General features: G+C 50.9%; 5 protein-coding genes across 5 annotated transcripts in view; 4 read left to right on the top strand and 1 right to left on the bottom strand.

Moving 5' to 3' along the window:
* LOC119089408 (MPN domain-containing protein) overlaps nt 1-2,935 on the top strand; it is a 9,375-nt gene extending 6,440 nt beyond the window's left edge. The window contains exons 8-11 of the mRNA XM_037212074.1: nt 442-577; nt 1,253-1,416; nt 1,810-2,086; nt 2,682-2,935. Coding sequence (XP_037067969.1) covers nt 442-577; nt 1,253-1,416; nt 1,810-2,086; nt 2,682-2,935 — 831 coding nt within the window. The remainder of the gene's footprint in view (nt 1-441; nt 578-1,252; nt 1,417-1,809; nt 2,087-2,681) is intronic.
* Nucleotides 2,936-4,287: 1,352 nt separating this feature from the next.
* LOC119089680 (COX assembly mitochondrial protein homolog) lies at nt 4,288-6,248 on the top strand. Its single transcript, XM_037212476.1, has 2 exons — nt 4,288-4,468; nt 5,382-6,248. The coding sequence occupies exon 2, from the start codon at nt 5,382-5,384 to the stop codon at nt 5,766-5,768; it is 387 nt and encodes a 128-aa protein (XP_037068371.1). The 5' UTR covers nt 4,288-4,468; the 3' UTR covers nt 5,769-6,248.
* A 15,747-nt stretch (nt 6,249-21,995) lies between these two features.
* LOC119089746 (sodium/potassium-transporting ATPase subunit alpha-B) lies at nt 21,996-26,329 on the top strand. The gene is made up of 2 exons (XM_037212558.1): nt 21,996-22,017; nt 22,663-26,329. The coding sequence occupies exons 1-2, from the start codon at nt 22,015-22,017 to the stop codon at nt 25,738-25,740; spliced, it is 3,081 nt and encodes a 1,026-aa protein (XP_037068453.1). The 5' UTR covers nt 21,996-22,014; the 3' UTR covers nt 25,741-26,329.
* A 7,973-nt stretch (nt 26,330-34,302) lies between these two features.
* Nucleotides 34,303-37,676, bottom strand: LOC119089406 (N-alpha-acetyltransferase 40). The gene is made up of 2 exons (XM_037212073.1): nt 37,538-37,676; nt 34,303-35,044 (listed from the first exon to the last, which is right to left on the bottom strand). Exon 2 carries the CDS (start codon nt 35,023-35,025, stop codon nt 34,303-34,305), a length of 723 nt encoding a protein of 240 aa, XP_037067968.1. The 5' UTR covers nt 35,026-35,044; nt 37,538-37,676.
* A 33,318-nt stretch (nt 37,677-70,994) lies between these two features.
* The window catches only part of LOC119089405 (clotting factor B), a 2,272-nt gene continuing 1,561 nt past the window's right edge, over nt 70,995-71,705 (top strand). The window contains exons 1-2 of the mRNA XM_037212072.1: nt 70,995-71,279; nt 71,541-71,705. The exon at nt 71,541-71,705 is cut by the window's right edge and continues 1,561 nt beyond it. Of these exons, the coding sequence (XP_037067967.1) occupies nt 70,995-71,279; nt 71,541-71,705 (450 nt within the window). The remainder of the gene's footprint in view (nt 71,280-71,540) is intronic.

Raw genomic sequence — 71,705 nt, 5'->3', positions numbered from 1 at the left:
TTCGAATTGAATGCGAATCGTCGCTTAGCAACATATGTTGGGCATGCCGGAGAGTTAGAGCATACAAACGTGCTCACAATACCCGTCCACTTTAGGTTGGCTCCCTCAGAGGATGAACGGGGCTGAGAGTGATCGCGTATTACAGCTGCTGTGCCTCGGTGTTTTACTTAGTGTGTCATTTCTCGCTTGCTTAACTCGTTCGGTGCTTAGCTAATTTTGAACGGTCGTCGACCTCACCTGAGTATCAGAGAAGAACATGACTGATCGGTAGGGGCAGCGGTTTAGCCGGGCGCCAGGGCCTGTCCTCCCTCACGACTGTCGCTCGGCAAGTCCTGGGCCGCCGATTGCCATCGGCGCCCGGCGGCGGCGGCGGCGGCGGTATGTCTGGCGCGGCGGGGCCGCCGCGGCTGACCGGCGCCGGTCTGATTGTGTGCGCCGCAGGTGGGCTGGTACCACTCGCATCCGCACAGTCCGCCGACGCCCACCATCCGCGACTCGGACCTGCAGCTCGACTATCAGATCAAGATGAAGGGCAGCAGCGACGCCAGCTACACGCCCTGCGTCGGCATGATCTACAGTGAGCGCGGTGCCGGCCACCAGCTCCGGCGCTGCTGGGCCGTAGGACTGGCGGATGCCCGGCTGTTGTTCGCGTCGTATTCGGTTTTACACAGTGCCGTGGTGCGTCGTGCTGTTTTACTTATAAATGACAAAATTGTCAGAGTTTTCGTGCCACCTTAGGTGTGTAACAGTTAGGACACATAGGGGCCATAGTAGTCCATGGGGGCACCCTAAAATCTCATTCACCATGGAGCCGCGTTTTGGGGGATCGCATCACAACCCGACCGGTCGCCAGCACGTGAGTATTACTTTTGATAGCCAGATGCCAGCGAATGAAGTCAGAGATGCTATTTTAATAGGAATAGCTTGCGATTTATCCTTTTTCACCGCATATGACTTTCCCATCTTGTAGTTGGTGGTGAACGGCTAGACAGTGCCATACATTGGGTTAATTGGAGCAACTGGTCCTCCCTGCTCCCAATTACTTCCTCCCTCCCACAGCATTTCCAGCTTTCAAGTTGGCGGCGGCGACGTGCAGTTTCAACGTCAGGATGATTGCGAATCAAACGAGTGGCGTCTCTTTTGAATGCCCAGTGCACCTGATCACAACTGTGTGATCGAGCGCCCGTTCCCGGTGTCACGCGCTCACCGGGTCCAGAGACGACGGGCCCCTCACGCGTTACCGCTCCCGCAGCGCCGTTCCCCAAGAACAAGAAGCGACCGCTGCAGTCGAACCTGCTCTGCTACTGGGTGATGCCGCCGCACGAGATGCGCCCGGGCGACTACCCGCGTCCCATGGCCATGGAGTACACGGTGGCGCGCGACTCGTACATCCACCAGGACGCCCTGACCGAGATGGTGAGCGCGAGACTGAGGCCGCCGCCGGAGGCGTGCGGGCCGCCTGGCGGAGGGGAGCGTCCTGTTATGCGTCCTGTAATGGGAATCGCCGGCTCAAGAAAGCCTCGGTAGCGGCCTGTGTTCACTCTGTGCCAGAACGGGAAGCTGTTACGGAACGGTAAGCTGGGAATGCCATTTATTGGTGGGTCATTCAGCCGATTGCCGTCTACTTTGGAATGATGGACGGACGCGAATTTGAGGTGCTAGACGTTTACGACCAGTTAGTCGGCGCCGCGCAGCCTGCGCAGGTGTTGAGCGCAATGTTTCTCCCGCCGGCGGAATGCCCGTCAGTTGGCACGAGCCGCCCCGGCGGCCGTCCGGGCGTCGTGTAACCGGCGGGCGTGTCTGCCGCAGCGGCTGTGCGCCGAGTTCTACCGGGGCGCTCCGGACGCGGTGAACTTCACGCGCCCGCTGCCCGACGGCAGCACCAACTGGGAGCGGCTCAAGTCGGCGCTGGAGCCGTGCGTGCCGGCCAAACACGGCGCGCAGATCATCGAGTTCTTCCATGACCTGCTGTTCCCGCGGCCGGGCTCCGAGTGCCCCGAGGCCAAGGTGGTACTGTCGACGGCGGCGCTGCTGGCCGACCGCTGCTCGGACCCGTCGCTGGCCGACCTGCCGGCGCACCGGCGCCACCGCGACGCCGCGCCGCCCGCCAAGCGGCCGCGACCGGCGCCGCCCGCCGACGCGGTCCGACACCGCCGTCGACCTGTCGGCGGCGGTGGACCTGTCCGCGGCGGCGCGCCGGCCGACTGTCGCCGCCGCCGCCGCCGCCGCCGCTGGGACCGAGGATGGGCCGCAGGATCTGTCGGCGCCGCGGCCGGCCTCGGACCTGTCGGCCGCCGGCCGGCCGGAGCCGCCCGAGCTGCAGCCAGAGGACCTGACAGCGACCGCACGCCACGCTGAGCAGACCGAGGGCGAGGCGGCACCGGCCGCCGCCCAGCCGCTGGCCCAGGAGGAGGAGATGGCGGCCGCGCGGCAGCCGCAGGACCTCACGGTGCCGGCCGCTCCGCCGTCTGACGACGAGCCAGCCGCTGCCGAGACGTTTGATGCGTCCTCCCCCGCCGGCCAGCAGGTGGCCTCGCCCGGTCCTGCCTATCCGGCCGCTCACCGGCCGGTGGACTCGCCAGATCTTGCGTTCACAGCTTCTCATCAGTCGGTAGACTCCCTCGATCCTGCCTTTTCAGCCACCCGTCGGCCAGTGGATTCGCCCAGCGCTGCCTTTTCAGCTTCTCATCAGCCAGTGGACTCGCCCGATCCTACGTACCCGAACGTTGGTCTTCCAATGGGCTCGCCCGAAGTGGTCTCCCCCGCCGGCCGCTCGGTGGACTCGCCGCAGGACCTGAGCGCCGCCGGCACGGATGGATTGGCGACTGCGGGGGTGCTCAGCCCGCCACTGGCCGCTGATGTCTCCGCCGTGCCCGCGACCGAGTCGGACGACGAGGACCGCCGCATGGTGATCGACGAGGCCCCCGGCCCGTGAGCTCGCCGCGCCCGCTCCCGCCGCGCGGACAGCGGACTCCGATCTGATCTCCATTACCGGGGGAGAGACGCACGGCCACCATGACTGTACATAATGTACGTTGTCTTCGTACATCGTGCGCATTTGCAGCCCGAGACGAGTAGTGTTGGAGGACATTTTCTGCATCTTCTGACCTGGTCAATCATGTGTAGACAAACCCGATGGGTTTTAGCGTACTATTTATTTTTCTGTTTTTGTCGGATAAAGCAACCGTTTTGTTGGCATTTCTACGTACATTTGACATTACAATACCATGCAATTTTATCAGTTGTGAAACTTTACAATTGAACGTGGTTACGAAAAATGTTCGTATTTTTCATGCTGTCTGCATTACGTCCTACGATTTGCGATGATTTTATGCATTTCTTGTTCGTGGTGTGAACATTTGTAGCACGATCAGTGAATAAAGTACAACGCTGGAGGTAGCAGTCCTGCAATTCACGTTGAGAAGATATGCGTGCTTACAGGCATGGACGTAGCCACGCGGTGAATGTCCAGGGGTTCAACTCCGTGTCTCTGCTGTCTTATTTGGTCAAAACATAACATTGAGCCCTCCCGCTGTTTCGACGTTTATATAGCACTGCGTTTTTAAGGTAATGTTTTTTGCCTTGGCGCTTGATGTACTTTGCATGCCCTAAATTAGACGCTTGTTCTAAAAAATGCGCGACAGAACATCGCCTAGCAGTCTGCGGTGGAAATTTTGAAATGGCATAGCTCATTAACATGCTTGAGATTTGGGATATCATGTGGTGATGCAGAAGTGAGCATCAATCTAGCATGAGTCGTGCCTGGGATGGCACTGCGGGGTCAAGCAGCGGATCCTCACACTCGCGCGTCGATTTCCACTGCTGGTTGTCGACGAAGCTTTCTATTTCTTCCCTGGGTGCGCAGTACGCCTCATCAATTTCGCCCTTGATGACAATCTGCAATTTTGCTCTTGCTCAAGGCTCGTGCCTTGCATTCAGTCTTCAGGGCAATGACCATTTGAGTGAGTGTACTGCCGCACCAAACGTACCGAGGATGGTTCGATGTTGGTGGCTTCACTTGAAGTGAATGTCCCACGAGTGTTTGTCTGCGTGCGTGAGCTCCGAATGCATTGATTCATGGATGCTTGCACGGTGCCTATACGAGCCGTGGATTGCACAAGTTGCTTTAGCTTTTTTGGCCAAATTGGCCAAGTGGGCTTGTTTCAATGGTAGTTTATGCGCCGTCCCCGCGCTTTTTTTGTACGGCCTTAAAGTAAGAATTGGAAAGTAGCTCTACTACCAATAATTAAATACGGCGCTGTTGCGGCTTTTGTGGTGAATTTCATAAGGCAAGTTGATCGTGCCAGGCCACTGCAAGCGTTGTCATGTTTTGATTGTCGAGCGGGGTGCCGGAGTCGGCTGTTGTCCGGTTTTTGCCATCAGTGGTTCGTCTTTGGTTGAAGCGGAAAGGTGCTGTCCACTCAGAGTAGGATATTTAGCTTTAGATTTCTGCTTTCGTGTTCACAAGGTGAGTGATAAGGTGTTACATTCAGGACGAGTCTTGCTCTGTTAATTTAATGTAGACTTACAGGATACAACTAACAAGTTGAGTTTTGCATCATCTTACATCAAATTCCTGAGTTACCATACATAATTAGATATTATGGGTGATTGATATGTCAATTGGAGACCAGTCCCTTACTAGTTTATGAACTTGTTGTATATGTCACTTGAAAATATTGCAATTGCATACTTGTGACCATGTTGAATTGACCTGTTGTTTTCCTCATCTTTGAAGAACTTATGCTGAACCTGGCATCATCCAAAAATGCAGCAAGCCTGTTAACTATATTGACTAAGCTACTTGATACATGCTGAGTGAACTCCATACTGTAATGGGTCTTGCTATTGTCCATTTTCATATGTGGAGTTTTATTCATTCATGTGGAGTTTGTATTAGTTAAAATGCACACTGCTGCCTGGTAGTCATTTATTTATGATTCTCATTTACTAGCTACTAGCATAATCAATTATGTTGATTGTTCATTTGAGGCTAACGTGGCATGATCCCTGTTACACAAGTTAACCCAGGCTGTTGAAAGAAAATACCTAACAGACATTTGCAGAGATATCCCCCGAGATTATGGAGTCAGCCAGAACAGTTTTGGAGCCCAAAATAAAGTGTGTACCATAATTCCAGTGTGATTTTTCTGAAACCTTTGGAGAATTAAAAGTTCCCAGGGTCTCAACACACTACTCCAACAATGATCAGTCCTGTCATGCTCTATGCTTTACCCCAACCTGTTCCACTCCCCACTTTGCCCCAGAGCTATGTTTCATGCTGGCCTGGTGCCTTAGTGTGTGGTGGGTCAGTGCTGACGCTGTTCCTACTGTTCGTCCACTGCGCGACCATGACCTGACTGTGCCTACTGCGCCAACAGATGAGCGAAGCGGCGGCACCGGAGCCGGCCACCGTGCTGCCAGCGCGCATGGCCGGCGGACCACACGGGCTTGGCGACCCAGCCGACCGCTCGCTGCGCCGCGTCGAAGTCGAAGTGCTCATCCCGAAGATCATGCGCGAGCGAGCGCGTAGCGACAAGTGCACCGAGCTGGCTGAGCGCTTCTCGCGCTGCTGCAGCGACAACGGGCTCACCATGGTCTACAAGTGTCGCAACGAGAATGACGCGCTGCGCTCGTGCCTGACGCACTGGTACGAGAATGCCGAGTTCCGACAGGAGTGCACCGAGCGGTACCTGACCGAGCGCGCCGAGTATCGCGCCACCGGACTCAAGGCGCGCCTCCGCCGCAAGGGCTCAGACATGTTCTGATGCGGCGCCGCGCGCGGCGGCCGGGAACGTATAGAGCTGAGCCGAGCCGAGCCGGCCGTGGTGTTTGAATGGGTCGTGAGCGAGATTGAACCGTGAGCTAGCCGGTTCGATCGAGCCCGGTAGGGCGCAGTGTGAGTCTGAAGAGAGTCCGCCGCAATTGGAGAGAACCGGCGGCTTCTTGCAAGTGTCTTTCGTCTGAGACATTTTCCTGGGGTGCGACTATAGTAATAACTGTGGGACTCTCCCATATCAATGCGACAGGCAATGCAGACCTGAATAGCGTTTTCTGCTACTGCATGGCTGGGCGCATGGATAACTACCAATAAAAAGTAATTCTTCCACCTGTCGCTTCAGTACGCTGCTGCAGCACCAATCCACGTTTCATGAAGTATCACTGGTGAGACGGATTTATTTTCTACCACATGTACGTGATCATGGCGACAAATCAGATGCACGAAATAAAACCTTTTCGTGAACGAGGTTACACAGAATATCCCCTTGCTGTCGATGAGTAAAATAATCGCATGCAGCAGCGTCCACCGAAATGCGAAGCCCGTTCAGACGTGCCGAGACGTTGCCACAACTCAGCGCCTTGTTAGGGGCGATGCTTACGCTCTAAAGCGAAATGTACAGCACTTAATCTTAATGCGTTATATTGTTGGTGTGTAGCTCATCTTTAAATGCAACTTTAGATTGCAAATGACCTCGCTGCGTGTTTTGCCATAGTGCTAGTAGACCCGCTCACGCCGAAGAATCAGTGCAAACAGTTTTCGTCACCGCAAGTCATTCCGTATACGGGCGGTAGAAGTTCAAATGAGAAGCATGGCCTGTCTGCTGAGAAAGCTGCGTTTCATAGCGTGGATGCATTCAAAAACCGCTTAGACATGCACTGGACGCATTGAATGTACCGGACCAGCCCAAATAGTCACAACGCGAGTTTTGACTTGTAAGTTTTGTGGGGATCCGTAGACCCACCTGAACGACGCCTCCGCGAGCAGCGCTGACGGGGATCCTTGAAATCCCTTTGCACTTTTCTCTTCCGAACGTTCTATGTATTTTATTCTGGATTGCGCAAAACAGGAGCGGTCAATTAGGAGGGGGGGAGGGGGGGAGGACCATGGCCAAAGATGCAGCTACCCCTATACGTTCATAATAAAGTATCAACCGTATAATATTGTGTGGGAAGTTTTAACAGCTCCCGCCCACCCCGGGCATGATAGTGTGACATCCGTTGAGTGGGTAGTTGAGAGCTAATAGTGGTACTATTTTGCACACCCTTGGCATACAGCGTCTGCATAAGGGTATTAATAGTCAATGTTGCAGTCAGTTACTGTTGCAGTTTTATAGTCGTTTTTACTTTTTTGTACATCGGGTGTTGCCGTGCTTTCACGTTTGGTATTCGATAGTACCAACAGGATGCCGTAGGTATGCGCACGCGTGAGACAGGCGGTCACATCGGACCTTCAGCTACATACTTGAGACAGGCGGTCACATCGGACCTTCAGCTACATACGTGAGACAGGCGGTCACATCGGACCTTCAGCTACATATGTGAGACAGGCGGTCTCACAGGACCTTCAGCTACATACGTGAAACAGGACCTCCAGCTATATACGTGAGACAGGCGGTCACACAGGACCTTCAGCTACATACGTGAGACAAGCGGTCACACAGGACCTTCAGCTACATACGTGAGACAAGCGGTCACACAGGACCTTCAGCTATATACGTTAGACAGGCAGTCACATCAGACCTTCAGCCACATACGGAAAAAGGACCTCCAGCTATATACGTGAGACAGGCGGTCACACAGGACCTTCAGCTACATACGTGAGACAGGCGGTCACACGGGACCTTCAGCTACATACGTGAGACAAGCGGTCACACAGGACCTTCAGCCATATACGTGGGACAGGTGGTCACATCGGACCTTCAGCTACATACGTGAGACAGGTGGTCACATCAGACCTTCAGCCACATACGTGAGACAAGCGGTCACACGGGACCTTCAGCTACATACGTTAGACAGGCAGTCACATCAGACCTTCAGCCACATACGTGAAACAGGACCTCCAGCTATATGCGTGAGACAGGCGGTCACACGGGACCTTCAGCTACATACGTGAGACAGGCGGTCACACGGGACCTTCAGCTACATACGTGAGACAGGTGGTCACATCGGACCTTCAGCTACATACGTAAGACAGGCGGTCACATCAGACCTTCAGCCACATACGTGAGACAGGCGGTCACACGGGACCTTCAGCTACATACGCGAGACACGTGGTCACACAGGACCTTCAGCCATATACGTGGGACAGGTGGTCACACAGGACCTTCAGCTACAGACGTGAGACAGAACCTTCAGCTACGTACATGAGACAGGCGGTCACACAGGACTTTCAGCTACACACGCGAGACAGGCAGTCACAGGACCTTCAGCTACATACGTGAGGCAGGACCTTCAGCTACACCAGGATGATGTGATGTGAGAGGCGGCTGGCTGTAATAGACACGCAGTATTGTCGGGGTGATGCCTTACGTCAGGTTTGTGACGAGGCCAGGTGTTCAGCACCACCAAGAATGACTACGCAAGATGGTTTGACACACGTTGCCGAAAACACGTTCAGCTGCATCAGAATAACACTGTATGTTTTGCAAGAACGGACGGTAGATGTTCAGTTGTGCCGGGACGACACACCACATTAACTAGGCAGGCAGTGAGGTACACTAAGCACACAGCTGCAACAAAAAATGCCGTACAGTAGTGGTGCGCCCGTCCATATTAAGCGTCTAACTACACCAGGAAAACGCCGTAGCGGTGCAGGAGGTCTTACTGGACCTTCAGCTGCACCAGGATGACGCCGTAGGTGAGACATGCGTGGTCCCACTAAGCGTTCAGCTGCATCAGGATGACGCCGTACGTGAGGAGGGCGGCCACCAGCGACAGCAACGTGCCCTTGTTGACGCGGAAGAAGCCGGCGGCGCTGACGGCCGCGTCGGTGGCGCGCGCCTGGCAGCTGGTGACCACGGCCTCCAGTTGCACCAGCGGGTCGGCCGTCACCCGGTCGTGCAGCACGACCAGTGACTGCTGCGCGCTGGACGCCACCCGGTCCCCGGCCAGGCACAGGAAGCTGACGTTCAGAAACCCAGATACCATCTGCGACAGGATGCCGACGTGGCGCCAGAAGGAGGTGACGGCTTCGAACTCCGGCATCACTACGCCCACTGTCATGCCGAAGTAGAAGAGCGTCAGCGCCAGCAGCTGCACGCCGTACGCCCGGTTGAAGAGGTCGACGACGTGCGAGGCGCGCGCGTGGCGGCGGCGGACTGCGCGCAACCGGCTCAGCAGGTCGGGGTCGGACCGCGGCGACGCCGGGGCGCCGACCGAGCCCGCGGCCAGCCGGGCCGTCCCCTTGGCAGACAGCAACACCGTGACACCGGCCTGTGACGTCACGCCGGCGGGGGCAGAGGGGTGCGACTCCCCGCCGGCTTCTCCGGCGGGAGACTGCTCGTTTCTGGCGAGAGGCGGCGCCCACTCGGTGGGAAGGTGGTGCGCCGGGGACCAAGATATCTCTTCGTCGTCGCCCTCAACCAGCTGCTGTAGGGTCGAGGTGACGCTTTGGAATATGTCGGCAATGTCCATCATCAACGCCAGAATTTGCCAGAGCAACAGGAAACGTAGAGCGCAGTAATAGCAGCCAATGCACCCTGGCAGCCACCGCTCGGTGGGGGCGATCGTAGCAAATCGTATGACAAGCAGCAACTCGAGCAGGCCGTTGAACAGCAGCGCAGCGACCATGTGGAGCCTCCTCTTGGGCGCGCCCTCCACCAGCCGTCCGCATTCCCGCAGCAGGCCAGCGACCCGGTCTCCCCGCCACCAGTTGACCAGGAAGAGGACGTTGAGCGGCACGACGATCACGGTGTTGTAGAACACGATGCTGACGATGCCGAACACCGGTTCGCCACTGCGGGACTCTCTCGCCAGGTTGAACACCGACGCGGAGGTCATCGCCGCGTGTAGCAGCGCCGTCAGCAGCGCCAACATACTGGGACAGCTGGTGAAGCGGTGACCCGTCGGGCCGCTGCCTCTGATGACGTCGCTGACAGGCAGGGCGCCGAGCAGCACGGCCAGGCGGGCCACGGGCCGGAACAGTGGCACCGACATGCCACCGGCCCGAGCCGCCGGGGGCGACGCGCTGCCTGGAGAGGTGGCGGGCGATCCTCGCCGGCTGCGGTGTCGCCGGTGGCGGTCTCACCGAGCAGACGACGTGCGTGTCACTGGCTGGGGTCTCCCACCAAGCGCATGTTCCGAACACTGCCCTGGCCCACGTCAGTCAGTGCCGTTCGGCAACTGCCGCGGCCCGGCCGGGCCGCCACGCGCGGCCGTGTCGCGCCCCGAGCCGGACCCCAGCCGGCGGCCCACTGGAGTCGCTCGGCGGCCGATGCGGCCGGGGCCGGCGTGCGTGTGATGACGCGCACACGCGCAGCGCCGGCTGCCGGCTGCGGACGCTGGACGGACGAGCGCAACAGACTTGTACTGGAGCCTGGATGTGGTCGGATGCAAACAATTTTCGTCATGGTGGAATCGGTTGACGTTGAAGACAGCCGTAGCTACGTCAAGCACGCCGTCAGGAGCCTTCAGCCTGGAATAAGTTGTTAGGTCTGCAATCCTAAACATTGATATTATGCTGTCGTAAAGAAATAGTTTCAAATTTTCCATTAATCGATTTTGAAATAAAACAAGCATTGTGCAGATTCAGACAGTCTTCGCGTGGTGAAATATTAAAGGGAGTTTCTATGTTTGTATGGGATTTTGACCTGAAAAAACCTTGAAGATAATTAGGTGCAGTTTACAGCCCTGCCCTTCCTTAGACCTAAACCTCTCTAGTTTCTGAGCAAAAGGCCCGCAAAGGTGTGCATACTAATTTGGGATGACGGCTTCAAGGTCACTCAGGCATCCATGCTGCCATAATAATATCATTTAAATCTTGGCATTCCGTTGGCGATCGGGGCCGAAAAGATTATTGCCGAGTCGTTCATATCTGACGTTCGTGAGCACGATTTCCAGATAAAACGGCCGTCAATAGGCTGTCAATCAATGTTGTGCAAGGTGTAACGACGCGAGCAGCATGGCCAGGCGGGCCACGGGTCGGAACAGTGGCACCGACATGCCACCGGCCCGAGCCGCTCCCGGCTGCTGTGAATGTGAATTGGCCGGCGCCAAATTATGTACTGAAGAACATATTTATTGAGCAGAGAAGTTGTGCTGTCTAGAGCAGTCTTTTCCTCTTCAAAGTATTCTTACAGTCATAAATGAGCTCATTTCATCATAGCTGATGTGTGCTTCAGTGCCTTCAAGTATGGAACATTCCCTTTAACCTGAACACCGATGAGCAAGTACGCGCATCCTGGCTTTATTTCGAGATGTACGTATAGCATCACTAACCTGTTTCTTAATGGCTGATAGAAGCTATTGGTGAAGGGATCATAATACTAGAATTATTAGACGGTCAAAAGCAGTACGCTATGGCTATCGAAATCCGACAACGGAATCAAGCCGCTTCTTCTCGAGTCGAAGATCGTCAGCTTAAGTTATTCAGCAACGGAATTTCCGGACGAAATCCGTTGAAAATTGACATGCATTGCGCCGGGCTTGAGGAAGATCATTTGTATGGTTTTTCACCACGACCGTAGTTGATTCCGCTGAGTGGGTATCATGGGTACGGCCTGCCCGCTGGGCGGTCAGAGCTCAGGTATTGTCGGCTGAGGTCTGGATAAATGTCATGAGCCGATGACGCCGCGGACCTGGCCGTCAATGTGTGCCGGGCCATTGATTCGGTCGATGTGCGAGGTAATTTCGCCGACTGTTGCGACGCCGGCGAATTGCGGAGCTCTCACAGACGAGTGGGGCAGCGGCGTGGTCAGAGGCGTAGACAGCATCTGGTCGTAAGGTGGATCGGGGGTGCTCGTAACCCCAAGTAAGACTTGATGTGGATCCCTCATATGCGAACAGAAGTTATGTGGATTGAGGCGGTGCTATACCGGCGCCAACGACGTCGGCAAGGCAAGCATGAACCACAACTACAAACTAAATATTTGGTGCCCTGTATGCCAAAACAGCTTACACGAGCAAGGTGTCCGAAGGGCTCATCGGTGTAAAAGTTTTCAAATATATATTCGGCATCATAGCCAAGTGGACCGAGGGTGGCTGGGTGAGGGGGGGGGGAGGGGGACCCCCCACCCCTGAGCCATGAGGCTTGCACTACATGCTGGGCTATTTAGCAGAAATTTGGTCGCAATTCGCAGGAGTTTGTAGGACATTTGACATTTGGCCTCAGCGAGGAAAATTCTGGTTGCGCATGTGTCTAAACTGAGATCGACTTCGTGTTATTGAGACACGAATGAACGTCACAACGCTGGCGGCGAACTTCCGACGCCAACATCACTGCCCCAGCGCACAGCGAAGCAAGCTGGATCCTCTTATCTAATTCGCTAATTTCCAAGCGTGCGTTTATCTGTCTGTGTGCCTTTTGTCTGCACGCATTTCTTTAGCCAGATACGCGGCACAGACAGGTGCACGGATTTCCGTCGAATTTGCTCACACGAACGGTTCAGCTTTTTGATAACCCATAACATAAATTCATACCCGTCTGATACCCGTGTCCGCCACAGTGCGCGCGAGCGGAGCGCGTGATTCACCACTCGACAGGAACGCATGTTTTGTATACGCAGGAGAAGCGAGCCGTGCGATGGCCAGCTTGGCCAACGCCCTCGAAACATGGCGTAAAGCTCGAGTTACGATAAACATAGCGTCCACGCACGCACGAGCCTTGCAGTGGAGGCAGCCGATTCAAAATAGCAAAATCTTTGGAAAGCGTAGTAAGACACGTTCTACATCATTGAGATGCGAACCAAGGTTATGTTGTTGGAGGCGGTGGGATGAGGATACCAATGGTGGCTGTTCTCCGTGCAGCAAAGCAGGAGCAAACCACAGCTAAGTTAGGCTTGTTCGATGTCCTGTAAGTGCATGGAACAACGTTGTGCGCAACACGTATCCGAGTGATCCATGAACATTGAACGGCTAGCTGAGATACGGGTCAACGTGACGTCATGGGTGGCGGCGCAGCCGGCGCCGACGGCGTAGCTTCTTCACGCGGCCGGCGCCGACGGCGTAGCTTCTTCATGCGGCGAAGCAGGCGGAATCCGCTCGTGATTTCCTACTTTCGGAGACTCAGTATTGTCTATGGAGCTAATGATATACGAACCACTGGCATCCAATCAAAATCTTGCTTCGTAAAAAGACGAATTAATTTTCTACATTGTATCGCAGCTAGACAACTCACCATATTCGTCTCAAGACCCAGCCTAGAGAGTGGCAAGGAGCATCGCTCTTCATATCAGTGTCAGTTAGACCCGCACGATCTGGGCCGAGTGGACGGAGCGGCAGATCTGTGGCAGACCCTTGATCTCCCTGGGAGTGTACCACTCGCAAGCCAGGCTATGCAGAGTCCCCCTTGCCCGCCCCTCCCCCTTGCCGGCCTGCCTCGCTCCAGCGGGGCCCTCTTTGCAAGTCGACAGCCAGTTTCTGTTGGCCGACGATGCCCTTTTACAAGGGCTTTTCTTTTCTGTTAAGATGCTGTTGCCGACCTGACGGGTGCCCTTTGTAGGTCAAGACGGATGTTTTGCAGGCAGGCGGTGGCTCCTTAAAGAACGTTCAGAGGTAACTCCTACCCTGCTGGTAACCCACTGTCTGTTTGGGAGGGCCCATGCCATACGGACGCATTAAAGTCCCCCTCCCAGCCTTTAATTCCGCCGTTATTCTGCCGTGGGGGTTTACCGGCCTCTAACATGGCTCCTGCTGGGCAGTGGAGGTGCATTCTGCCGGCTTGTAGAGACGCCCACTGCAGTGGCAAGGGGCCCCTACATGCCTGTAGTGGTGCTCCTAATGAACTGACAGGTGTTCTTTACTGGTCGGTAGGAGCTCTTTTATAGGCTCAAAGGGGCCTTTCACCATGCAAAACAGTAGGGCATTCGGCCCCGTGCTTTGGTGACACATTGGGTCCTCCTCCCTTCCCTCAGACGAATCTTTTGTTGAGATGCGTTACGAATCTAAGGTCAGGTACCTGATTCTGCAATGTCACCGCAGTGATTGTCCTGCAACTTAAATCATTCAAAGGATACTCCATCATGCTCTCCAACCACACCTGAACCTTACGAAACTTGTCGACATACTGAAGTCCTCCACGGACATGCCCGACCGTGCGAAGCTGGTATGCCCCTTGTCAGGCCGTGCGAAGCTGGGATGCCCCTTGCCAGGCCGTGGGAAGCTGATATGCCCCTTGCACATGGCCACCATCCATCGCAATGACACAGCACATATTGACAGGTGGCGGGTCAAGGACACGGGGACCAAGTCGGCCTTGTTCGCCTTTACCAAGCCAAAGGAGGCCATGGTAACTGTACAGGGAGGAGGATGACTTACTGACTGGCTTGTATTGCGCAAAAGGCGTCAGCTCCTTGGGCCAAGTGTACAAGACGGTGACTGGCGCCTTATTACTCATTAAACACATTAAAAAAGAACCATTGCAAAGCAGTGAGACGTGCAACCAGAGGAAAAGTGGGGAGCGTGGTGTCGGCACTCGGGACCAGAACACAGGTAACAGCCAGAAGCTGACCGGTGAGAACTAGTCGCAGGATGACTGTCATGTGAACTAACCGGGTGTGCTGTCATGGAGTGAACATTTTGAATGCGGAAAATGCTAATGCAAACGCCTTGTCGTGTTTTTTGTTTTACGTAGTCGCAAATTCTGACAAAGTGCCAGGTAAATCTGAGAATTGGGCATGCTTATGGCAATAGTTTTGATTGACATGTCATGCTGCTATTTTTTTTTGTAAGTAACTTTTAAACGACAACATTATCTATACACGGCACTTTCAACGCGTAAAATCTGAAAACCACAAGGAGCCTATCAGCTGAAGTATCATTGAAACATATCGCAAGTTGTTGTAAGGTGTGCCTGTAATCTACTGTGGGCCCACTTATGTAATCCAACTTAAAAGTATCTTACAGGAGGTGTTCCACATTTCTATGGGGCTTTGAAATGAAATAGCCATCTTGAAGACCATTTGTTGAAGTTCAGGGCAGTGCCCTGCTTAAGACCAAAAGTCCTCTAGTTTCTGAGCTACCTGCTATTTTGGGGAAAAGCATTTTAGGGTCGCCTTAGCGTTCATGATATCATAGTAATGTCATTAAAATCCTACCATTTCATATGTCATGCGACGATCAAAGTCAAGAAAAACATGATGGTCCAGTCGTTCATATTTGGCGCTGGTGAGCACGATTTCCAACATAACGGCCGTCAATCAATGCTGTGCAAGGTACGATAACACAACCAAACAATGACGAATCGAGGGGCATATTTATTGAACAGAAAAACTGTATTGTCTAGGGCGGTCTTTTTTGCTTATATATATATGTATATATATATATATATATATATATATATATATATATATATATATATATACACCAATAGCTACAAGTGAGCTTGTTTTATTTTACCTGATGCTTGCTTCAATATCTTTAAATGTGAAATATCCCTTTCAACACGTGCTCGGTTGGGGGTTAATTTGACCCCCTCCCCGAAGGTTTCCCGCACTTTGCATAACTGTAGGCAATTGAATAATAAATAGTTTTGTACACGAAATTAGATATACCTTGTGAGGTCGCTAGCCTGTTACAGGTCAAAGATAGGCCAAGGCAGTCAGAGAAGGCAATTTCCAGGGAACTCCTCGATCTGATGCGACAACGGGATGTTAGACGAATCCATACAGCTCTGAAATAGTTTCGTAGGCAATGAGCAGATGCAATTAGGATTGCAACATATTCAGCTAACCTTGGATCTGGTAGGAAGGTCAGAGTGAGTTCGAAAACAGTCTGTGTTTTTAATGGGGGGATCGCTTTATAGGGTAGCTTCTGATGTTCATTTCTATTTATTTTTAATAATAGGGACCACAGCAGACATCTTCCATGGACGTGTTTGAGAACAGAGCAGGTCACTGACCTTAAATCATTCTGATCAACATTTTAATTTTAGGAACAACCGCCTAGCGTAAGCCTTGATGCTTATTCGAATTCAAGAACCAAAACAGTCTTGAAGGTCTTTGGTCACCAACACCCTTTAAAGGTCAAACAAGGACGCTGACCTAGAATGAAGACCAGTGACCTTTTGTTTAGAACAGGCATGTACGTTCAAGGCGGTTGCGCGATGAGGTCTGGGGCCACATTTAGCACAGATCTGGAGTTTGACCTTGTTTGACCCTATTTCACCTAAAGGTCTTGACCTAGCAACCTCAAGTTTTAATAAAAGTGAGCTCACATACAGGTCAACCAACTCCATTAGTTTTGTGTGCATAGTTAGTTTTTGTGATTTCAGGTGATCAATTGACCCCACTCGAGCGAAGGGTATTTAATCAACCACCCGGGCGCGTGTTAAACATCGTACCAAAAGTGCAGATTACATATTTGTATTCATATTCAAGATGGTGCCTAAAGACTATGAGATGACCTCAAGTGTGGCCGCAGGTTTCTGCCCTACATACAAGGCGAGTTAGCTGAGAGATGCTGTGGTTTTATATGGGGGGGGGGAGGGGGGCTGGCAAAGGAACTTTTGTTTATACACCGTGCAAAAGCGAACACAAAAATGCCAACATGACGAAACTACTTATCTTGTCGAAACAAATCGTCGAGATATCCAGTCTCGCGTATCCAGATATCCAGTCTCGGGTGTGGATAAGATGACCCTGCTCTGGGCGTCTTTCCCCACTGCCTTTAAAAGATTGGCACGTTTGCTTTCGACGCACCTTAAAGTGATTACATGCTGCTTAACACAGCTGAAGTGTCAAAGTTTTCGTTCTTATTGGCAAACACCGCTCAGATTGTGTGGACAATGAAAAGTATGCAACAGCTATTTTCATGACTTTTATTTCAACTCAGAGTCGTTTCCATTAACTTTCAGCATTCGAACAACCGACTTGAATCGCCTTCTGACGGGGGGGGGGGGGAGGGGTGGGAGGGGTGGAGACATTCCCAGCTTAGGTCCGAGCACACAGCCCTTACCTGCTTTGCCCGTCATTTGTCTCGCTACAGCTATCCACGACACAAATCACGCACGTAAGCGGCGGCATGTTCCTCTTCATCTGTGTAGGGTACACAGGCCCAGCCTCACGCAGGCCCAGCCTCACAGGCCCAGCCCCAGGTACACAGGCCCAGCCTCAGGCACACAGGCCCAGCCTCACAGGCCCAGCCTCAGGTACACAGGCCCAGCCTCAGGTACACAGGCCCAGCCTCACACAGGCCCAGCCTCACACAGGCCCAGCCTCACAGGCCCAGCCTCAGGTACACAGGCCCAGCCTCACACAGGCCCAGCCTCACAGGCCCAGCCTCAGGTACACAGGCCCAGCCTCAGGTACACAGTCCCAGCCTCACAGGCCCAGCCTCAGGCACACAGGCCCAGCCTCACAGGCCCAGCCTCAGGTACACAGGCCCAGCCTCAGGTGCACAGGCCCAGCCTCAGGTACACAGGTCCAGCCTCACACAGGCCCAGCCTCACAGGCCCAGCCTCAGGTACACAGGCCCAGCCTCAGGTACACAGGCCCAGCCTCACAGGCCCAGCCTCAGGTACACAGGCCCAGCCTCAGGTACACAGGCCCAGCCTCAGGTGCACAGGCCCAGCCTCAGGTACACAGGTCCAGCCTCACACAGGCCCAGCCTCACAGGCCCAGCCTCAGGTACACAGGCCCAGCCTCAGGTACACAGGCCCAGCCTCACAGGCCCAGCCTCAGGTACACAGGCCCAGCCTCAGGTACACAGGCCCAGCCTCAGGTGCACAGGCCCAGCCTCAGGTACACAGGTCCAGCCTCACACAGGCCCAGCCTCACAGGCCCAGCCTCAGGTACACAGGCCCAGCCCCACACAGGGCCTGCCTCAGCACTAATAACATGTACCCACTCTTCGCACGATAGCATGCATCGCATGCCACAGACTATACACCATATGATGTCGGCTTTATCTGGCTGGGATACTTAAGCGTCCCGCTTTTACTTCTGAGGACCCTTCCTCTTTGGTCTTGCCGTCTGTGTTTGGCTGGCTCTTGTTTCTTCGCCGCCATTACTTCCAGAACTTTCTTTATTAGAGATGAGGTGAAAAAGAGGCTTGTTACGCATGCGACATCTTTTTGCCTCCTCAGCTTTAGAGTGGCGCGGAGTTTTTCCGGGATGGCCGCAGTTGCTGGCTGCTCAATGACATCCGCAGATTCGTGGGTCAACTCCACCGCGTCATCGGTGATGATGATTGCTGTGACGCTCGAGAGTCCCGTAGAACTGCCCGCCACGGCGTTGTCTTCTGTGGCTTCGTCACCATCATCCCCGCAATTCACGTCGCGCACAGGCTACGTCACCGACAGCTCCAGCTCCTAAGCAGATTGGTCCCAGGTCTGGATACTGCTGTTGGACCCGGGAGCATCATCCTCTTCCTCCTTTTCGGTCGGCTGCGATGACGCTAAGTCATCATAATTAAAGACCACTGCGTCACAGGGCCATGCCCCGGAGGCTCTGAAGTCGTTAATGGCCCGATCGCTCGGGGCAGATGTTGAGTAGGCGGTGTAGAAGATCTGGGCCACGTCGTACTCCGTCACGCGCCTTCCGGGATTGGCACGCATACAGCTATCCCCCGCATTGCTGCAGGCCTTCTTTAATGACTTGAATACCGTTACATCCAGCGTTTGCACGCGGTGAGTGGAGTGCAGTTCAAGTGGGATTATTGTCACGCCGTTTTTCCAAGCCAATTCGACAACATGTAGCGACTTATGGCAATGACGGTCATCGAGGATGATGACGTGCTTGCCCTCTACTGATGGCTTCACCACCGTCATGAAGTAGCGAAACGTCCGGAAACCTGATTGGTTCAGCCGGACTTCGTGCTGGCTCCCACTGAGCCTTGCGGCGCACCAGTCATTTGACTTGGCAATGATACGTTTATACATTCATCTCCATCCTGCCGAAGATAAAGACGGGAGATAAGTACATGTCAGCAGAGTTACGACCGTTTTGCCGCGTTTTCCGCTGGTCGTTTTGCCCAGTCTTTCACACCATTTGAAGCTGTTATCTTGTCCGACTTGTTTACAGTAGTCACACCGCTCTCACCCATATTCTAAATTGACATTGGTATTCGCCGCCGTTCAGGACTGACTTGTGTACCCCCTAGAATTTCTGGACCTAGGGCCTGTTAAACCCCACGGCTCTGGTGATGGTAGTTGTCTCGAGACATCTAATTGTCAGCTCTGGGTGACGACGCAACAATCCCTGCAACCAATTTTTCTCAGCCATTCTCGCTTCTTCTCGGATCGAACTCCGATGATCTTTTCATCTTTTCAGTAAACTCGTGTGCTATACGCCGTACGTTCAAAGATGTGAGGCCAAAAAGAAGCTTCTCCTTTGTTTTAATCTCGTAGACCAATTGCTTCACCATTTCTTTAGGAATGTCTGACAACCATCCGAGACACGCTGGTGCCTAGACGTTTTTGTGTCCGTGACGATGCAAGGTTTCTCTCGGTATTTTGTGCGTCTTGGAGACCTTATGTAGCGAAGATCCACTATGGATGGTTTGAAGAGCTTTCACGAGACTGTCTTGGCCATACCCCCCTCGGTCCGATGGCCCGGCTCTCGATCGGGCCATAGATGGTGCTGGTCAGAACATGACAGATGGGAAAAGGTCAGGACATGGTATGAACAAATAGGATGATAACCTGTGGGAAGGCTGCTGTGACAATGCATTGACTGGATAGCTGAGTGTGCAGTATAGTTGCACGATCGGAAGTCAATTAGTGCGTTGGTAGGAATAGGGGTGGGAGCTAAGTCTCTAAGTTTCCTTCCCCCTAACTTTTTTCTGAAAGGAGGATAATGGTGGCGTGAAGCATGGCCAAATTTTAGGCAACTAATCCCAAACAATTTGTGTGTTGTTACACATAAGAATTACAAGAACCACATGATTATTACGAACATATTCAATGGAAGTGCACCTGGAAATGTATTCGCACACTTCGTTCCTTCATTTCGGAGCGTAACACAATCGTTGAAAATGCCAGAGATAGGCTGCAAAGTATAGAGATTAACGTTTTCGAAAAATAATGTTTACTAAGAACCATTTTCGGTGAATTTGAAATTGAAAAAGGTATAGAGTTAATGTTCAAGTGTCAAATAATCGTTGGGGAAAAACGACCCGTGGGGCGTCTTTACCCATCGTTATAGGGGTATCTTTCCCACCCATACCGAAATTAGGTCAAGCGTAACGAGCGGAGATTACACAATCATGATGCGCTGACAAACAACATCGGAAACGAGCAAAATATGTGATAATCTGCGACCCAAAGTCAAACAATATGCAAACACGCTATTTTGCCAAGTATTGCCACTTTATTGGTCCATTCTTCTTTCCACAAGGCTGAATGCCCGGCTCATGGTTGCATTATATAACCAAATTTTTAAAAAGTAAGCAAAGATGTCCTCTGCCTCAGATGAGGAGCTTCACATTCGTGCTTTAGTTTCCAAATCAGTCAATACGGGGATGGGACGTCTTACCCGCCGGGCATCTTACCCCACTCTCCCCCAACTTTCGAATGCTTCTTGAAGTTAATTAGCACGTTTTTCGGGAAAACTGCATCACAGACTTCGTCTGTACAATTTCCATATCGATATTCCGAACAGATTAGCAGTTACGCCACAACAAGCATTTCAATATTGGGAGTGTTTTCTATTCGTGTTGGTATAACTGCTCATCCGATCGAAGAAACAATATGGAGATTGTACAAGGAAAATAAACGGCCAATGATACTATGTTTACGCACCCAAAAAATATAAAGTGGCCGAAGGTACCACTTTCCGGTGCGCGGGGGGGGGAGGCGGGGTTTCATCCGCGTCAGGTCGCCACCTAGCGTTAACAGCAACGAAAGCCGTCCAAAAGACGGAGACTGCAATGCCGGATGTCCGTATCCTTGCGATAAAAGATGGCGTGCGCGCATGCTCTAACTCATTCTCACCACTTTTACCGCTCCATTCTGAAAAAAGCACACATCCCAGGCGAACATGGATTGGCTATGCCGATACCACAAATAGTCTATCAATTATCAACTGATAGGTCCTAGATAAAATGACGACTTGTGATGGCGTGCTAATTCGTGGTGTTTAAGTTCCTACCACTGACCGAGATTAGTTTGCGCTATTTATGCAATACAAAATTTCAATCCAACTGGGATGAAAGCCCAGGACCAAAAGACGACCGATCGCTTTGTTGATGTTTCCTGAGGTGCCACCTGAATTTGAATCCCAGAGATACGAAAATAAAAGTAATGGAAAGAAAATTAAATGTCCGTAATCGAATATTTATATCCGGAATATCAGCAGTTAAACATAAGGCGCTCGAGCCAGTAAATGCTTGTGATTATCTTTTGCCTCGTTCTTTTCCACGGTAAAGTTCAACAACATGGCCTGAGGGAAGATTCTAAGCTTAGTAATCGTGGGAAGATTCTGACCTGGACACTCTCAGGATACATGAAAACAATATTTTACAAAATATTGATTTTTTCAATACTTTCTCCGATCTGCTATGCCATCACGGTAGCGTGAAGTACTCGCAAATATGTTTTGGCCACATTCTGGACGCCACGCATTACGTTTCTTGTCGGCTTTTTTGCCCAGTTGGCAGCCCTTTGCAGCATTTTAAAAACGTCATGCCAGCCATTCTTTTCTCTACCGTTCAAGTTCAATTTTCTGGTCGTTCGATTCCAGCCGTTTCGATATTATTTCAATGAAAGAGTAAATTTGCGTCTGTTCAATTGAAGTATGTGATGTGTTATGATGGGATAATCTACTGTCGCTAAATATTTTTCTCCGTCTCCACATATTTGAGGACCCCATTACTGATATTCACGTAGGCATTGCGCGAGGTTTATATCTGCTTGTTAGCCAAGTAAGTTACCTATTACAGGTAGGAAACGGATTGCCAGCTATGTACAGCCATGCATCATTTGTCATCTGAAGTGAACGTAATCTAGTGAATATAATTGCCAACCATATACTAGCCGTAATCATCGGTCGTTCGAAGCGAGTGCAGTCAAATGGATACGTTCATTGATACCTGATGAGGAGTATTTAAAGTAGCCAGTTCGAAGCATTGGGAGTCTCCAAGATGGTAAGTTTTTCTCTGAGATGAAATTTTTCTAACTACAGATCTGTCATGAATGCATGCTGGAAAGGCACTCAGGTGCATATGTTCGGCCTTTGTCCGACAATGGCGCTTTTGCTTATTAAATTGCAAATGCGTGTTGGCTTTTAAATAAAGCAATGCGTATACAACACGCAAATACGAAAGGCAGCGCGATAAACATGATTAATTTGAAACGTTGCCACCTACCATTGGGTCGCGTAGATTTGCTCACAAGTACGATTTTGTATCCAGTTGCGGTGCACGTCTACTGGACTCCAGTTTCTTTGTTGTAAACAAATTTGGACAAGCCGGCATGAAAAGGATGGAGGCGGTCACAACAAGCGTCAATAAGATTGTCATATTCAAGACATTTCACCTCTTAAAGGTGCCCGATCCGGCAATTGTCACATTTTGCCCTGCATTCTCCGCCGATGGCTGTTTGTAGATTGCAATGGTCATGCGGTTATAATTGCTTTAATGAAACCTGCTTGCGAGCATGGAGTACATTCATTACTCAAAAACTGTTTTCAAGATATGTAACATGGATATTCATTTATTGTAGCCAGGTCGGTTAAACGCTGTGTCCGCCAAGAGTCCGCAGCGTCCTTAACGGTCTAACGTCTTTTTCAGGCTTCGAGAAAGAACAGCCGGAAACTCAGCGTTCAGGCATCGACAGCCATCGTAAACAAACCCAAGTCCAGCCAACGAGACCTGGACGAACTAAAACGCGAGCTTGAACTTGACGAACACACCATACCTATCGAGGAATTATGCTCAAGATTGCATACAGATCCACATCAAGGCTTGACAGATCAACAAGCAGCTAACAACCTCGCTCGTGACGGGCTAAATGCACTTACGCCACCGAAAAAAACACCAGAATGGGTCAAGTTCTGCGAGAACATGTTCTATGGTTTTTCAATGCTTCTTTGGGTGGGAGCGGTGCTCTGCTTTAGCGTATACGGGGCTGAAAGCGCAACCAAAGATCATGTGCCTCCTGACAATTTTTATGTAGGCGTTGTTTTGACCGGCGTTGTGGTAGTCACCGGTATATTTTCTTACTACCAAGAGAGAAAGAGCTCAAAAATAATGGAATCATTCAAAAACCTCGTACCACATACAGCAAATGTAGTTCGCAACGGAAAGCCCCAAAATGTCAAGGCAGAAACACTGGTTGTGGGGGATGTCGTTGACGTCAAGTTTGGAGACCGCGTTCCAGCGGACATAAGGATCTTGGAAGCACATGGCATGAAGGTCGACAACTCATCCCTCACAGGCGAGTCGGAAGCCCAGTCTCGATCGCCTGAGTCGACCAGCGAAAATCCGTTGGAGACCAAGAACCTAGCCTTCTTCTCAACAAACGCTGTGGAGGGCACATGCCGCGGGATTGTGATAAACATCGGAGACAACACGGTCATGGGGCGCATCGCCGGACTAACATCTGGGCTTGATTCGGGCAAGACTCCAATCGCTATCGAAATCGAACACTTTATTCACATCATCACAGCCGTAGCCGTGTTTCTCGGGGTGACTTTCTTCATTGTTGCACTTGTGCTTAAATATCAGTTTGTGGACGCCGTCATTTTTCTGATCGGCATAATCGTGGCGAACGTGCCCGAAGGCCTTCTGGTCACTGTCACTGTTTGCCTGACACTCACAGCAAAACGAATGGCTCAAAAGAACTGTTTGGTTAAAAACCTTGAGGCGGTTGAGACACTAGGATCTACATCTACTATATGTTCGGATAAAACAGGAACACTTACTCAGAACCGAATGACCGTCGCACACATTTGGATGGATGGACGCATTAAAAAAACAGACACCACGGAAGATCAGTCGGGGGCGAAGGTTGACAATACAGCAGCCGGCTGGCCTGCACTGTCCCGTGTGTGCATGCTTTGTAATCGTGCCGAGTTTGCGCAGGACCAGGAAAACGTGTCGATCATGCACAGAAAAATTAACGGCGATGCCTCTGAGTCAGCCATTCTTAAGTTCACGGAAAGTGCGTGTGGTAATGTCATGGATTATCGCGAGAAGTATCCGAAGGTGTGTGAGATCCCCTTTAATTCCGTCAACAAGTACCAAGTGAGCATTCATGACGTCAACGGCGAGGTCACTGACGAAGATGGCAAGGAGTGTAATTACCTCTTGGTGATGAAAGGCGCTCCGGAGCGGGTCCTCGACCGCTGTACAAAAATCCACTTCCATGGCAGAGACGTCAGTCTCAACAACAAGTGGAAAGGCAGATTCAACAAAGCCTATATGGAGTTAGGCGGCATGGGAGAGCGCGTCCTGGGCTTCTGTGACCTGGCCCTGCCGGCCGAGATGTTCCCCCGCGGCTACGAGTTTGACGGCGAGGAGGAGAACTTCCCTCTGGACGGACTGCGGTTCGTCGGCCTGGTGTCCATGATAGACCCGCCCCGAGCCGCCGTGCCGGACGCCGTCGCCAAGTGCCGATCGGCCGGCATCAAGGTGTTCATGGTGACCGGCGACCACCCAATCACAGCCAAGGCCATCGCACGCTCGGTCGGCATCATCTCGCCGCAGAGCTACACCATCGAAGAGCTGGTGGTGCGCATGCGCTGCAAGGCCGAGGACATTGACCCGCGCCTGGCCAAGGCCGCCGTCATCCACGGCGGCCAGCTGAAGGACATGAATGACGCCGACATCGACTCAGTGCTGCACGACCACCAGGAGATTGTGTTCGCCCGCACGTCACCGCAGCAGAAGCTGATTATAGTCGAGGGCTGCCAGCGCGCCGGCGCTGTTGTGGCCGTGACTGGCGATGGCGTTAACGACTCGCCAGCGCTGAAAAGGGGTGACATCGGCGTCGCCATGGGTATAGCCGGCTCGGACGTCTCTAAGCAGGCCGCCGACATGATTCTGCTGGACGATAACTTCGCCTCCATCGTCACCGGCGTGGAGGAAGGTCGCCTGATCTTCGACAACCTCAAGAAATCGATCGCCTACACGCTGACTTCGAACATACCCGAGATTTCGCCGTTTCTGTTTTACATGGTCGGCGGAGTGCCGCTTCCCCTAGGCACCGTCACCATCCTCTGTATTGACCTCGGCACTGACATGGTGCCGGCCATCTCGTTCGCTTACGAATCAGCCGAGTCGGACATCATGAAGCGCATGCCTCGCGACAAGCACCTAGACCGTCTGGTGAACGAGCGACTCATCTCCATGGCGTACGGCCAGATCGGGATGATCCAGGCTGCGGCCGGCTTCTTCACGTGGGTCGTCATCCTGGCTGAACACGGCTTCCTGCCGTACGACCTGTTCGGGCTGCGGGTAATGTGGGAGGCGCGCACTCTGGACGATCTGAAAGACTCGTACGGCCAGGAGTGGACCTACGTGGACAGGAAGAAGCTGGAGCACACTACTCAGACGGCATTCTTCGTCTCCATCGTGATCGTGCAATGGGCGGATGCCATCATTTGCAAGACCAGACGCAACTCCATTTTCACGCACAAAATGAAGAACGGAATGTTCAACTTCGGGCTGGTGTTCGAGACGCTGATCGCTTGCGCACTCAGCTACTGTCCGGGTACGGACACGCTCTTCAAGATGTACCCACTGCGCTGGAACTGGTGGATCACGGCGGTGCCGTTCTCGCTCCTGATCTGGACCTACGACGAGTGTCGGCGCTACACCCTGCGAACAATACCAGGCGGCTGGTGCGAAAAGGAGACCTACTACTGAAGCAGCCTAAGAGGGCGGTGCGGGGCATGGCAGTGGCTGCAGCCACAGGCATACGCAGTCAGCGTTCTAGAAGGTGCCCGGCCATGAATAATTGGTCGTTATCTAGCACAAAATAGCAAGATCGGTTGAAAGAAATGACACCTGTTGCATTTGTGACGCAAAAGGTTATCCTGTTCCACTGATCGCCGGAGGGTAATGTTTGTGCTTACAGGTCTTATTGATCATTGGAGACGTCGGTTGCAGACAATATCAGGCTAGGCGATTGTCCGACAGAGAGGACCGGGGAAGGATACCTGCAGCAAGAATTAAAGTGGCATGATCTGCTTGGATATGTGACGGTATGGTTAACTACGCTCAAATATCACTGTTCGTTAAGCTCGCAACAAAGGAGCGATTACAAAAGCTATTGCTGGTCATCTGAGAATGTTTTGTTATTCCCAGGCTGAGCTGAGCCTTGTTATACATGACTGGGGATCTTATCATTCTGTGCATTGTTTTCAAGGTTCCGGCGAAGCACAGTACAGGAGTAAAGGTGCAACCATGCCCTCGTCGTTGCATAAAGGATTAATGAATACAATATTAAGGCTAATGGGTGTCTATTTCTCAATATGATTGCGGGGGGGGGGGGGGGCAGAGGGTTGAAAGCCGCCGTAAGGGGACAGACACGAAAAGCCTGTCGGATATCTTCCACTTAGGCTGTGGTTTTATGGCTATTCGTAAGGCATACATAACCCACACTTACTGCATTGCTTATGCGCGGAACTAAGGCTCATGTACAAAGCTACAGCAATCGCATTGCCTGGCAGTTCGTACCACCTTCTTATAAACGTACTTAGGTAGTTTTTGTGATCTAATTATTCATGTATCCACAAGCGAAGAGCGTCCACAACATTTGTGGCTATCACAACCAGCTCACGCAAAGGTGTCCAATGGTAAAAAGCTGGGGCAGAGTCAACAAGGCGTATCAACCGTGCAATTAAAAGCGCGCAGGATGCAGGAAAAACATGACATACTCCATTACGCAGGGCACGAAGTGAAGTTTTAAAAGTGTGACTGGCTCGGTCAGCTCCCTTCAACTGAACGTGACACCGCAGTTTGCATTTTCGCTTTTCCTTTACCAACGAAGCAATTTTTAGAAACATTCTTTACAATTGATGCAAGTTGACCTACCATCTTTAATGTCGTGCCCGTGCTTGGGCTGCTGAATGCTCGGGAGCCAAATTAACCGTTGAGGGGTAGGGGGGCAAATTGGACATTGCAGGGAGGGGAAGGGCAGTGGTCCACCTAAAAAATGTAAATCAACACCCGCGGTGTTTTATGTCTCCATGGTGGGTGACCACCGGGCACCCCGCTTCGACTATATTGCAGTAAGCGAAGGTCATAGAATCCGTTGCCAGGCTTGGCAAAAGTCAGAAGTGTTTTAAAATAACGCTGACATACAAAAAATAATATCCTGCGGGGGGGGGGGAGCTTGTCTAAGTAAATGCAAAGCTCCAGCCATGATATCTCCGTCCACTATAGCACAGACAAAAACAAGATGCGTTACCATCAGTAACGTAACGTGACGCATCTGACACTTGTATTGCCATGAGCGGAGCCCTGCACAATTCATGAGAGTGGATGGCGAAAGACTAGGCTTACTGGTGAGCAAGAGGAGGAGGAAGGGAGAGGGGGAGGGGGGAGGGGGCAGCCCAGCTCGTCCGGATACAGTGCCCCGACCGCCATATTTGCTGTTCGTTCTGGCAAACGCAAAAGCTACTCATGAGTATCAGCACAGTGACGTAAGACCAATGACCCCTTACGACATACAGAATGATGGTTGATCTGCCGTTCCTTTCATGTAATCAATACCGTGGTGTCCCTTGAGCCGCATCGAAGTTTAAACCAACTAAGCGGCGTTGCTAACGTAAAGCCCCTGCCAGATATTAAAAATGGAATAAGTCTGGACGCAGGCGCCGGGTCTAGGTGAAATTTGGTCCGGATATGGATATGGCTAAGCCCGGATAAACGCATGTCCATTTAATTAAATTACCTGTTGCATATCGCTGAATACTACATAAATACCTGAAAACCGTCTCAAAAAGCTAACAAATTTTAATTGCCATTCACCTAGGAAGCCCACAACATGCAAGATTTAGTTTGGTATGGACTGATGCAGAATTTTGCTGGATTCGAATTTCTCTCACGCTCTCTACAGTGTTGCAATTGTAGCATGATTATTTACATCGTATAATATGTCGCTGAAACCCAAACTAAAAAATTAATCCAACAAACCTGAAACAGAAACTAAGTTTGAATGTGATGCTTGCCAAAAACTAAATGGCAACTAAACAGGATGCTTGTAATTTTGGAATTCGTGACAGCGTTTTTGTGGTTCCCGGAGCATTCAACACACGTCATTAGCGTTCGCGCATAGCGGAGCATCTCCCCCTCCGTGATTTAACACCGGATGCGAACAAGAGCGTGGGACGCTATTGTCGCGAGCCAATTTGTTATCCTGAACACCCCCCAGGGCCGGGCGCACCAGCGCCTCGTAGGTCGAGTCAAAACCAAGACATAACTCCCCCGGGCAAGGCACGCCAGCGCCTCGTAGGCCGAGTCGAATCGAGACATAATACATAACTCCCCTCAGGGCGGGGCGCACAAGCGCCTTGCAGGTCGGGTCAAAACCGAGACATAGCACATAACGTCAAGAACAACAGAGGCGGAGTGGACATGATGCCCATCATCGGCTGTCAGGTTATTTGGCCGCGGATAAAAGCGATGAACAGAACATTGCATAATAACTTTCGAAGTTGCTGCTTATGTAGCAGTATAAGCCTCCTTTTGTGGTCAAAACGGAGAGATGAGCATTGACATCATGCCGACTTTCCTTTTAGATAACTATTATCAGGCAGAAAGTGAGGCCATTTAATGAAATGACCATTTCAGATGCTGAATGAGTAACACATCTGCATACCGTTCCAAAGGAGATATACATGATGTGGATGCAATACAATTAACCGTCACATGGAGTCCGTAATTCCCTGTAAATTACGATTATAGCGTCACAATGCTACTGACATACAGCCATTTGAATTCAGAGGTACAGTTCCTTTACAGGTATGTAAAATAGATATATATAGATAATATATAGACAATATAGATATAGAGATATATATATCTCTCTCTCTCTCTCTCTCTCTCGCTTCTCTTCGCTCTCTCTCTTCTCTCTCTCTCTATCTCTCCTCTCTCTCTCTCTCTCTCTCTCTCTATCTCTCTCTCTCTCTCTTTTTCTCTCTCTCTCTCTCCTACATATATATATATATATATATATACAGGTGAGACATTTTGATTGGATGGATTTAGGATCAAAGTTAACGGTAAGCAGCATTTCATCTCAGCCACAGCCACAGTGACATAAACCCACCAACCCTGGGACGGGTAAGTTGAGAAGCAAACGTTCTAACCGGGGCTGCGGGGCGGACACTGAACTGCAGGGGGGGGGGGGGGGAGAACAAATGCGAGATTGGTGTAAGCATAGTGTAGTCGCATTTGAATTTAACGACATTCATTTCATCTGTTTAGTGACGTTAAAAGTCAACATTGAACATGGCTCCAAATTAAGTGAGTTGTTCAGTGTATTAGCGAAGAACATTATTCACATAGATAAGACAGCAGTAATAGTCTTATTCCTCGGAGAAAAACCAAGAGAATGGAGATATAGGTGGGTTGATATTTCGATAAAGGCATGCTGCAGAAACATCAACCCACCTATATCACCATTCTGGTGTTTTTTATCGGAGGAATAAGGCTATAACTGCTGTCTTATCTATCTGAACATGGCTCCTGTACGTAACCACAAAATGACAACGCCAGTGGCACTCACGACAGAAGCTCAACGCAGACCTCGTTGTGGACACCTTATTTTCATACACTGCCACCACATATCGATGACCTGGTGATGTTCTCATCTGGTCTGTGATATCATACGGCGCTGAAGTAAAGCATCTCGTAACGTGATTTGCACAATTTTGCGTGCACAGCGCCCGTGCGAAACATGAGACAGAACGTGTTTGTACACAGACGCATAGCTGTCTCTTATGAGCTCTGCGTGCCACAGTGTGTGCAACTTTTTAGTTTGGTTAAAGCCCCGCTGCTGATGTCTGACTCCATTGCTGTCGGGTCGGTGTTACCGCCCAGTTCCGGCGGGCCGGTGCCGCCCGACTACCGGCCCCCGCTGCTGATGTCTGACTCCATTGCTGTCGGGTCGGTGTTACCGCCCAGTTCCGGTGGGCCGGTGCCGCCCGACTACCGGCCCCCGCTGCTGATGTCTGACTCCATTGCTGTCGGTGTTACCGCCCAGTTCCGGTGGGCCGGTGCCGCCCGACTACCGGCCCCCGCTGCTGATGTCTGACTCCATTGCTGTCGGGTCGGTGTTACCGCCCAGTTCCGGCGGGCCGGTGACGCCCGACTACCGACCCCCGCGCACATAACGCAGGTCCTGTTGCGGACGCCATATAACAATAGGTTTTGGGTCCGCAGACCGATAACTGCGACCATGCTCCCTGCAACGGGTATCTGCAACCGTGAGTACAGGTGCCCCAGCTTTCGTTCGCAATGGTGGTGATTTTGGGGCGTGCTATCTGGCAGAAGGTCTTGTTTTCACTTCAAACAGCGCTGTTCATGTCCAGCTAGCATCGATTCGTCTAGTGTTTTTCTCGATCGTCCGAAACAGCAAATCTTGCGCTGTATCTGTGTACGAAAGTACTCACCACTTTCCAGAGAAGCTTAAGTAATCCATTTAATGTTAACTGTTCATTCAAAGCCCATATTTTGGAAGTTTGATAAATTTTATGAATGCTGATATATATCACCATACATTTTGGCACTAGTACAACCGACTTGGAGGTTCGAGTACATCTGGCGAACCACATCCAGCTTTCACCAGTACTTACAGTAGTATTTTTTCGTGCAAACTGGGTGAGACTTCCGAGCTTTCACGTACAGCAAGAAAAAGCTGACGCAAAGCTATAAGGACGTCTCTTAGGACATTCATCTGGCACGCCTGCTGTGCGATGCCGAAATACATTTTGTAATGACCCATGTTTGTCATTTGGAATTAGGGTCATTAGGGTCGTCACCTAAAGTATCATTCAGAGGTCCTCTTTCACCGTTTGAAGACCACCTGAGACCACGCGGGTGCCTCGGTCGGTTAGAGTTCACGAGCACCGAACAGAGGGCTCCTTGTCAGTCTGAGCCCTGGGGGCCCATTTCCCAAGCAGGAACAAGGTTAGGGGCCACGACTTGCATTGGTATGGGTCCCTGAAAAATGTTTGGGGCCTCTAAGTCGGTCACAGGTCCACAGCGCCTAACAGGGGGTCATGTGTTGGCTAGTGGCTCAGACTCGGTCACAGGCTTTGTTTGAGGAGGTCCGAAGAGGGACGAGGGGCCTCTCGGGAAGAAGGACGAAGGGCCTCATTGGAAAGCTGAAGGGCCCGAAGAGCTCGCTGTAGGTCACATTTAGTACCCCCACCCGTGGGGCCAAGATCTCAAACGTCAGTTAGAGTCTCTTGCACAGATTGCGGACCCCTAAAACAGGTCACTCTCGTATTTTGGTCAGAGATCATTAACCCTGAAACCCCTGAAAACTGGCGCTGAAACAGGGCATTCCTACATTTTGGCCCAGAAATCACCAACACCGAACAGTCCGCCACGTGCCAGTCTGAGCTATTGGGGCCCATTGTCCCAAGAAGAGACAAGGCCGGGCTCGCGATATCTATTGATTGAGGCCACTGCAACCACGTGGGGTTTCCGTTTCGGTCAATGGCCCAGTTTTACTCAAGAATACCATTTGCTCAACAGGGACGGGGACAGGATCCCGAATGACAGACGACTTCTTGCGTTGGTCGTGCCCCTCTGCCAATAAAAGAAAACATTTCAATTTATGATAAGTGTCCACGTTGAGGCAGTGGAAGGGTCCTGTACCAGTCAGGGCCCCCGGTACCGAACGGCGAGCCCTCCAACCCAATTCCAGCATGAGCCTGTTAAGCTGAACTGGAGTCTATGTGCCAACTATCAGACCACTTGCGGCGATCAGGGATATTGCTGCGTCGCGTTGCTCCGGGGCCAACTGCGCGGGTCGTTCCTTTCCCATTGGTCCCATTCCAACTCGTTCCTCATCAGAATGGGACCAATGTGATATGATGTGCCCCTATAAGGGATGCATTGCTTGGGGATCTCTGGGACACTGCGGACCTCCCTTTCAGCAAGAGGCCATATACATCCAACAGGCGGCTCCGTGTCGGTCTGAGCGCTGGGGGTCCATCTCCAAGATTAGTCATGCCGGACAGGTAATTTCTATTAGCTGGGGTGAAACGAATTTTATCACAAGGTTTGAGCCTGCGTGCTCGCAATCTCGGAACCAAGGATAGCGATTGTCTGGATTGTAGTTTCCGTGAAGCAGAACGGTGCTTACCACTGTGGGTAGCACCAGACGGCGGGCGTCGTGCGCTCGATAACAACCGTCGTGAAATATCCCTTCCGAATACCTTATTTCAAAAAATAAAATTCAAAATTCGTATCATTCAATGATCATGCACACACATATTTATAGTTTTTAAGTTCTCCTCTAGATATGCTTAAAGTAACAGCAACACGGAGAATAGAGATTCTACCTTTACTCTTCCAGTTCCATCACCCGATTCCAACATTCCAACGCCAATGCGCGGTGCTGTAAAAGCCAAATCGTTCTTATCATCAAACCAAAAATCGCGTAGGTGAAATATACTACCTTCTGTGTAGATGTGTCACTTGATGTCCCAAAGCGTTCAAAGATGCCTTTTTCAAATGAGCCATCATTTTCGTCCACCCGTTGGCCACAGCTGAGTAGCCACGGGGCCACAGCCACGGGGCCAACGCTGCACGGCATGAGGAAACTGCAACGCCTGGCTTCGAGTTTGTTTTTGCTAGGATCCACGAGCGCGCATGCTCAAAACTACGTTGCATCATTTGTGCCACTTATCAATTCTGACTAAATGTTGAACTTTTCCAGGCAAACATCGTTTGGCGTAATCAAAACAAACTGCTGCCCATTTCGGTCTACATTCGCGGGCTCCTGAAGGCCTCTGTGGAACCCAGATAAAAATTCTGAAAAAGCTTCCGAGTTATCTCAGTTCAGGAGTTAATTGGACCATCGTATAATGAAGAGGGCTGGTGATACATTTCATGCAATCGCTTCACGCATGATTTCTTCAGTGTGTTGACTATACAATGCAGGCAGAATTGATTTCCCGATAGCTTCTGGCTTCCATTCCAGTCATAGAAGATGCAAATGAAAATACGAAAAAAACATGCTCGCATCAATAAATTGGCCGCATCCAGCGATTTCTGGTGGGAACTTTCACTTTCAGGGAGCCCTTTGTCAACCATGTGCCCCCTACCAATGCCCTGGCTACGCGCCTGCGCCAAGGGCACACGTCGTGAGCTATGGCAAATATTTCCGCGTGAGCAACCCCGGACCTGCAGCAGCCTGCGATCCTAGGCGATGCGTCAATGTTCATTAGACTCGTTCGTCATGCGCCAAGCAAAGCACCACTCACAGTGTTGAAGGCATGGCATGCACACATGTAAGTATATGTATATATGTATATATATATATATATATATATATATATATATATATATATATATGTATATGCATATATACGCAGTTAGCAGCCCCCCTCCCCCCTCTAAAAGCGGGTCGTCCATGTCCGTGAGCCCGGCCGCAGCACATTTGACAAGTGGAGGGAGAATCGGTTCCACGTGCGAGGCCGACCAAGCTGGTCACCCCACACCTCCCCAGAGGATAGCCGAGTTTTAACTCATGTTCCGCAAGGCCGACCAAGCCGGTCACCACACACCTCAGAGGGAAGCCGAGTTTTAACTCATCTTCCGCGTGCTGCCTTGCAAAAGCGACATCCTCTGGCTCCGAAACAGATGGTTACTCTTAAGGAGCTAGCGGCGGAGACAACGCACCCTTATTGGACCATAAGCACGAGACGAACAGCGGGGCACAGGATTGCTGACGTTAAACCCTTTTTATCCAACGTCCATAGCATGCGCCACTGCCGGCAGACACGTGGCAAAAGGCATCTGTAATACCCTCAACCCTGAATTGTGCTTCATCCCTAATTGTTTTGACCAGCTAAGTTTTCTTCAGGCGTTCGGTCACCGCGCAACCATAAACAGGACGACAAAAAAGAGCGATGTATTATCAAAATTTTACATTCCCAACTCGTCAATTTCTAAAATGCCTTCGTGCAGATGGAACAGCCTCTACAGTCGATAACTGACGCATGGCCACGTGTCACGAACATACACGACAAAAACATCGTCCCAACAACACACCCGTGGCACCTTACCCACCATACAACAGCACCCTTCAAGTGTGCCCTGACGGCCAGATCCGAAATTGTAAACAAGTGGGAAGATGTCATGTCTGAGGACGACAGCTGTTGGCAAAGGGCAGGTTCAACGCACGCTCCAACATGCACATCAAAACGCCCCTCTCGAGGAGCTCAGCAACGCTGCACTGACAGCTCAGGTACAGCTCTGCTGCTGGCTTTTACTGGCACTGATCTGCGGGACGTTTCCAACATTGACATCTTCCCTCCGAGGATTTTTCTTGCTGAGAATTTCGTAGCAGTAAGTCTGATATATGGTGTCATCAAGACAGGTTTTGTCGCGCACGTAGCCACAGGACTTGAAGAAGTTGTTGGCCACGTCGTTGTGCTTCAGGACCGTAAGCCGCACATACAGCATCTGCTTCTTGAACGCCATCAATTCCAGGATCGACATCATAAACTTGCCGAGTCCGCTCCGCTGGTACGGCTTCGTCAGCTGGATCTCATAGCAGTAGACCACCTCGTCGTCATAGTCGAGGTCGAAGCGGAAGTGACAGAAGGCCACGATCTTGGAGTCGCCGTCGCGCGCCACCAAGTACTTGGCCATGCTTTCCGTCATCTCACCGCGCTTCTCCTTGTCGTTCCAACCCCACTCGCACGAGTTGTAGAGGGCGCGCATGTTGTCGCGGCAGATGGTCAGCATGGCGTCCAGCTCGGCATCGCTCAGGTCACCCACGTTGCGGTGCTCAAGGGCGACGCTCACGCCGCGCCGGTCATATCGGCGGAACGCGGCCAGCTCGGCCATCAGGTCGGGCACACTGTTGGCCAGCTTGACTAAGCTCCCGGAGGCAGCCAGCCGCTCCTTCTCGGCGCGCCGCGCCATCTTCCGCTGCCGCGCCTTCTCGCTCTCCCTGCCCATTGCGGCCCCTCAGCTGAATCTGAAACAAATGGAACTTGAGTTGGCACGAACATGCCTCATTGGCCGTTCCGGCGACTCGGTTGGTTAGAGCGCCTGCCTTCCCATCCACCCAACCGTGGCAGGATGGGTTCGACTAGCTTCAGGGCGCTCGTTATTTGCCCTTGGCAGGTATGGCCTGCGGCCGATGGCAGCGGTCGCGCTAAAGACTTGACGTCGGAGGGCAGGACGGACGGTGCCGAGCATTGCAGCACGTTAAGCTTTTGCCACTAAATTCTGCCATTGCCTGGAATTGTGCAATCGGACAGTGGGGGTCAAGGCTCACACAACAAGCACTGCTTAGTGTGCATGCTGATCCCACAAATCTATCCATTCAAAGGGTTTGAATCAAATTTATAAAAAAACAAAATTGTTGGACAAACACTTCCAGCAGCCAAGCCTACTTGTTGAGACATTTTGGAAATTATGTGCAGGCTTGCATTACCAGTAGTCGGCACACACAATTGTGCACACATCCAGACATGAGCCTGGGTTGCAAAAATTAGTTGTATGTTTTCAGGCATTTCAATGAAGAATGCCATGGGATCTAGAATCCACCAATGGGGCTGAACTTGGCACATGTCTCAAAAGCATGGCTTTGCCAAGCATCATCTGCAAAACTTTTTCAGTTATCATCAGACCAATGAAAGCTGCAATAGTGCTAAAGCCATGATGTAGGAATAGAGCAGAGGGAAAAAGGTGCAACTGGTGACAGACAATGGCACAATGCAGAAATAGGCAAATTATTTTTGTAAAATCTTGGCACATAACTGCTGCTGAATCTTCTTCATGATGGTAAGGGGGGTACAGGCACCCATGCACATCTACCAAGAATGGAGAAATTAATCATTTTTCAATGCTATGTTGGCACTGCTACACATCTGCATATGTTGCTGCAGCTGCTGCACATGTTAATTTTAAGGCATGAGTCAGTGCGGATGCAGCTTCTTTGCTCCTGTTAAGCTCTGAATATTCAAAAGTCATAATTCATAATTCACATACCAAGTGCACATCAGTGCCTTGCAACAAAAGACATATAAAGGTAAAACAAAGTGTAAAAATAGGTAGGTTGAAAGCATGGTTTGTTGCATATCATGCAAGGAATTTTGAACCAACAGTGCACTAAAATATTTTTGAGCAGAAAAGCTTTTATATGTGCCAACCCATATCAAAATTATGTACAAAAACACATTTTTCAGATTTATTGAGAGAAACCATTCTTATAGCCCTTACTAAACACTGCCATGCAACAAAGCTCACAAACATTCAAGGATGTGGGAACCAGGGGAAGTGGAAACACCTCACCCCTCTTCTTAAAAGCTGGGAGATGGAAGTTAACACTCCCCCAAACTGCAGGGCATATGGAGGACCCATTCTGGGTCCGGAATGATACTGCTGATTCTGAGCCATACCGGGGTTATGTCAGCCAGAAAGTTAATTCTGACCTGCTGGGGCCATTCTTGCCTATTTAGAGTCCATTCAGACCAAAATGGGGCACTTCTGAGCCTGTACATTACTGATTTTGGCCTACAGAGAGTCCATACCTGACTGGAGGGTCCATTTCAGCATGAAAGTGCCTATTCTGGGGACCAATTAATGGCTTTGACAATCATGTTTTGTTGTTAAATTGATGGGCCACACTATGCACATTGCTGTCAGGCAATAAGGCCAGCATCAAGCTCACTAGCCATGGTGGATGGGCACCATGCAGGTAACAATGTTGTTAGAAAATGCACAGCAAAATCACATACTGCAAGCCCCCACCCTAACCTGCAGCTATCATAAAGTAACAGCATCTGGAATTTGGTTTCAGCAGTCGGGGAAAACAAAAATATAAAAACACAGCTTGTAGAGAAAACAAAACAGTGTGGCAGATTTGCACCATGTACACTACTGGTACTGCAGGACATTCATTAACAGTAGTTGACAGTAAATACCCTGCACTAGCTCATCTCAGTAATTGCCAAAGGCTATTGAAGATTGACTGCTTATACTTCTTACATTTCCTAGTTTCCTAAGTAGGTACTTTACTCCTAAGTATATAATTATTCATCTTGAGTTCAATTTGTAAGGTGTATCAATTAGTCATTGGAAAACAATGCTTAAAATATTGTGCACCTGTTTGGAAATAACCCAGGACATATCATCACAACTTTGTGATTGCACAATCTTGCAAGCCACTAAAACATATATGTGGGCATCTGGCACATACCAGTTAGTGTAGCTCCCTACCAGCCAAGGTGCCATCTTTCTCACCTGAGGGACAAATGATGAGGCCACGTCATATCCATATAGGCTTCTACTGACTCAGATATATCAAGTTTGGATACAGGGATGTAGTTTCCTTCTCAGCTTGATGGGACTTTAGCCTACCCCCACCAACTTCGAGAAGAAATTTGGTCAAATTCAGGGGGAGAGCATGGTTTTCAACATTCATTTACGCCCAACATCGTACGCATATGCTACATCTACTCACCAACGTTCAGCCTGCTACAATACTATCCACAGCGTATGACGCTGAACTGAATCCACAACAAGTCTTTATATTCTCAAGCAATCCCACCGTCACCGCTCCACGCCGCCTGCGCGCGACTCTTCAAAATGAACGTCAGAAACTCAGAATGCTACAGAAATGGCGCGAACGGAGTGGCAAGCTTCAAGGACAGAGCTGCTCAGTAGTTTATCGATTTTGCTATTGCATTTCTAGGCTCTATGATTTTGTAGAAATTATTTTCCTGCAAAACCCGGCTCAAACACGAAGCAAATTAAAAATCAATTTCTTATTCTAATATAAAACCAAAAGTTCTTCCCCACGGAGAACAAAAACCTGCTTCACCTCACCTTACTTTACCTAATGGTGATCGGGAATTCAAAGCTGATCAAGCTCTAAACTCACGGTGATTTAGTGACGGCGCTCTGTAGATGGACATAATAATTGTACGTTTTTAATTCACTGCCGGGTACCAGTCTTGTCGATTCTGGTCTTTCGTGGCAAAAGGCTGAGGCCCGGCCCTAGTCGAATCTAGTCACGCGGCGTTTCAAAGTGCCTGATTTCCGGAACGGATGGGGACAACGGACCGGGACATAATTCCCTCGTTTGCCAAACCCTTCCCGACCGCCCGCTGTGACAGGTAGGGGTCGACCCCCTCGGGGCCCCATCCGCTGGCCGGACGAGTGGGTCCGGCCCGCGCGTGTCCCACCCGGGCGCCGTCCACAAAACCTTTACCAAACATATTTTTTGGTGGGTTAGTTGTCCTTTGCGCAAATTTGCTGTAATGTTCGTTTATTTGTTTATTTAGGACATTAGCATTTCCCAGACAAAAGCCCAATTACGGCAGAAGTCCGGTTTTACGAACAATAAATATACGATGCACACACAAACAAAAAACCTAGCCACACACACACACACACGCACACACACACACACACACACACACACACACACACACACACACACACACACACACACACACACACACGCACACACACGTACACGCACACGCACACATACACGCACACACACGCGAACGCACACGCACACACATAGCCGCGGATCAAATCATGAATAAAATATTCCACGTGTGCCGGCGAACCTAAACAAATCAGATCGGAATGATTTTGTTGGATGAAAAAAGTCAGTGAAGGAAAATGCTGCAAAAAATTGATTGCAGGCAGCGGGCAGTCGTGAGACCAATCCATTTTCAACAGTGGCTTTCAACCCTTGCAAATGGCTGGTGGAAACGGCCGATATGCCAAATACCCCGGAAGGATGTAGCCAGACTGAACAGTGATGTCAAGTGAGCGTAGTCAAACCTGTGCTGAAATACGTTGTATAAAAATGAAATGTCAGACTGAGTGAAGCGTATCTTGATAGATGATGTTTTGAAGAAAGCAAGAAGATGCTCATAATCCAGCGGAGGAACCGAGACTGGCTACTCGAACCCAACCATGTGGGAAAGCGGTGTTGCAGTCTTTCGAACCGGGTGAGATGAGAAACGGCAGCACCGCTCCAAATAACGCTACCGTACTCTATCAATGGTCTCACATGAGCGTTGAAGGCACAAAGCAAAGCCGTGTGATTGAACCGCGCCTGGCGAGGACACGACGGCATTTGCACGCTTCGCATGAGAAGGCCCAGCATCCTATCCGCTTTTGAGACAGCTGAATCTATGTGCCTGGCAAAGGTGACTTTGGTGTCCAGCGAAACGCCAAGATCGCGAATCTGCTGGCAGCTATCCAAGCGGTAACCGTCTAGTGCGTATGAGTAGTGAACAGATGACGTGCGGAGGGTGAATGAGATGGTATCGCACTTAGCTCGGTTCAATTTCAGTCCCCAGTTCTTGGACCACTCACAGAGGCGATCCAAATCCGCCTGAAGTGTAAGACAATCTGCTACATTGTCGATTCGGTGATGAATTTTCACATCCTCAGCCTACGTAAGGCACTCACTCTCGATTTGGTCAGGAACATCAGCCAGAAGGCAGGCGAACAGCAACGGCCCTAGCAGACTGCCTTCCGGGACACTAGATCGCACTGGAATCCAGTCAGACTGTTTGCCGCTGAGCACTGCACGTTGTGAACGATTGCTGAGGTACGACTCCAGTCAGTTGCACGCTTGGCCAGTGATGCAAAAAGAATAGCGAAGCTTGTGCAGCAGACGGAGGTGCTTCACGCTGGTGAATGATGAAGAATAATCAGTGTAAATTGCATCTGCTTGTTTATCTTTTGAGATAGATGTGCAGCAGCGTTCAAGAAAACATGAAAGGTTTGTGATGCAATAGCGCTTTGGAAGGAGTTCGTGCTGGGATGACAGAAGGGCGGGCAGACAAACCTGCGATAGGCTATCGCTCACAAATTTCTCCAGTATTTTTGAACAGCTAGGAGGCAACGACACAGGCCTGTAATTTCCAGGCAGCTTTTTGGACCCCTTCTTACGCACCGGTGTCACATTCGCTTGTTTCCACATGGCAGGGAAGACGCTAGAGTCTAGAGAAGGCTTACATATTATTACTAACGGAATAGCTAGCTCCTCAGCTCATTCCCTGAGAATCCGAGCACTGAGCCCGTCGGGACCACAGGTCTTGTGTGCACTGAGATCGCGTAACAAGCGTGCTACACAGCCATGTGGTACGGTAAAGCTGTTAAATTCAGGCGCATCGAGCAAAGGTGGGTCAGGCGATATACGAACATCAGGGTCACAGAACATACGAGCAAAACACATGTTGTGTTAGAACATAACAATACCTTCAGCATGTATATTTCGGATTTTCCAACACAGGCGTGGTTAGTTACCTAGCGTCAGGTCAATTTTCAAATTTTGTCGCAAATCATGTAATTTTGCACGCATTTTGTGTAGATTTGGTGTTTGCATGCGAGGAAAATAGCACGATCTCGTATGCACAGCGATCATATGAGCAAAGAGCGCATCATTGCCTTGCTCGGGTCATGACCTACCTCTATCAATACCTTCTGCAAAACACATGCTGAGCCCAACGCAGGCAGCTTTTGCGATAATTTTGGGTACCAAATATGAATGCTCCATTGAAAACATGTGATATAATTATAATGCATAATGAGCTCACAATAGGTCCGTGAGGACATGAAAGGTCATGTGAGATCATCCAAGCTCAATGTCCCCGGTCGTCGGTAGCGGAGAGGCTAGATGAACGAGTGCGACGCGTGCAACCACACCCATATCGTGTTCATGAAACTGATGACGTAAAATCCCATGTAGCAACGTGCCCTTTGCCAGTTTGTTACAAATACATTACCAAGCGTCCAAGGTTTTAGGTGCAATGTTTAAAACAACTACGCGATGCTGAGTATCTGTAGATGTACAACGCACTATTTCTGGCCTCACAAAACCATTGCACTGGTGGCACGGACCCGGTGACCATTTTAATTTTGTCAATTTGGCGGCTTAGGATTTGACCTTAGTTGAGCTCAGCTGACCTCTAGGTCATCTTAAAATGATTGGGTGCTTTTGTCTCACACCTGCACCTAATAGATTAAGCTTGAAGGACATTGCGAAATAAAACTTTCTTGCTTTCGTTTGCATAAATATTTTTCATCGCTCCAATTTTCAGCAATGGAAGGGTCCTCCCTCCAATGTTGAGCGATGACCGGTATTACCATACCTTTGCGAGGGGACAGAAATGGTCGCAATGGATTTCTCACAGACTTAACGCGCACATCAGTGGCGTCAGTATCCGTCCTGACGTGTTAACATATGCTCGAAGCGCGTTTATCAGAACGACCGCTTTGATACATTTCGTGATCTCTAGTGACCTCACAGTTGACCTGAGGTCAAAAATTTAGGATGCAGTCTTCATGATTTGACGGGACATTCACAGCAACTTTTTCTCTTACGTCATCCGGAAGTTTGAGATCCTGGAGGGGAAATCAGCTTTCCCCCACACGCGCGCGGTCGTCTCAGACGCGCGGGTGGGCGTAGGTTAAAGGGGTAGGCTTGAAATTGGTACCAACAGCATGTTGTTTCAGGTTTGATACATAGCTCATGTACCCACAGGCTTGCCGCAAAAACGGTTTTCTCAAATCATCAACAACTTTTGTCGCGCTTTATCCCTGGGATCTAGTTCAGCCTGCCATGAACACAGCTGTTGTAGGATCGCACAACTACTTATATCATCTATCGATGCAAGACGATTTGCCAGCATATGTCTTTTGCCATCCATGTCTTTGTAGGCATGCAAGCGAGCAATGTCGTTTGAAGATAGACGATTGCTTCATTTGTAATCGGTACAGCCAGCTTATTTGCCGTTCCCACGCATTCGAAAACGATCGGATCGTATCAAAGCTATCCCAATCAAAAACTGCAATGAACAATTTTGGAAATCCACTTATCCGGTGTGAATCCGGTGCGGTGAGGAAACAAATCCGATTATCCGGTGCGGTGAAACACACTGAGCCGCTGCTAAATACTGCTCGGTGCGCAGGTTAGTTTCATTAACTAAGCTCTGCCAGAACCTACTATCTCAAACATATTTTCTAGCTGTCCATCAAAAGGTCTACCTCTGAAGTTCGGCGTCACGCCAGGGTCTCCCCGTCCCCAATAGAACTCTTAAAGTAGGCACAACAGAAGCGGTGCAAACTGCAACTTAGCTGAACATTCCGACAAAAAACACGTGACGTAAAGGTTTGGAACGCATGCCAAGTCATTAACGCGATCTAAGCATGACCGACATGAGTGGTGACGGTGTCCATAAAGATTTTCCGTCACAATACCTGTTATATCTCTGTGGAAGAGCAAGGAACAGCTCAATATTTACAAAAAAGTGTAATTAAATATTTTAAGTCACAGAGATTGTTGGATTGTTCATTGACTGACGACGGAAGCTGTCCCACAATGACTTCCCTCACACTTGTGACATTGTACAAGCAAATGCAGAAGAAACATATTCATCTAACGTGAATAACACTGCTGATGATAGTAGAGTTACTATACATTATGCGGTGCTGTTCCGTCGCCATGCAAACATAAGCTTTACTGCTGGCTTGTGAGTTTGCTTACCAATGCTGGCCTGGCGGCTTAAAGGCCCGTAAACATTTTAAGAACAGGCTGCAAAACAGATCCTGAACCTGACAGTCAAGCATGCAAGTATTCATTGTCATCGGCCAACGCGCCACAGCGCGACCTTCGCCGCCCGGACGCCGCCGACTGCGCTGTTGGACACGGTGACCCGGACTTCGCGATCCTTCACTGGCGGCGGAGGACGGGCCAAACCTGTTCTCACGTTGCCCCATGAGTAGACGGATTAGTCCAGGGGCAGGCCAAGGCGAATGCCCTCAGCAAATGCGCGAATGGGCGCGAGTGTCCCATGCCTGAAACTGCCTCTGTAGAGCCACGTGCAAGAGGGGTCTGGGTCCCAGCCATTTGCCTCTGCCTGGGACCTCTGGGCCTCAGCGATTAATGCTACTTTTGTGCGTTTTAACCTCGTATTCATCTCAGATTTCTTGGTGGAGAACTTGCCTTCTCTCCAACGCTTGTTGCCAGGGGTGGAGTTTTGAGTTGTTCATTGGGGGAGGGGGGGGGGGGGCGAGCACATGTGCCCTGCTCATTCTATTTCCAAGACACATTTCTTCAGAAATTTTGCCCACTTCGCTCTACGGTCATAATTCGGATTTAATACAAGACAAAGGCCCCTCAGCTTCCGGTTTTTTTCGGTATTATGAGCTCAAACTAACTACGTTGAGTAAACGACCTTCGATGAATCGGGAGGCACTAGTTAAACGACAATGTAGTGTTCAACTACGAGAACATTAGCGGTGCTCAAAATTACGACCTGCGTTCATCCTCAACACCTCAGCTCTTGAGGATGAGCACGGGACAGCAGACAGACGTTTGTATTTTGATAACGTTTCCTGATGGACGTCTCACAGTTTCTGAAAATTCAAGATACCGATTCTGCATTTTGTTTTGGTTCAAGGACAGCTTATTTGCTGGAGAAGGAGCAGCCACTATTTGACCACAGCATCTGCCTGTCGTAGTAGACACCGCACGTGCCCACAAATGGTGCCACTTGTGATGCGAATGACTCCGTTCCGGGGGGCTGCGGGAAGGCAACGATTTTAGGTGTCTGTTGAGCTCCTGCCGGAAGTGCCAGCCACTGGGGCTACAGAAGATACTTCATTGTATGACGTGGTGGATGCTCCAGAGCTATTCAAATTTGATGGTCTCGTTCTGCCTGTAATCAAACAATGCAGGCAGGGAAGTGTTCTGATAACGAGTGAGAAGAGGCATGGAGCTATGTCACCCACCCTCTGAGCCAGCATGAGCCCCCCCCCCCCGCCCCGTTTGGACCATACCAACCCTTCATTTCGAAACCTCGGCTTTATTTCCAAGAGGCACAATATTCCAGGAACACCGCAAAAGATCAAAAAATTTTAATTTTCAGAGACATTAAATTCCACAGGTACTTCTATACATGTGCTTTGTCCGTTTGACAAAATACTGGATTAGCCCCCTCGGCAAAGGAGCACTAAAACCGCCATTTCCGAGGCTACAACCTTTAGTTTCAAGAGGCGCCCCATTCCAGTTGGGACCGAGAAGAGCTGCAAACCCCCATGCTCAATGGGCACAACAATGCTGTGCCTCCCACCCCGATCGAAATCCTGGGACAGTTTTTTAGGCAACGTGCATCAAAACCTTTATTTCGAGGCACCATGACCTTTTTCAAGAGGGGTTTCTGTGCGTTTCACCGTGACAAAAATGCTGATTGGTCCCTTCTTTGATGTTTGGCAAAGCGGCACCACCATTTTTTTCATTTTGGATAACCATAATCTTTCTTTGCCAGAGAAGCTTAACTCTAGTTGGCCCCTTAAGGGGTACGAAAACATTTTTTTTCTTATAGACAACAAATGCCAGGGAAATTGCAATACCCGTGGCGCGCCATGGACAAAATAATCGATCGGCCATTCGGTGGAGGGACAGCAAGATCTCCATTTCGCATCACCAAAGCACTTATATGCAAAAGGTAACAAGACCAAGCCGGCCACCGAAAGGGTTTCGAAACCTTAATTTTTAGGCACATCACAATTTCTTTGCTTTCCATCCGGGCCAAATTCTGGATTAACCCCTTTCTAAATCAGGCACCACAAAACCTTTATTGCAGAGCATCATGAATATTATTTAAAAAGGCACCCAATTCCGGGGGACACCACGATAGATCCCACTGGGATCTATCGACTTGAGGTCGTGTGTTTTCAAGAAACAACAAAGTTCAAAGGCACCACAACGTTTGTACGTCCAAATGGGGAACATTCAGGGTCGGTCCTTTCGGCGATGGGTCACCAAACCGTTTATTTGAGGAACCCTAAACTTTAGCTGTTTGGGCACCAGCCTAGTCGATTCTAGTCTTTCGTGGCGAACGACTGAGGCCTGGCTCTAATCGAATCTAGTCGCGCGGGGCATCAAAGCGTCTGACTCCCCTCACCGGAACGGATGGACCGAGACATAATCTCTCGCTAACGAAAACCCTTCCCGACCGGCCGCTGTGACAGGTGAGGGGCGACCCGTTCCGGTCACAACCGGCCGCTGTGACAGGTGAGGGGCGACCCGTTCCGGTCACAACCGGCCGCTGCGACAGGTGAGGGGCTACCCGTTCCGGTCACAACCGGCCGCTGTGACAGGTGAGGGGCGACCCGTTCCGGTCACAACCGGCCGCTGCGACAGGTGAGGGGCTACCCGTTCCGGTCACAACCGGCCGCTGTGACAGGGGGGGGGCGACCCGTTCCGGTCACAACCGGCCGCTGTGACAGGTGAGGGGCGACCCGTTCCGGTCACGACCGGCCGCTGTGACAGGTGGGGGGCGATCTGTTCCGGTCACAACCGGCCGCTGTGACAGGTGAGGGGCGACCCGTTCCGGTCACAACCGGCCGCTGTGACAGGTGAGGGGCGACCCGTTCCGCTCACAACCGGCCGCTGTGACAGGTGAGGGGCGACCCGTTCCGCTCACAACCGGCCGCTGTGACAGGTGAGGGGCGACCCGTTCCGGTCACCACCGGCCGCTGTGACAGGTGAGGGGCGACCCGTTCCGGTCACCACCGGCCGCTGTGACAGGTGAGGGGCGACCCGTTCCGGTCACCACGCGTGGGCCGGACCAGTGAGTCCGCATGTGTTGGTCAAACCTTTCTAAATGGGGGCTTGCCAGATGAACAGCTCATCTCGTGCCAGGTTGGCCGGGGGGGGGGGGTATATTGACCTTCCCTACGGGTTTTCGAACACAGCTCAAAACCGTACACTCGCAGTGACATTACATTTACAGTACCTATAGATCTATCAATTTGACATCCTTTGTGCAAATTTAAAGTCTTGATTTAACCAAGGTCAGTGACCTAGGTCAGATCGAAAGGGTCAGGCTCTAACTTTGACGGAACACAACTTTTTGTGAGTTTTATACTTGATTCAACAGGCGAGCTACGTGACGTGAAGCCGTAAGTCGAGGTTTTCATCGTAAATGATACAAATTTGTCCGTATTTTTGTGGTGTTTTGGTGTTGGATACGAGGGAAAGAGTGCTACCTCACATGCACAACGATCATATGACCAAAGTGCACATGACCTTGACCCAGGTCATCACCTATCTTTGAGGGTGCCTTCTGCAAGGCGCATGCTGAGCTTAAAATAGAGTTTTATTCGGTAATTGTGGGCGCAGAAGCTGAACGATCCACTGCAGGCATGTTGTGATATCATTCTAATGCATACTGAGCCTAAAATAGGCCACGTGAGGACATGCAAGGTCATGTGATGTCCATCCAAAGTCAATGCCCTCTGGCGTCGGTAGCAGAGGCTAGATAAATGGATGTGACGCGTGTAACCACTCCCAAACCGTGTTTGTGAAGCTGATGACATATGATCTCAACGTGCTCGTTCTCAGTTTGCTACAAATTCATTACCAAGTGTCAACGGGGTTATGTATAATGTATACAACAACTATGCGGTCTTCAGCATCCGTAGATGCAGAACACACTTCTCTCGACCACAGAAACACATTGTGCTGAAAGCATGGGTTCGGTTAGCACTTCATTTTTTTTCATTTTGATGGCCTTTGAAGTTAACCTAAGTTGACCTTAGCCCATCTCTAGGCCACCACAAAATGACATTTTTGTGCTTGGGATGCTTTTTTCTCAAAGCTACACTTAAGAACATAAACTTCGTCAGAGGCACATTGTGTAGGAAATATAAAGATAATTGTTGTAAGCTACTGGCAGACCAATTTCGAGCAATGATAACCTGCTCGGATACACTCCATCTTTCGGGGGCCTTCTATATATATATATATATATATATATATATATATATATATATATATATATATATGCATATATATATAGGCATACACATACATGCATGTATTTAATTATTCATTTATTTCTTAACTCCGGAGACCCATCTTACTGTGCTCAGCCGTATAAAGCTAGGCGTGCTACGCATGCAAACATATAGACCTTACTCATTTTCTTCAGATCGTGTTAAATGCTGTGATTTTGAGGCTAAGTGTTTCGGAACGACAGGCAAGATGAAACTGAGTTGGCTACTAACAACCATCAAAACCAAGCATGGACTTAATTCCTTGCTTATGTAGTTACGGCTAGCCGGCTGGGCGATGTAATCAGCTGATGACTGATGACTAATGCATAATTTTTTTTTCATTTTCATAAAGGATTACAACATATCTTATCATTCAAAGTATGTGAAGAACATGATGCACTAGTGTAATGTGCGTCACACACTCAGTAGCCAATGAAAATGACTCGTACGACGTCGGCGGCATGTAAAATTATGTTCGGTAGTTGCGCGTAAAAATTCATCGGCGCACATTCGGCTACTGCTCTAAGGCGAAGGCACCAAGGGCAATTGGGACGAAACCTGAGCGATCATGGGTGCCGCAGGCCAACAAAGTGGCCCCCGTCAACAAGTATAGGATCTTCAGAGCAAGCAAAAAGAGCCCAAGACCAGCGCGTTGGGCCCCTTAACTATCGGTAGTGTCCCGGCAAGCTAACATGTGTTACCCCCACCCAGAGCAAAAGACCCTGTGAGAAAAGGGGAATTACCCAAGGCCATGCATTAATACCCCTGTGCGAACAAGAGTGTACGAGCGCGTTAACAGAAAGAGCCTCAATAGGAGTGAAGAGTCCTCCGCAAAGGAGATCAAAGGGAAGCATCCCCTAATCAAAGCAGAGGTCCCCTGAACATCGAATGTCTCGGTGCCTTACCTTATAAGGGCCCTGCAACGGCACAAGACCCTCCAAGTAAGTGGAAAGAACCGGAAACTTATATGAAGGGCCCCTGATCATCTGAGCGTACCCTGGCATATAGGCCCCGGAAATGCGTGTAGAGTCTTTCGGGCGAATGGGACAAATCCGTGAAGGAAAACCTGATTGATCAAGAGCGCCCCTACATGAGAGCGGATAGCGGCCCAACAGCAGTGTTGGGCCCTACGAGGAGGTGCAAACAGATCAAAGACAGCATGGAAAGCTCCTTAGCAATCAGATTAACTGGGCAAGTGAACATATGGAGCCCGGGCAGCAGCGTAAGGCCTCTGGGTAACGCAATGAGCCCAAAATTTTCCCCCTAACAGCACCATTTTTAAACAGGAAAGAATTAACCCCGTCTGCTCATGAACTCTTTACTTTTGTTGCAAGCAATTGTTCTTGGTCGTCTGTAGGTCCAAAGGCGTCCAATTTTGCTCTCGGAAAACCGCGTCTGTTCGGCCGGTTATGGGCACCTTTGGAGCCTTTGCCCCGTGCCTCCCCCCACCCCATGTGCATCCGCCACCGGCCTGAGCAGCTTAATAAATGGGGTCCGCCAAAAACATGCGGCATCCATTCACATAAGAAATACTTACGACAACATGTGTAGCGCTCCCAACGATCGAGCGTGCCCGAGCAGCTTACAATATAGGGTCCCGTCAAGAGCGTGGGGCCCTCCATTTAAGTAGGAAGCACCCAAGATCCAACGTAGAGAGCCCTCGAATGATCGGTGACCAGGCGTGCCAGAGCATGTTAACAGACAGGGCTTCGAACGAGAGCGTAAGGCCCTCCATTCAAACGGGAAGAACTGAAGACCCTATGCAAATGGCCCCTCGAACGATGGAATGTGCCCGAGCAGGTTATAAGAAGGGGCCCGTCAAGAGCGTAGCGCCCTCCAATAAGAAGTACCCAAAACCCAGTGCGGAAGGCCGCCAGAAGATGGGGTGTACCCGAACAAATTATATTATCGGATGGCCCCGACAGGAGTGCAGGGCCCAAAATCCAAACGCTAAGACCCAATATACAGAGCCCCGAACCAACCAGTCTAGCCGAGGAGGCAAACAGATGGGGCCCCGATAAGTGCGTAGGGCCCTCCATTCAGATAGGAAGTACCCAAGACACAATGTGGAGGGCCCCCGGATATTCGAGTGTGCTCGAGCAGGTTAACAGACAGGGTTCTCGAAAAGAGCAGAGGGCTCTCCATTCAAAAAGGAAGTACCTAAAACCAGATGTATAGATCCCCACAATAGAAATGGCCAAGTATCTTATCAGAAGGGACCCCGACAGGAGCGTAAGACTCTCCATTCCAGTTAGAGGTACCCAAAACCCGGTGCGGGGGGCCCCCGAAAGATGGAGTGTATCCGAGCAGGTTATCATTGTTCGAAATTGGTCTGCCAGTAGCTTACAACAATTATCTTTATATTTCCTACACAATGTGCTTCTGACGAAGTTTATGTTCTTAAGTGTAACTTTGAGAAAAAAGCATCCCAAACACAGTGTCATTGACACAATGACAAAAATGTCATTTTGTGGTGGCCTAGAGATGGGCTAAGGTCAACTTAGGTTAACTTCATAGGCCATCAAAATGAAAAAATGAAGTGCTAACCGAACCCATGCTTTCATATATATATATATATATATATATATATATATATATATATATATATATATATTACATGCGACCCGTCTTAAAATGTAATGACAGAAAAGCAAGAATATTTTCTGGAGGGGGCCTCAAACTCCAGGGGGCCCCACCATGTTGCGTGCCCCCCCCATGGACGAAATCCTAGATCCACCCCCGCCAACATTCAAATATTCGCGTCATGACATGTCACTCGAGTGACATTACGAATCCGACAATGTGCACAAGTTAATATTTTTACGCGTAACCATTCACTGTGGGGTTCCATTCCCAGAGGTGCCCGCCCTTTCTGCCAGGATGAGGCAGAAAGGCAGACGATTGCAACTGGCTTCCGGTTGCAAAACGGCCTACGGACAGTTTCTGTGATTGCAAAAACGGGCCCACCTGACATAAACAGGTCACCACAGGTCACGTTATTTGATAGATCCTTCAGGTAGTGAGGGCATAACCGGACCAAAAACTTCAGTACTTTTGGCAGTATGAGTCTTCGTAAGGGTTCTACAACACGAAAACGGGACCTTGAGGAATGAAAATAGTACACCCAGCGAAGAGCACTCCCGAATCCGAGACGCGACCCTCACAGAGACACAGTCGAGCTCCTGCGGCTCGAGCGAGCCGTCAGCCGTTTGACTGCGCTAGGCACGCGGTGACAAATGTCGACGAGCTCGGACACGGAGCACGGTCTCGGTCTCGCTGCAGTCTCGATGAGGTCTCTGCGGTCTCTATGAATGGCCTAGACACCTTTTTGGAAAATATTAGTTGGAGGACTGCAGCAAGCATCTCTGCGTGCCGGTGGTGGCCAGGCGGCCGGATCGGTCGAGCCTCGCCACAGAGCTGAAGGGAAGGAGAAGAGGTGATGTCAGGGCGTGTTGGAGTAAAAGCCGATCGGCGTGGGAACGCAGCTAAACCGCAGAGCTGTGTATCGTGGAGTGCCACCTGGCGGCTGGCAGCACGTTTGTGGTTCGGCCGCTGCCGCGGGTGGCAGCAGTGTCCCCGGCCCGGCCGTGCCGCGTTGCATCCTCATACGGCCTTGGCTGCAGCACTGCGCGGGCTCTGTCACGGCAGGGATGTTCGCCCCGTTTTTATGCTGCCCCCCCCCCCCCCGCAACTACAAGGGAAACTTTCCCAGCGACTCAGTGGTGACTCAACGGTGACGTGTGCGTCCCAGCTCAGGTGTAACGGTGTGAAACTTGGCGACGAGGGTGGTAGGGCAGGGCGGCAGCGCAGCGAGCCCACGCAGTTTCGCAAAACGGGACAAAATTAATTGGACAAACAGAATGGCCACTTCCACCGTAATCCTTAGCTAAGCACACACCGTAATCCCTAGCTGAATCAACAAGCCGAAACGGCCAGATTGTATTTTATTGACATCAGCCGACACACGGCTGATGTCAATCAGGCGCACTTAAAGCTTGTTGAATCCAGTCGTCTGACCTCCAAAGGCAGCCCATTGATGAGAGACGCCGCTCGGTATGTAAATGACTGCTGTCCTGCCACCGTGCACACCGCCGGGGGTGTAGGTTATGGTCCATACAGGTAGTTCGGTCACTGGTTCGCGCGTCAGCGTGTGTTTGAAGCAAACAGGCGAGGCTTGCAGGTTCACTTTACTCACGGGCTTTGTGCGCAGCGACAACAGTTAGCATTCAACACACTTGGCGCGGCGTGGCAACGTGCAGGTCATCCCGCGCGCGAGGCGCGTAGCCAGGCTTTCGGAGGCCAGTAACTACTCTGGTAGCGAATTCGACTACTTTGAGTAGTCTGGCCTCGTTAACAGCAGACCCCTAGCCATGAACCGAAATGCAATATCTCATGCGCGAAATGACTACGCTGCACTATGGTCAGCAGCACTCGTTGCGGGAGGAAATGTCTCAGGCGGCGAAGATTGACCAGGACGCCGATGCACATTTTTACTACGTCACTGACGCGTGCGTCCCAGCTCAGGTGGCGGCCAAACACCACACCCAATTTTCTTAAGGTCGGGCTCTCCCGAACGGGCTCCCCGCCGACCCGTGCGCTGACAGGGGTAAGTCCGCGGATGTTCTGTCTGGTACCAAGGAGAGAGAGTTCAGTTTTGGATGACATTGAGCTTTAGACCGTGGGCATGGAACCATGATGCTAGGGAGGATAGGGTTGTTTCCCTGCGTTACATAAGGGAAGAAAGGTTGCGTTTAAGATCGGATTTGAGGACTTGGGCGTCGTCAGCGTAATGGATCACATGAGCGTCTGGTGCGTGCAGGCTGAGGTCGTTGGCGAAGATTGTGAATATACAAGGACCAGGGGCTGATCCCTGGAAGATTCCCTTGGTATTTGGAGGGGCTTGGAGACCACTGCCACCAGAAGAAGAAAAATGCAGACTGACTGGGAATGACCAGAAAGATGGGAGGAGAACCCAGCCGGGTACATGTTATAGAGCTGGAGCTTGGAAAGTAGTTGAGCATGAAGAGTGATGTCGAAACATTTAATGAGATCCAGGAGGCACAGGAGTAGGAGGTGACCACGACCCATGTTGGAAAAGATGCTGTTGGTCACCATAAATGGTGCAGTCTCAGTGGAATGAGGGTGACGGAAACCATGTCGGGATGAGGACAGTAAACGATTGCCGGAGATGTAGGTCAATGTAGATACCTGGCGCTGGACCACACGTTTGACAATCTTGGCCATGATAGGAACGGTAGATATAGGACGGTAATTGGAGGCCAGGGTTGGATCGCCGGAATGGAAAAGTTGGATGAACCAGGGAGTGCTTCCAGGAATTGGGGAAAATCGCAGGAGGTGAGGCAAGTGTTGATTATATGGAGAACGATGAGACCGATAACGTCAAAACGGAGGAACAGGATACGAATACAAACGTCACCACGCGCCCGGAATGGTTCATGGAGAACATGACCTCATGCAGCCCTCGAAAGGTTGTGCCAGTCACCCGAAAATCGCAAGTGCGCACCCTGGGCAGGCGACTTGGGACGTCAGATGGGTTCCCAGACCGGCCAGGTTGGCTACAACGCAGGGGCCGACATTGACGAAATAAACATTCATTTCGTCCGGAGTCGCGGCTGGGAGATTGCGGGCACCGCTCTTCTTCCCCACAAAAGCGGATGGATAATGCTGCGCAGAGAACTACTTCCCTGCTCACGCAGCCGCTCCTCAACATCCGCCCGGCAGTCACGTGGTGGGTGCCCGCCGACCTCACCCCCCGGTCCAGTTGGCGGAAGGCCGGCGGTCTCTCCCCGTGACGCAGCACGGCCCTCCACCGTGCCACAAGGTCAAGATCACCGGGTGACAGCTGGTGTGCCAGGATACTTCAATGACGTTAGTTTGATCGGAGCTTGTTTATCAATGAGTGGTAAAAGGCAGTCAAGCAAATGGGACCGCATATCAGCGACTAATGGGTGTCTAAAAATACCAGACCAGTCGACATGGTACAAATCACGAAGTAAGCAGACGTGGTATATCCGTTTCAGTAGTCGAGCATGGATACGGAGAGGCTTGAAACGACAAATTGGCAAAATAAGGACAGGCTGGTGCAGATGAAACGCTGGGAGCATCTCATTTAACCGGTCCTTTGCAACGGTACTACAAAGTCCAGTAAATTGCAATTTAAGTCACCCATGATGACGATCGGTCCGGGGCGCTGTAGAAGTACTCGCTGATGTTGCAGCTCCAGGTTGTTGAAGTTCGTCTGGAGGGCGGCCGCGGTGCGGCGCGGGAGCCGGTAGACCGTAGCCACAGTGAATTGCGGACCGGACTCCGATCTCACACGCAGCCAGAGGGATTCTAGCCCACAGTCCGGACTCTCAGATGCCGGCTGTGTGACGACAGTGGCCTTGTAACAATCCCGGCTCAAAATAGCCACACCTCCACAGCCGACCCCCCCGGGCCGGTCCGCGCCGTACAGCGCATAGCCAGAGACCGTGACCAGCCTGAACGCGGTGGCGGACGAAGCCACGTCTCGGTGATCACGCAAGAGTCATAATGCAGCCGGTTTAGATGGCCGTGCTGCGGCGGAACCGTCCCCGGCAGCGGCGACTGGATGGTGATCAGTCCCACCAGTAGGTTCCGACGACGACCGTCCGGAGAAGAGCGCCGCCACACCTGACCGCCCCTGCAGCCCCAGCGCCTGGTGCCGGCACCGCGAGCGGCCGCAGGCCGGTCACGGTCAAGGTCACGGCTGCCGGGGTGCGGAGCGAGGTCGCCTCGAGATCGGTCGGCGCGTCGACAGGTCCAGTGGGCTGGGAGGTTCGCTACCGGACAGCGCCAGTGACGATGGTGCTGGTCCGGGTCAGGGAGATGGCTGTTATGCTGGTTTCGCAGCTGTTACGAGCAAGCAGGTCAACACCAGCAGCACCAGATGGCTGGTAACATTGCGATGCATCTTTGTCGCAGCGAAAGTAGGCTGTTTTGTCGAGCAGACTACTTCGTCGAGTAGACCATTTTGTCGGACTGACACGAATCCACGGCACGCCACGTCACACAGGCGATGACTCTCGCACAGCACTCACTGGCAGGCGCGCAGGACGAGACATAGCGTGGTGAGGCAGGAAGAAGCGGAACTTTCGGCACGGCGGCAGACTGGGACGTGGCGCGCGGGCAACCAGCTTTCCACCAGAAAGGCTGGTTCACCATCAGTGGAGCCAGCTGGAATGTGGCATAGTTCACTGACCAGAGATCAGGGTTAAAACGTGCGGTTACAGGTGGGAAGGCGTGAGCAAACACCAAATAAAACAAACTAACCAAAAGCACAGCTTGCCGCCCTCCATGGCCTAAAGGGAATGTTTCTCATGTGAAGTTATTGAGGCAAGCATCAAGTATGATGAAACAAGCTCGCTTATAACTTTTGGTATACTTTTAATTAGAAAAGACTGCTCGAGATAACACAGTTCCTTTGTTTAGCAAATATGATACTCGAAACGTCATTGTTTGACTACGTCCTTGTACTTTGCAAAACATTGATTGAGAGCCGATTGACGGTAGTTATATCTGGAAATCGTGCCCACGAACGCTAGATATGAGCGACTCGGCCATTATACCTTTCTCGGCTTTCATCGTCGCGTGGCTTATGGAATAGCAGGACTCGAACGACCTTATCATGTCGTCATGAACGCAAAGTTGCCCTTAAATACTCTCCCCGAAATACTCTCGCCATTTTCGCAGGCGCATAGCTAAAACACTAGAGAGGTTTGGGTCTTAAGAAGGGCGAGAATGCGAACCACACCGAAAAATTTCAAAGATGGCTCTTTCAGTTCAAACCCCCATATCAATGTGGAACACTCCCTTCAATTAGCATCAGCCCCTGACGTCCCCGTCCCACTCGTGGCGGTATATTGGTTCAAGTCGCTGCATACGCGTTTGCAGGGGCACAGCCAGGGGCGGATCCAGGATTTTGTTGGGGGGGGGGGGATCACAACATGTGGGCCCTGTAGAGTTTAGGGCTCCCTCCAAAAAAATATTTTCATTCCCGCCATTGCATTTTCAGATTCTTAGCATGCTATTTGCTGTACGGTAACCAGTATTACTGTGCGCAGCCCCAGAAATCTAGGCGTACTACGCATGTAAAACATGGAGCTTACTGGTTTTCTCCAGAACATGGTGCATCTCATCATTTTAAGGCTAAGTATTTCGGAAATCATGAAAAATATACTTAACTTGGCCGTTAAATACCATCAAAATCGAGCATGACCCTGATTCGTAGTTTTTAGTATGTGTAGCCGGCTGGTCAGTGTGATCAGCTGATGGCTAATGACTGATGTATAATTTTTGCTTCGTCTGTTATGAAGAAGTACAAAATACCCCAGCATTTAAAATGTGTTAATAACGTGACGCGCAAGTGAACTAGGCGTTACAACTTCAATGATCAACGGAAATGCTACAATGCGACGCCGGCGGCAGGTAAAAATAATTAACACGGCCGTAACGTAACAACATGAGCGTGTTTAACACGTAAATTACTTGACGAACGTGATATGTTCGACCATCACAAAAAATGTATTGGCACATATCCGGCTGCTGTTCTAAGCCTCAGACACCAAGGCCAATGTGGTGGGCCCCTGAACGATCGGAAGGCACCAAGGCTGAGACACCAAGGCCAATGTTGTGGGCCCCTGAACGGTCGGAAATTGGCACATATCCGACTGCTGTTCTAAGGCTCAGACACCAAGGCCAATGTGGTCAGCCCCTGAACGATCGGAAGTGCCCGGCAGGCCAAAGTCTAACTAGATAAGTTTTTGCTGTGCTCCAATGCAAGCACCGATGTAAACACAAAATTGGCAAGCATACTAAATGCGCATTAAGCAAAGAAGTGGCATGTCTAAAGAAGTAGGCGCTGTCGACATGCAAGCAAAACGGAAGAGGACAAAAACAACTCAGGAAGACGCAAAATAAAAACAAGGTCACAGGCATTGAGACATGTTAAAGGCTATAACGTGACGAGTAATAATTTTTGGCTTACTTGAGCATGGGTGTAATTATGATTCTGAAGTCGCGGGGCAATCAGGATTGGAGGGCTGAGATTGGAATCCAGAGGACGCCACCTGAACTGAGAATGTTATTTTGAATCGGAAGTCTTTCAAAAAGCAAGCATTCTGAAGGCAAAATTGGAAGATCACACACATGGGCATGCAGTACATAGAGGGCGTGGAAAATCATGTTTTCCGTGTTTCGCTACGAGGCTTACCAGCCCTCTCCCCGAGCTTTGAGAACAGAATGGGCTAAGGCCGTGGAGAAACATGTTTTTTGGCGCAAGCTGGGGTAACTCGGGTTATTTCTATTTTTAGCTCACCTCCACCTACTAATTTTCCGAAACTACACCCATATGGTGTGTGCAGGCTTCTGCTTTTTTGATGAGTCGTTATGAATCACCATGTGTTATTTTGTCCCTACTCTCTTCATTGCCCCTGACCAGTGATAGGCGAGAACGCCTTTTATGCTATTCGGTTTGAGGGACTCGGTGGTTGTAATCTGATCAGAGCCGCACACTTCAAATGCTTGAAGTCTGACTATGCATCATAGACGATATCCTACCTTCGCCAGAGTAGGATGACTTTGGGCCAGGTCAAAAATCACCAAAGCGCCCAAAATAACCAAAATTGGCTGCATGCAACCCCATGCTCACAGTGGTACCAATGGGCACACACCTGTACCATTCCATGCCGCTTTGTCGATAAGCTGTTCTTCCGAGTTATGGTTACGTTGGGTCAGGTCGAACGTCATCAAAAATTAAAAAAAATACAGCAGAAAACGGGGATGCAGGCAACCCCATGCCCCGAACTCATAAGACCGATCAGCATGAAAATTTCGCCAATCGATGTGTCATTGTTTGCATTCTATCCTTATCAGAACATAGTTACCTTGGGTCAGTTTAAAGGTGTTAGGTGGAGCTAGCATTTTTCCTTGTTCATGTAATTGCGCGCCAAAACACAGAAAAATATAATCCAAAGTGCCTGTGTATATATAGCCTCCTTGTAATACCCACAGAGAAGTCAGCCGACGCTCAGAAATCAAGCCCAGACACCAGCGCTCACCAAAGGTTCGACAAGCAGCCGCTGCGGTAAACAGCACAACAGAACGATTACTGGCCCGCATACGTGGAAAGCAGTCACTCCGGCACGGCTGGGCACACATGCATGTATCTGGGGAACATCGGCACTTCAGTATCGGCCTTTGTGCTGGCGGGGCTGCCGACCGGCGGATCCGGGAATACCTGGGTGAGGGCCGATAGGTCGATGCTCTGGAGAGCACGGCGCCAGCTGTCCGCACAACGTCGACGTGCAACGGCTGACGTAAAAAGCGTCAGAGATGAAATCAGTACTTTATGATGGGAGATTGTCATCATGTGAGATAGCTCAGCGCAGATACTAGCAGCCTCAAGTGCGTTATCCTGTCGATGACCAAAATATCATAAGGACAAATCAAGATGAGCATTCATACAATCGCAGAATCAACATCGTTTTGGGTTTCTGTGGCAATGGCCGTTAGGCGCGGTCTCAAAGTTAATGGTCGTGCGTTCAAAACCAAGCCGGACCAGATTTTGTCTGGTCTGGTTTCTATAGATTATTTCGCACCGACCGCTGACACCCTATTCACGTTATTCAGTGGAATGCAGCATCTAATTCGTTGGGAGCTTTGCGTAGAAATTGCGGGAATCACACACTCTTGACATTATATGAGGTGACGTCGTATGGTGCGACACGCATGCCAGTGGCGTGTGTGTCATGTCAGTTACATTGAAATTATTTATTGGACTTTGGTAAACCAGACATGATTATCCCGTTAATAAACCATGTTATAACTTAGATTCGAATGCAATGTCATGATTTCAAATTCGTAAGTGATAGTTAAATGGAGGGCACGTCGATCAAACAATGTAACAAATCATTGGAAATTAATCTCAGGGTGTAGTGGTCATTCCGAGTTTTTTGAAGGAGTTGATGTTGAAGAAAATCAACATTCTCTCGATGTTGTCTGGCTTTTGGAGAGAAGCCAAAGATGCCATCTGGACACGCTTGTAACAACCTAGCGAGCGCGTGAGGCCAAAGACGACTGTGTATGCAGGGCTTCCATGCCCATAATGTTCGCCGACATTGTCAACGTTAGAGATAAAGGAGTCGGGACTTGTACCGTCAGAAAAAAACTGATCACGTCGAAAGGCTGATCTCATTCAAGAGGGAGGGGACGCCGGTGAGAGAAGCTTTCATCACACAGGGATGGTGCCCATAAGACTCTACGGAAGGGGCGACTCATAGTCGCCACAGGTTTCTCGTAAAGACATTTCCGAAAGGGGTACTTGGCCAAGGCGGCATCAAATCCCCGCCAGTAACTCGTGTTGTGGTTAGCATTGGGGAAAGGCGGGCTCTCCTCCTGGGCGGGGCGCTACATGGGCGGTAGCAAGCACGGAGAGCCACCCCGGGCGACAGGACAGCAACGTACCAGCTTTGACTGCTGTGCTATTTGCTAGCTGAGGCTATCGTAGTCCGGGTGGCCCTCCTAAACAGGGACGGTGTCCACTAACATTTGTGGAAGTTGCGACTCGGCGTGGCCGTCACAGGGTTCTCGTTAAGACGTCTACAAACGATGTCATGCTCGGCGAAGACGGCATAAGCAAGGTCCCAGGCAGAAAATGCCTATGCGAAGGACAGACCCTTTTTAGGGGAAGGGCCTCTACCTAGGCAACACTAAGGATGAGAATTTCCTGAAGAGGTGGAACAGACGTTTAGTTATACGTTCTTCCCTCTCGCCCCAATGACCCCGAACGTCTCGCATGAAAATAAACTTGACGTGTCGAGATGGGGAGAATTGGACATTGCGAGGGTGTGTTCACGGTCCCTATAACCCTTAAGTTGGCAGTATATTAGGCAATAGTACTCCACACCGGCCCTGTGTTCAACTGGAAGGGATTAAAATGGCGAAATTGTGGGGCCGGAGTTTGCGCCGTATGGTGATGGATGGGCGAGGGGGGCGGGGCGAATGCTTGGAACTGCATGCAAGTAGATAGCTTATAGTGAAAGCACCGGCAGCTCAGCATAGGGGAGGAATGGCCGAATTAAAATTGTATGTGGGGTCAGCTTATACTGGAATCGAATACGGACTGGGGGCGGCGGCGAGATGTTCGACAGGTCGTTCATAGTCCAAGTCGTGTCAACCGGTTGTAGCAAGGGAGGAACCATTCCACGGACTCCTCTCGATAGCATTATGTCCCTAACTTCAACCCCTCCCTCCATCCAGAACACTGAAGCACTTACGTGTTTCACATGGAATTGGCTAACCTCACACTTGCATGTATTGTGGAAGGAGCAAGGAATGCAGCACATCACTGAGAGTTGTTTTATTTACAGGGCAGCCAGGTTCCTCAATATGAGGTAGTACCTAGCGTCAAATGAAAAGGGTATAACGAAGCAAGTTAGTGTACTGAAAGTGCCTTCAGTGGTTTTCCAAAGCACCAGGGATCTTACAAGAGAATTCTGGGAATGTTGCAAGCGTTGCAAAATGCTGCTCGCATAATGTACTCCTTAACGAATCAAGCTAGTGCTCTAAAACCTCCTTCAGTGCTCTTGTTAGGCATTAAAAACCCTGACGGCGCATTTTCCAAATTTATGCAAAAAGTTACGGCAGGCTGCAAAGGTGGTTTACGGTAAAAAGGAACAGCATAGAGCTCTAAGACCACTTACACTCTTTTCGCAATGTCCGAAAGCCCCAAAGGAGCAGGTATGAAAAATGTTGCAATATTGCAAACAAAACCATCCAAAGCACGCAGCGCGTACCCCGCTTCAACGCTACACAGGTTTCATGCTGGTCGGTCCCATAGGCTCGAAGCATGGGGTTGTCTGTAGCCAATATTGGTTGTCTGTATCAACGCTATTATCTTAGAAAGCTGACGATTAGCTAGCTACGTTCTCTTAGCTAGTCATCTTCTCACAACTTAAACACAACCAACGATAGCGCACAGCACTGCACTGAACCCACCGCATTACCGCGTGGCGAGCAACCGAACCCATCTGTCTCAAATGGCACGACGCTTAAAAGGCTGTGTAGCAAACTGATCACGTTCGATGCAAGATGATGTGGCCAACCACAATTCTTACGACAGGTAAAAACCTAGCTATTTAGTAGCTTATACTGTTTAGAATGTGAAGTGAGTCTTGGCCGGAAAATCTGTGAAAAACACTGATCTGAGGGTCATTGGAAAGACACTGTGTCACCAATGATCTGTGACGTAAGCGCCGATATAGTATAGTTTGTAGGGTGCTTCTGTCACCTGCTGAAAGCTATCCTGATTAAAGCTGCTACGTTTGGCAGCATTTTATGGCTCAACTTGCTCATACAGAGAAACGTCAAAGTTTCGACATTCTTCTACACATACTCACGCTGCCAGCGTCAGTAAGTACAGACCAACACTAAGCTTTGAGTTTCGCCTGGTAGGGATGATTTATTGTGATCTAGTCTGGTCTGTTGAAATTCGTGTTCTTTTTTGCAATTTTGTCACCAATTGGTTCACAAAGATGTCAGCCTTTGTTACCTATCATATCCGGTAAATCAGAGGTTTTTTCACTCCTGCATGGAGTTGTCTGCTGCCCTATTTTTCTGGGTTTTTGGGGGCTGGCGCATCCGGGACTGACGACTAGTTACGGCCCGGAAACTCATTCTCAGAGAACGGCGTGGCCGCCATCGTGAAGCTGGGCTTCACGCGCGTCCAAGTGACTGCATGTGCCTCGGTCGCCAGGGGCGCCACGGTCACCGCCGGAGCACTGTGGACGGATTGACGGACTGATAGAACGCATCGGTATTGGTAATCGATGGCTGTCTGAGTAAGGAATTGTCCACTGCAGGCTGGTTCAGCAGCGAAAGTGGCACTGGCACAGTCGCACAGCACGAGTAAGCCATTAGGAGGTACGTGGAAACGTTTTGCCGACTGTTGGTAAGACGTCGCTTAGTCATATCACGAGCAAACGCCGGGCATCCTGTCTCCCCAGGTCGTATACGAGCTTAGAAGATTTAATGGCGACAGCACGCAGGCGACGGGGACGCTACTCGCTCGGTCCCTGCGACTGCCGAAGCCTTGACGGCGGACGGCGCCCACATGCGACGTCTGGCGCTGACCGCAAAGCGGCGCCGAGCCGGCCGCCGTCCCGACAAGCGGCGAGCGGCGCCGTCTGATCTCCGCATGCCGTCCCGTGAGGGCCCGGAGCGGGGTCTCGGCGGCGCCGGCGGCATGACGTCCGCCGTTCGCCGGGGAGCCGAGAGCCGGGCGTCGGAAGTGGCGCGGCGGCGACGCCGCAGCTGAGCTGCTGTCCCCGGACGGGTGACCCGCCGCCAAAACGTGCCGCATCTAAGTGACGCCCATGTAGTAAATGTGATATGACATATCATGCCGCAATTAACTGTGGTTACGGCACGTAAATTTAATGCCAAATAATTGCCGTGAATAGGCTCATGCCGGTTCTGTTGCGGACGCGTCTCAGCACAATGCCCTCTAGAGAGGGGCCGTCACGGAGCAGTGGACATAACCTGTAAAAGAAGGAAGTTCACGCGCATGGGGAGAAAACATCGTGCGTAACTTGAACGCATATGAGCTCGAGCCATTCCTAGCTTGCCTTCTCATGGACAGCGTATTAACTGGTGGTAGTACTTTGTTCAGCTCAGTGCTCAAAATATGCACTATCAACTGGAAGAACTCTGCAACAAACGGAAAAAAATATCCTATACCGCTTATACTGGGTATGTGGATTTCCAAGCGGATCCAAATGTGCCCTAGATTCCCGGGTGGAATGGTGGCACCACCATCATCAACTAAAGAGCATTGGACAACACTGTTTCGTGTTCGCCGCTCGTCAGGTGTCTAATAAGATCGGCGCCGGTCCCGGTTGTTCAGACATGTCGGCCCGTAAATCAAACTCGATGGCAATTAAACCCGTCGCTTCGTGCACAGCACCTGCTACCGACACCTTCAGATCGCGAATGACGCAGCGAACACTGACAGCGCACCGCGTCTGCCGGCCGTGACGACTCGACACCCCACACTGCTGCGGCCGCTCACGCCTCACGCCCAGGCCGTTCACGCCTCATCCCTGACATCGCGGCTGTTTACGCCTCACGGCTCATCCCTCACACTGCGGCCGCTCACACCTCACGCCCAGACCGCTCATGCCTCATGTCTCACACCGCGGCTGTTCACGCCTCGTCCCTCACGCCACAGCCGCTCGCGCCTCACGCCCAGGCCGCTGATGGCTACGGCGGCACCGGCCGGGCTCGGTCGCCGCCGCCGGTCGGGCTCGCTCCTCGCCGCCGGCCGGGCTCGCTCCCCGCCGCCGGCCGGGCTCACTCTCCGCCGCCGGCCGGGCTCGCTCGCCGCCGCCGGCCGGGCTCGCTCGCCGCCGCCGGCCGGGCTCGCTCGCCGCCGCCGGCCGGGCTCGCTCTCCGCCGCCGGCCGGGCTCGCCCGCCTGTGTAATCGTCCGCGGCACGGCCGGTGTCACTACGGGCTTGGAGCGTCCGGGCTAGCCGCTTGGCACCGCTAACTCCGACCAAAGCGGTGAAAACACCGCCAATTAGCCGAGCGGGTTGAGCGAGAATAGTCAGAGCCTGCGGAGCTCACATCTGCTACTAATGCAGGCGATGTGATCTCGCCCTCGGCAATGCACGACTGACAGCTTCACGCCTCGCATGTCGCTGAAGGTTGTACCAGGGCTTATCTGATACGCAGAATCCACCTGGCATAATATCAGCTCCCTCTAACTTGTGGGTCACGAGATATTCCCAGGCGTTTATATAACGTGGGTTGACCTGTTATGCTCTTAGCGCCGCGGCATCCAACATAATACACGGAATATTACCAAGGCAGGTATGTTCGAGATTACAAAGATTCACATCATGAAAGTAAAAATAAAATACACCAGCGTCCATTTGGGGAAAAATTGCTTAGATTTAGCTAAAAGGCCATTGTTTTGGCTTTGCATGATGCCCGTTCTTCGTGTCGTATTTTGCAGATCACACGTTTCGTATGATTTATTTCCAGAAAAATAATGTCCGAGAGAACGAGGGCCTAAATGGGCTTCCCATTGTTCAAAACATGATCCTTTTCGCTGATTTTGGCATTCGAAACTCACCGCTATGGGACACCTGTCCGCCAACTGTCATGCGGCAATAATCCACTGTCTATCATTCAGATTCCTTTACAAATTGCGATTTTTCCTTCCTTTCTTCCTTTTCCTTCCTTCCTTTACAAATCGAAGAAGAAGAGGCTTTTGGTTGTTGAATCTACCAAGCACATTATCAGCTCTTTCTGATTTAGGGTATGATATAGGATATATATATATATATATATATATATATATATATATATATATATATATATATATATATATATATATATATATAGCCCGAGGCTATTTGTAGGGGTTGCCGCAACGTTCATATGCAGTGAGCTTCGTAGCACCAGTACAACCACAAAGTAATGTGAGTGTTACGAAATCAAGTCTGGTTCGTCCTGTAGTGTAACAATGCAGCACTGATAACGAGCCTCGAGCGCAGGTTCTGCGCGGCCCTCGTCGTTACCGCCATTGCGTACCAGGTGTCTGGAGACAGACCCTCGTGGTGCGCACGTGAAACGGCTTCATCGGGCCTCAGAACAGCCTGGTGACAGTCAGTTGACTTTGGATCAGTTGACTGGTGGGCCGTAGGAGCGCGGTTGTCATGCAGAGCCATGCAAATGCAGGGTGATTGGCCACAGTACGAGTCCTGCCTGTCCAACAGGTTGCAAAAATAGGGCTGGAGATGTTGTTAGGGCTACCCTGAACATTGAAAATGTTTCGAGTCGTACAGCACAAGAAACTCCTACCGACAGGAGTGCTCCGGCAAAAACTCCTACCGACAGGAGTGCTGCGGCAAAAACTCTGCCGACAGGAGTGCTACGGCATTAGTTATACGTGACATCACTCCTGCTGCAAAAACCGAAGCTTAGGCTTTGTCGTGCGGCACTAATGCCGTGTATTGGTCTTTGCAGCAGAAGTAATGTAATGTGTAAGCAATGACTGTATAAGTTTTTACAGTAGAGGTTATGACCGGCATAAGTCTTTGAAATATAAATTTTGACGTGTGGCACTAATGAGCATATGTCTTTGGAGTAGAAGTAATGTCGTGTACAAGGAGTGACTGTGCACATATTTCAATGTAAGTAATTATGGGTATAAACTCTTGCAGTAGCCCATTCCACGACAAAGCGACAGGTGAAAGGGTCAAAATAGCACTCCAGATATTTGTTTTCGCTGAAGGTAGCAGTGTGGGATTGTCTTCCACCCCGAATTCAGATGTGCCATTTCTACAAAAAGAAATAGGATCTTAAGTTCAACCAAGATTGATTAATTTAAGGGTTCATAAACAAATGAATTTGTATGAAATGTTTAAAATCATAGATGACTAAGCTCCTAAAAAGCCAAGGTGTTCTTTGGCTATTTTCATATTTGCATCTACATAATTTCAAAACCGTGGCCTCGTGCTCGGAGATGACGTGACCATTTTCACGTTTTGGCCATTCGCAACGTTGTTTTTTGGAACGCAGAAATTTACATCAACGACTTCCCTACCAAAATCAAGTTTTTAAGAACCTGTTTTCTTAGTCACAATTTTCGTTGCAAACTTGGCATGCCGGCTCCGTGGCCCGCAGGAAAAATGCTTGACTCGTAATCTAAAGGCGCTGGTATTGAGTTCCAGAGCGGGCGCATTGTTTGGCCCGACTGAAATAGAAAGGTCAGCTGACAACTGGCCAACGAGGGCCAACCAGGCACGGGGCGGCCGTACCACAACAATGAGCGGCATGTAAACCCCTCTGCATTCCTGTCTGGCAAAGGGAAGGAGGCGAGGTAATCGGTTGAACTGGACGACTGACTTGGAGGATTGGTGCAGGATACATGGAACAAGCTATGCTCAGCAGCTGCTTTGAGCCTGAAGCCAACCGTGCAACCCATTCGGAATGAATTTTTTTTAAAAAATCCTGACAGACAACCAAAGTTTGGCGTGACTTTGCATCCTCGTTTCGAAATTATTCTGGAAAATCGTTGGGGAGGGGGCTAATTGGCCCCTACCCGAGTGGGTGCTAACCTTGTTCATCGTCATGCAGATATTGGAACAATTGTGGATATATATATATATATATATATATATATATATATATATATATATATATATATATATATATTGGTGCATCTCATGAGGCAAAATGGCATGTGGTGGCATGGGGGGGGGGGGTCGGGGGCGGGGAAGGTGGTGAAGTGAGCTGTGGCCCGAGAGAACCTGGCCATTATTGTTACGGGATCACTTTCTCCCAGTCAGGGACATGCACGAATTTTGCATGCACAAATGACCACCAGCATCTGGTTCTTTATCACCGAAGAATCAGGGGTCGCGGTCATGGCAAGAAACCCAAGTATTACCGATTTGCTCTTACTGAAGCAGGACGACTGGTCAATTGCGACTTATCAGCTGTCCAGCGATGATGGGCGAGTCGTTCGGGCGATTCGGGAAAAACAGATACCAGACGAAAGATACCGAAGAAGGGATGAAACCGTGAACGACCCCGGCCGTCAGCCCGACTGCTCCACCAACCTGGGCTGCTAATGCACCCCTGCTGTCAGCCTGACTACTCCACCAGCCTGGGCTGCTAATGCGTCCCTGCTGCCAGCCTGACTACTCTACCAGCCTGGGCTCCTAATGCGCCCCTGCTGTCAGCCTGACTACTCTACCAGCCTGGGCTCCTAATGCGCCCCTGCTGTCAGCCTGACTTCTCCACCAGCTTGGGCTCCTAATGCGCCCCTGCTGTCAGCCTGACTACTCTACCAGCCTGGGCTCCTAATGCGCCCCTGCTGTCAGCCTGACTACTCCACCAACCTGGGCTGCTAATGCACCCTTGCTGTCAGCCCGACTACTCCACCAGCCTGGGCTCCTAATGCACCACTGCTGCCAGCCTGACTACTCCGCCAGCCTGGGCTCCCGATGCGTCCCTGCTGTCAGCCTGACTACTCCACCAACCTGGGCTGCTAATGCACCCCTGCTGTCAGCCCGACTACTCCACCAGCCTGGGCTCCTAATGCACCCCTGCTGTCAGCCTGACTACTCCGCCAGCCTGGGCTCCCGATGCGTCCCTGCTGTCAGCCTGACTACTCCACCAACCTGGGCTGCTAATGCACCCCTGCTGTCAGCCTGACTACTCCACCAGCCTGGGCTGCTAATGCGTCCCTGCTGCCAGCCTGACTACTCTACCAGCCTGGGCTCCTAATGCGCCCCTGCTGTCAGCCTGACTACTCTACCAGCCTGGGCTCCTAATGCGCCCCTGCTGTCAGCCTGACTACTCCACCAGCTTGGGCTCCTAATGCGCCCCTGCTGTCAGCCTGACTACTCTACCAGCCTGGGCTCCTAATGCGCCCCTGCTGTCAGCCTGACTACTCCACCAGCTTGGGCTCCTAATGCGCCCCTGCTGTCAGCCTGACTACTCCACCAACCTGGGCTGCTAATGCACCCCTGCTGTCAGCCCGACTACTCCACCAGCCTGGGCTCCTAATGCACCACTGCTGCCAGCCTGACTACTCCGCCAGCCTGGGCTCCCGATGCGTCCCTGCTGTCAGCCTGACTACTCCACCAGCCTGGGCTCCTAACGTGCCCCTGCTGTCAGCCTGACTACTCCGCTGGCCTGGACTCCTAATGCGCCACTGCTGTCATCCTTACTACTCCACCAGCCTGGGCTCCTGATGCGCCCCTGCTCTCAGCCTGACTACTCCGCCAGCCTGGGCTCCCGATGCGTCCCTGCTGCCAGCCTGACTACTCCACCAGCCTGGGCTCCTAATGCGCCCCTGCTGTCAGCCTGACTACTCCGCTGGCCTGGGCTCCCGATGCGTCCCTGCTGCCAGCCTGACTACTCCACCAGCCTGGGCTCCTAATGCGCCACTGCTGCCAGCCTGACTACTCCGCTGGCCTGGGCTCACGCGCAATACTCCAGCATTATCTATTCGTATCCTGTACTACTGACATTATTTATATCCAACATTATTCAGAGGCCCATCATGCATGGATTTCTGGAAACAAAGCCGGCTCCGGTCCGGCTCGTCATCATGCGTTGCAGGGCGGTGGGCGGATGTGAATGAATGGCCGGTGGCCACTCCCCCGACTCAGTGACGAACGCGGCTGACCAGACAACGCGCCGACGCACCTGACGCACAAAGGCCGCGTCTATGAGCTCGACGGGCGTGTTTCCCAGCTCTCGGCCCAAATGAGTCACCTGTGCCCGGAAGTGGTCGGCATCACTGGTGACAGGTCGGCGCCTGGCTGGCGGTGACGCCCACCTTTTCGAAATCCCTCGGCCCGATGCGGCGCAACCCCTGTCCGCGTGCGGCTATCTGAGGGCGTTTGCCCCGAGGGCTTCGCGTGAACAGCAGTCTTATCCGGCCAGACGCCAGACTGCAGCAGCGCGGCCTGTTGGCGTCGGAAGTGGTCGTTAGCTGGGGCGAACTGCACGTCCTGGCAACCGCACGAGTCACGTGGTCCCACGAGGGCCCGTGTTCCGAAGAGAGGCGTAGTTGCACACAGAAGCACACAAGCAGTGCACTTCGGGACAGTGCCATGTGGATTCGGGCCAAAACGAGTTAGTTCTGGTTGTCTGGATGAAGCAGAACACGTTGATGAAATTTGTTGACACCCTTCACCCGTAACTTTTGACACCTGTAAAATTTAGCATACAGCCTCATCTCATCAAGTCTAGGACCTAATTCTATCCCTAGCTCGCGCTTTCGGGTGCACCTATTGCGTACCAGCGTGACTGCCATGTTTTCTAGGTTCGACAGCCTCCTGCGGATTTTCCGGCATGACAGTGGACTTAAGAACGAGACATGACATCCGCTTCAATGCAATTCATCAGCGTGGTTCTGCTTGTCGGGGCTATTGTGACGTATGGCAACAAGTCATAAAATATTATCAGTCACCTTTGAGGCTTGTTCGACGTCATCTGCTTTATAGCCTTATATCTATGGTTGCTAGTGTTGGGGAGGCCTTTAGCTCTTCATGTATTTGATATTCAGCGTCAGCCTAACCCATTTCGCCAGTTTTTCATGCAATCTCTCCAAAGGTGCTTTGGTTCAGTCCGCTACACAAGTATATCTCTAAGCACAATATTGGTTGCCACATCCGTTTGACCTCAGGTTAGGAAAGACGGCAAACGCAGAAGACATGAGCACATGTATTGTTTCTTAATATGCTTACATAAGTTCGATGTTCTGAGAATAGCTTTACGCTTCCCATCTTGACAGTTATGGTCATCAAATATGCCAGGAGGTACTCGTTAAAAGACGTTGTCAAGCAAACATTGGTTACATTGTGCATTAGTTTTATTGTTCTTTTGGGGGAGAGCAGCCAGCATTGCGTCAGTTTTTTACTTTTACCCCCATGCCAATAACTGGTGAGAATAGAGCCAAGATGCGTATATGTGCAGGTATTGTCAGGCACACATCAAGTGGTAAAATTTTGGAGATCGCGACCTCTTTTTTGGAACATATCCCTGCATGTTTCCCTCTCAAATGTTACAATCAGCCCCAACTATGGGGCAAGTTGTATAACATGATGGGGAAGTCGTGTTGTTTGTTTTACTTGGAGTAAGCCGAATCGCAAGGAAGCTGAATGCGTTACGGTAAGGAACAAAAGACGTTCGCCTCTGCTATTTCTTAATTTGTCGTGAATTCGGTGTGAGAAATATCTACCCCTTCTTATTAAATAGCGTTTATTTTACAACAACCACCATTACGGATTCGGTTGCTCAGACAGGAATCACGGATCTACGTAGGCACTCTAAATGCCGACCTATTGTCTGGATGACAACAAGAAATGGCAACCCTGCCAGCCAGTCGTTGACGATTAGTCGGTGACATCATCGTCCGTACATTACATCATTGATACAACATATCTCATGCACAGAAGATGTAGTATGTATCGCCCGACATCTGGGAAAAATGCTCACACCATCCCAAAATCCTTGGCAAGCAGACCCCGAACGTCACGCAGCATATGCGGCACAAGTACCTCCACAATACTGAGTATAGCATTCTGATTAGTCCGGGTACGCTAAAGGACCTCAAACGCATTTTCACCGATCGCTGGAGATTTCGGCGATATGCGGAACACATATTTGTAGCGCTCGTTTCAAGACGTGTGCACGCATGGGGCCGGAAGTACACTGGAAGATGTAGGGCGCTGCTGTGCGTCAGCCGAGTGACTTAAGACCGACATCTGTCGCGCAGACTTAGAGTAAATCGCCCTGATGCTGCTTAGTCATGGTACAACTCATCCCACTCTCCCCCACATTCGCTGCATTGTGTGTTTTTAGACATTCGTTGCATTGGTGTGGTTGTATCGGTTAAATGCATACATTGGTTACATTATATCTATTCCATTCGCCATTATTTTTTTACAGTACAGCCCACGTTTCCTTGATAACATCCACTACAAATTATGCTTATGTCCAAATGCATCAATTACCAAATGGTGCGTAATACAACACAAATGCTTACGGGATGACTTTACTGTCTTCCTTCACAGATCACGACAGGAAAAATGGGCTTTGGTCCTGCTTTGCTATTTCTCGCGCGCTGCAGACTTAGCACCAAATTGGGTCCCTGTCTGATGACACAAGCATGTAGATGCTGCTTGATGTGATAAGAATGGAACGTATGGTCACTTAGTTATTTCATATGGTTATCGTCTACAAAGCATAGGTGGGTTAAGATATTCTGACTTGAAATATTCAATAATGGTTTCATTGGGAAATGCAGCAGGCTGAGCATCAATAATGCAGTAATTCGGCATTCCTAGAGCACACTGTATACTATTAACGATCGCATTGTTTGGAGATGTTTTGTTCGTTTCACTAAAGAACGGTCCTCATGAAAGAGCAAAAAAAAAAAAAAAAAAAAAAAACGGTGCCTGAAATATACGTCCAGGTCATTTCGATAACTTACCCAATCTAAGACAGCTTTTAGGCTCTTGTTCGCGATGACATGACTTTAGAACTAATTGTGTTTTGTCCAGTCTCCTTCTCCGATGTAAAAAACCCGGTCAGTTGAACGCAGGTCTGCACGGAGAGGCTTGCTAATGCTGTCGCTTGCGAGAGCTTGCCACAGAGGGGATCGCCCAGGAGATGCATCCGACACGCAGTACTAGTACAATATCTGGGTGCGTTTCCCTGGTCCGCCCAGCATAATGTCCTGTTTGCTACTACAGTTGACTTCGCACTGAAATAACCTCCCGTGGCCATGCTGGCCATTCATGGTGTCTGGAGCTTCGCCAGCCCATGCGCAGGCAAATGCGGCTGGCCTTCCATTAGACCTTCTGGGCCTCTGTGGCTTGGCGACACGCGCAAGAGCTGTCTCAGACTGTTGATCGTAAACTCCAGCAATCTCTTTTCTTGGGCACTTGACTGACACGCGAGTGTTTCATCTCATGGCTTAAGATCATGCCTCGTGTGGGAAAGCTCCCTTTTGTTCGGTTGAAGGTCCTTTCAAGCATTTACACCTGTTTGAGGACATTGAACACACCTTTCAGACTCTCCAGACACCCCCATAAATCCAACCCAGCCCGAATCATAATCATCGTTATGTTTTTTCCCCTACTTGGTAGGTTATGGTGGTAAAGCAGCGTCTTCTCTAAATGCGACACCGTATACCTCCCCCAGATACGTAAAACGTTTAACGTCTTGCGTGCGATGGGCTGTTAACACTTGTCCAAGGTGACGGCACGGGATTTGCAATCAAACGCATGCCACGTGGTTTTGAGCACCATGACGAGCTGACTAATCCGCTGTGACTCTTGTAAGGCCGCGTATTATTAACCTTCTGTGTTATCAGCATTAGCCAGGCTCCGCCGGTTTACGACGGCTGACGTCACAGTGACGGCATTGCCCGCGGCTGGGGCCGCCCCGCCATTTCTCTTTTCCGATGATCGGAGTCGGCGTCCGGTCAAAAGCGCGCGCGCGCGAGCGTCAATCATCACTCAGCATCGTACAACCATGCGGCTCGTGCTGCTTCTCGTCTGCGCAGCGTTCGTCGACGCCTCGCCGATCCTGTTCGGCGGCGGCGAGGACTGCACTTCGTCGGACGGCCGCAAGGGGCGCTGCGTATCCGCCAACGCCTGTCCTCGGGTGACTGGCCGCGTGCAGCCCTCTTGCGTTCAGCCGTGCGGCTTCCGGCACGGCCAACTGCAGATCTGCTGCCTGCCTCCCAAGCCGGCGGCGCCGGCCCCAGTGGCGCTTCGCTGTGGCGTGGCCGGCGCCGACAACTCCCGCGGAGCCCCGGTGCGTAACGTGGCGTTCGGCCGGGACGCGGCGGAGAGCCGTTGGCCGTGGCTGGCGCTGCTGGGCGTGCAGGAGCCGGCTGGACCGCGCTGGCTGTGCGGCGGCGCACTGCTGAGCCCGCGCCACGTGCTGACGGCCGCGCACTGCGTGCCGGCCGACGCGAGCCAACTGCTGGTGCGCCTGGGCGAGCACGAGCTCGGCACGACTTCGGACGGCGCGCACCAGGACCGTGCCGTGGCGCGCACCGCCGTGCCGCCGCAGCGGCGCGCCAGTCACGACGACCTGGCCGTGCTCGAGCTGGCGTCACCGGTCACGCTGGGGCCGCGCGTGCGGCCCGTCTGCCTGCCGGACCCGAAGGTGCGGCTGGTAGGCCGGGACGCACAGGTGGCCGGCTGGGGTCGGCTGGCGTTCGCCGGCGACACGGCC

The sequence above is a fragment of the Pollicipes pollicipes genome, unplaced genomic scaffold (assembly GCF_011947565.3).
Source record: "Pollicipes pollicipes isolate AB1234 unplaced genomic scaffold, Ppol_2.1 Scaffold_3087;HRSCAF=3621_pilon_pilon_pilon, whole genome shotgun sequence".
Lineage (NCBI taxonomy): Eukaryota > Metazoa > Arthropoda > Thecostraca > Pollicipedomorpha > Pollicipedidae > Pollicipes > Pollicipes pollicipes.
The sequence above is the reverse complement of the archived record's forward strand: the minus strand, read 5'-3'. Positions and strand labels throughout refer to the sequence as shown.

Bases quoted from the DNA above. Each gene is read 5' to 3' on its own strand.
- LOC119089680 (XM_037212476.1), top strand. From the start codon at position 5,382: ATGAGCGAAGCGGCGGCACCGGAGCCGGCCACCGTGCTGCCAGCGCGC.
- LOC119089406 (XM_037212073.1), bottom strand. From the start codon at position 35,025: ATGGGCAGGGAGAGCGAGAAGGCGCGGCAGCGGAAGATGGCGCGGCGC.